The sequence below is a fragment of the Oncorhynchus mykiss genome, chromosome 20, assembly GCF_013265735.2.
Source record: "Oncorhynchus mykiss isolate Arlee chromosome 20, USDA_OmykA_1.1, whole genome shotgun sequence".
Lineage (NCBI taxonomy): Eukaryota > Metazoa > Chordata > Actinopteri > Salmoniformes > Salmonidae > Oncorhynchus > Oncorhynchus mykiss.
This window is the reverse complement of record NC_048584.1, coordinates 43,970,433-44,042,521: the sequence shown is the minus strand read 5'-3', so window position 1 is coordinate 44,042,521 and position 72,089 is coordinate 43,970,433. Positions and strand designations below refer to the sequence as shown.

Below are 72,089 nucleotides of genomic sequence, written 5' to 3'. Positions count from 1 at the left end.
CAATGCAGGCAGCCAAGTCCATGCCGAAGTCAATGAACTCCCAGACGATGCCCTCTTTCTTATACTCTTCCTGCTCCAGCACGAACATGTGGTGGTTGAAGAACTGTTGCAGCTTCTCATTAGTGAAGTTGATGCACAGCTGCTCAAAGGTGTTGAACTGGAATAGAAGTTCACAGTTACTTCATTTTGTCAGCTGTAATGTTTTAGATATATCATTTTATGATGTGTTATTTTTGTTGTTGTTGTTGTATTTTACCCCCATTTTCTCCCCAATTTTGTGATATTCAATTGAGATTCAATTACGATCTTGTCTCATCGCTGCAATTCCCCGAGGGGGTTTGGGAGAGGTGACGGTCGAGTCGTGCATTCTCCGAAACATGACCCTCCAAACCATTCTCCTTAACACCCGCCCGCCTGCTTGACCCAGAAGCACCAATGTGCCAGAGGAAACACTAATCAAATGACGATAGAAGTCAACCTGCAGGCGCCTGGCCTGACACAAGGAGTCGCTAAAGTGCAACGAGCCAAGTAAAGTCCACCCGGCCAAACCCTCCCATAACCCGGACGAACACTGGGCCAATTGTGCGCCGCGCTATGGGACTCCCGATCGTGGACAGTTGTGACACAGCCTGGGTTCGAACCCGTGTCTGTAGTGACCGCTGCGCCACTTGGGAGGCCCATGATTGGTTATTTTTAGGAAATATAGCCTACATCAAACACTCACATCAAAGATCTCAAAGCCTGCAATGTCCAGCACACCAATGTAATGCTGCCGAGCGTTCTTGGTGTCCAGAGTAAGGTTGATTCTTATCACCATCCAGAGGAACATGTTCTCGTAAATTTTCTTTGACAGTGCACCAATAGAGTAGTACACCTATAAAATATAGAGAGAAAATGAATTACTAAAACATAGGTTCAACATGAACAAATAGGGACAGTTTCCCAGACACAGATTAGGCCTAGTCTTGGACTTAACATCCTGCTCAATGGGGGAATCACTAATTAAAATATTAGCAACTCTATACAGAAGTTTCACAATTATTAGCTTCTGGAAATGTACAACGTTTTTTTAGACTCACCTGGTCGACACTCTGACCTTTGGTGACCCATTCATTTCCTACTTTGACCCTTGGGTGACACAGCCCCTTGACTAGGTCCGCAGAGTTCAGGCACATCAGATATGCGACTTTGTCAACATCTGGAAAGGAAAGGTTTTATGGTTGTAGGAGGAGGCATTCTGACCGTTAGATTTTTCAAAGATCCTATATATTAAAGTGAGAGGTTTTATTTCCTCACCCTCAGTGCCATCAGATTCTGCTTGCTCCTCCCTCTGCTTGTTCTTAAACTTCATGTTGCCGTAGTGCATTATGGCCCCAGTCAGCTTGTAAATGCCATTAATCTCTTCTTGAGAGAAGCCCAGCACATTAAAGGCATCCTAGTTCAGAATAAAATAACATTTTTGCATTGGATAGAAAGTTGGACAGATGAGCAAGGAGAGATACATGTAAATTGTAATGAAAATTGACTTACATCAGTAGCCATTAGCTCATCAGAATCATCAATGGAAGTTACTTTAATCTCTCCTTGGGAGATGAAGGCGTAGTCATAGGGATTGCTGGTGATGAGGAGCATCTCTGAAAAGATTTCAACAGCACAGTTGAATGTGTTTATGGTACTGTTTATTATGCATTGTTTCTCAATCTTTTTTTTGTAACTGTGGCAGCTAATTTACTGACAACAGTAACATCCCAAGGATTGGTGCAGGTCCACAGACCTGAGGTTGAGAGTAGAGGTCGACCGATTAATCGGAATGGCCGATTAATTAGGGCCGATTTCAAGTTTTCACGACAATCGGTAATCTGCATTTTTGGACACCGATTATGGCCGATTACATTGCACTCCACGAGGAGATTGCGTGGCAGGCTGACTACCTGTTACACGAGTGCAGCAAGGAGCCAAGGCAAGGTGCTAGCTAGCATTAAACTTATCTTATAAAAAAACTATCAATCTTAACATAATCACTAGTTAGCTACACATGGTTGATGATTTTACTTGTTTATCTAGCTTGTCCTGCGTTGCATATAATTGAAGCGGTGCCTGTTCATTTATCATCGAATCACAGTCTACTTTGCTTAACGGGTGATGATTTAACAAGCGCATTTGCGAAAAAGCACTGTTGTTGCACCTATGTGTACCTAACCATAAACATCAACGTCTTTCTTAAAATCAATACATAAGTATATATTTTTAAACCTGCATGTTTAGTTAATATTGCCTGCTAACATGAATTTATTTTAACTAGGGAAATTGTGTCACTTCTCTTGAGTTCTGTGCAACAGAGTCAGGGTATATGCAGCAGTTTGGGCTGCCTGGCTCGTTGCGAACTGTGTGAAGACCATTTCTTCCTAACAAAGACCGTAATTAATTTTCCAGAATTTTACATAATTATGACACATCATTGAAGGTTGTGCAATGTAACAGCAATATTTAGACTTATGGATGCCACCCGTTAGATAAAATACGAAACGGTTCTGTATTTCACTGAAAGAATAAACGTCTTGTTTTCGAGATGATGGTTTCTGGATTCGACCATATTATTGACCAAAGGCTCGTATTTCTGTGTGTTATTATATTATAATTAAGTCTATGATTTGATATGTGGTAGAGAAGTCTGACTGAGCGGTGGTAGGCAGCAGCATGCTCGTAAGCATTCATTCAAACAGCACTTTCTTACACTTGCCAGCAGCTCTTGAAGCTCTGTGCTACAAGCATTGCGCCTTTTATGACTTCAAGCCTATCAACTCCCGAGATTAGGCTGGCAATACTATAGTGCCTGTAAGAACATCCAATAGTCAAAAGTATGTGAAATACAAATGGTATATAGAGAAATAGTCCTATAATTCCTATAATAACTACAACCTAAAACTTCTTACCTGGGTAAATTAAAGACCCATGTTAAAAGGAACCACCAGCTTTCATATGTTCTCATGTTCTTAGCAAGGAACTGAAACGTTAGCTTTTTTACATGGCACATATTGCACTTTTACTTTCTTCTCCAACACTTTGTTTTTGCATTATTTAAACCAAATTGATCATGTTTCATTATTTATTTTAGACTACATTTATTTTATTGATGTATTATATTAAGTTGAAATAATAGTGTTCATTCAGTATTGTTGTAATTGTCATTATTACAAATATATATATATAAAAATTGGCCGATTAATCGGTATCGGCTTTTTTTGGGGGGGGTCCTCCAATAATCGGTATCGGCGTTGAAAAATCATAATCGGTCGACCTGTTATTGAGAGGCACTGATATAGTGTTCAGTACCTAATTGAGTGGTCTATTACTCACCTAGCAGTTCTGGTTTCTTTTGGGACAGAATCTGGTAGAAGATGTGGTAGTCTCTCTCAGCCTTGAGCTGGAAAGTGACACGTGACTTCTCCAGAAGATCTGATATGCATGAAAAAGTGAATGTGTATTGTATGAATCTGTTGTCAAAAGAGATTTGTTCAAACCTGATCAAATTGAACTTTTACTTACAAGTCTCAATGTCAGCAGAGGAGAGTTTCCCAGTGACTCCAAAATGAATTCGGATGAATTTACCCTGTAAGGTTTTACCAACATATTAATGAATGGATGAATTTACCCTGTAAGGTTTTACCAACATATTAATGAATGGGTGAATATGCACCCGACAATATGGTGGTAGGATTTGATAATAAAGACGTGTTCCCAGAGGGACAAACGTACGAATCGGGAGGAGTTGTCATTCCTGATGGTCTTGGCATTACCAAACGCCTCCAGTGCAGGATTGGCCTGGATGATCTGATCCTCCAGGGTCCCCTACAAAACGAACATCCATATTATATTTCTGTCATGAATATCTCATTTTACCAGGCAAATCAGTTAAGAACAAATTCTTGTGTTCAATGACGGCCTAGTGGGTTAACTGCCTTGTTCGGGGGCAGAACCTTGTCAGCTCGGGGGTTTGAACTTGCAACCTTCCGGTTTCTAGTCCAACGCTCTAACCACTAGGCTACCCTGCCGCTCAATGAATTTGTTCAACATGCTCATGCAGCCAGGAAGCGTGTTTCATTTAGGATGGACATCCTGTTGACCTTTTTTTCTTCAGCTGCACTTTTCTTCCCAGCAACAGCAGCAATGCTGGCGAAGTACTGGATGACTCTCTTGGTGTTCACAGTCTTTCCAGCACCGGATTCTCCACTGGGAATGGAAATACAGATGTGGATGTTTCAACATTTCTCCTAATTGGAAATAGCCTCATAATTGAAAAAAACCTTTGGTTGAGGTACTTACGTGATGAGGACAGACTGGTTTTCCCTGTCTGTTGAAAGAAAAGGAATTATCAGTAAATAGCACTTTACCAAATAATAGTTTGATGTTTTAAATGTACTTAGAAAACAACAGTTGCATTTTACCTGATAGCATGTACTGGTAGGCGTTGTCAGAGACGGAGAATACATGAGGAGGAGCTTCAGTCCTCTTCTTGCCTCTGTAAGCATTGACAACAGACTGATCGTACACCGGCAGCCACTTGTAGGGGTTGACAGTGACACAGAACAGCCCTGAGTAGGTCTGTGGAAGACGCGAGAAAGGTGCAGATTGAAGTTATATTCATTTGAATCCATGTTTTGATATAATGGAGAGCAGGCGGGTCATTACTTACGTAGATCATCCAGGCTGCGTAACGCTCTTTGAGGTTAAACAGCACAGCGGGCTCGTGCAAGAAGGTGAACATCGCCATGTCCTCAATTTTATCAAACTTTGGCGGGTTCTGGGGGTGGCAGTCAATCTCCTTCACGACAACAGTCTGAAAGGAGAGTAAATTACATTTCCACAGTTTGTTTTTCATTTCATTTTCAAAGTACAGCGGTATTCTATTTAATATCAGTAAAGGAAAAAGACGATGAATCATTATATAGACGACATATTGTTCCTGTTGTCTAGCCACGTTAAAAGCTTTTTATTAAAACATTCACCTTCCCGAACTCCGTGTTAACTGTGATTTTGTCCCCATCTCTGGTGGTGATTGTGCCCTTGACGTACTCAACCTCAGGGTCAGGTACATAGCACTCCCTTTTTATGTCAAAGGGTCTAGTCTGGCATTCCATCCTCTCCTTGTCTGGTTTACGCAGAAAGGGAGCTGCTGCCCCGAACTCCTCCATAACCATGTCCCCCATCCTGAAATCTGTACAGGGAGGAACAGACGATATCTACACCCATCCACAGTTTCATTCAAGATATCCCATTCTGATATCCCATTCTGACATTAGTAGTAGTAAGGCCAGCAGCATTACCACCCTGCATCCCAGTGCTGGCTTGCTTCTGAAGCTAAGCAGGGTTGGTTCTGGTCAGTCCCTGGATGGGAGACCAGATGCTGCTGGAAGTGGTGTTGGAGGGCCAGTAGGAGGCACCCTTTCCTCTGGTCTAAAAAATAATTTCCCAATGCCCCAGGGCAGTGATTGGTTACATTTCCCTGTGTAGAGTGCTGTCTTTCAGATGGGATGTTAAACGGGGTGTCCTGACCGTCAGTGGTCACTAAAGATTCCATGGCACTTATTGTAAGAGTAGGGGTGTTAACCCTGGTGTCCTGGCTAAATTCTCAATCTGACCATCATGACCACCTAATCATCACCAGTTTACAATTGGCTCATTCATCCCCCTTCCTCTCCCCTGTAACTAATCCTCAGGTCGTTGCTGTAAATGAGAATGTGTTCTCAGTCAACTTAGATGGTAAAATAAATTAGTTTTTTGTTTTTTTTAGGATAGTTTTAAAATCATATTTATTCTGAATTGATTTGCAGTTTTATGTTTGTTTTGTTTCACACTGAATACGTGGTTATGTGGAGTACATGCTAAAGAAGACAGTTTATTTACTTTCCAGAGATTTGACCTTCAGTCTTAGAATCATTAGGTAATAGTTAATATTGTATAAGCAAATTCCATTTGAATGAGATTCTGACATGGTTTATTTTGTGTTAATGGGTTATACAGTTATAATGTATTGTCATTACTGTTATATGTCCTTATAATGTTTCATAAATCAACATATATGTTGTCTTTCTATATGACCATTTACAATAGGTTCTTTCAAGACTGATAATAACTCCAGCTTCTTGTAATAGAATACTGCATCCAATCTAATAAATCAATCTTGCTAATACGAGCCAAGTTACAATTCTCACCAAGTAAGTCAACATTGGTGTTAGAAGTGGAATGGTGGTCATGAGGGAACGCGCAGACAGCCGTGTGAGGGGGGCTAGAAGTGGATTGGTGGTCATGAGGGAACGCGCAGACAGCCGTGTGAGGGGGGCTAGAAGTGGTTGAAGCACTGGGATGCTTCTTTCCTGTTTGGAGAGGGATGTGTAACGAGCCTCACTAAGGTGAGCCATGTTACAATTCCCCCTAAGTGAGTTAACCCTATCAGTGCGATGTGTTTGACTTTTCTCCCCAGCGCCCCGGGTTTGTTTCCCTGCCCCGCTGTTCGCAACAATACTTCCATATTATAGGCAGTTCATAGTCACTTATGACAAGTCTTATAATGCTTAATTATCGTGTCATAATAATATTTGTATGGCTTCAATAAAATGTTACTCTTGGCTAGGATTCTCAATTGGTGTTCTGGTTGAAATACACGCTGATCTCAAGCTAGAGAGACTGACCTGACCTGAATATCAAGTTGATTACAAGATAGAGATACTGACCTGACCTGAATATCAAGTTGATTACAAGATAGAGAGACTGACCTGACCTGAATATCAAGTTGATCTCAAGCTAGAGAGACTGACCTGACCTGAATATCAAGTTGATCTCAAGCTAGAGAGACTGACCTGACCTTAATATCAAGTTGATTACAAGCTAGAGAGACTGACCTGACCTTAATATCAAGTTGATCTCAAGCTAGAGAGACTGACCTGACCTGAATATCAAGTTGATCTCAAGCTAGAGAGACTGACCTGATCTTAATATCAAGTTGATCTCAAGCTAGAGAGACTGACCTGACCTTAATATCAAGTTGATCTCAAGCTAGAGAGACCGACCTGACCTTAATATCAAGTTGATCTCAAGCTAGAGAGACTGACCTGACCTTAATATCAAGTTGATCTCAAGCTAGAGAGACCGACCTGACCTTAATATCAAGTTGATCTCAAGCTAGAGAGACTGACCTGACCTTAATATCAAGTTGATCTCAAGCTAGAGAGACTGACCTGACCTTAATATCAAGTTGATCTCAAGCTAGAAAGACTGACCTGACTTGAATATCAAGTTGATCTCAAGCTAGAGAGACTGACCTGACCTTAATATCAAGTTGATCTCAAGCTAGAGAGACTGACCTGACCTGAATATCAAGTTGATCTCAAGCTAGAGAGACTGACCTGACCTGAATATCAAGTTGATCTCAAGTTAGAGAGACTGACCTGACCTTAATATCAAGTTGATCTCAAGCTAGAGAGACTGACCTGACCTTAATATCAAGTTGATCTCAAGCTAGAGAGACTGACCTGACCTTAATATCAAGTTGATCTCAAGCTAGAGAGACTGACCTGACCTGAATATCAAGTTGATCTCAAGCTAGAGAGACTGCTGTCTTCAATCCTCAACACGTGCTCTTCAATTCATTGCAGATACAGTTAATTAAGGAAACTATAAAATCTATTTTACAACAAAGAAAATGCATGCCGTGACTTTAAATATATATTTGTAGGCCTGTGCCTTAGTCAACCTTAGTGTAGAAGTTTACGTTCCTTACCTGTTGTTGGTCAGACCTCTTGGTTTGGTAGAAAGGATCTCTGCTGAGAATGAAATAGACAAATACAAAGACCAGCATCAATCACCTGACCAGCTATGTATTTGCTGATTGGTGCCTTGTGATGCTGTGGGAATCATCGTTGTTAGGTCCTTTAATCATTATGTTCCTCAGCAGACGGCCTCTACGTGCTTACCTGTAGGATGACAGTCCTGTGCTTTGTGTCTCCCTGGTCTGTTTCTCTCCAGACCGGCATCCCCCTTTATAAAGGCTGTTGTTCAGCCCTATATGGAGATGGGCCGATGAAAAAGTCACTCTGATTATTTTAAAAGATCTGTATTTGGAAGTAGAGGTGTGTGTGTAGAAGGCAGGCTATCGACGAGGGCAGAGGAGGGGACAAAACCCCCCCAGGGTGCGTAACCCTTTGTTTATGGCTTCATGATGACAATTAGCACCCTCCTCCGCAGGTCAGTCTCACACCATGTATGATGCATGTTTGAGCAAGGACAGAATGACAATCTCATGTTCATTTGTATCATGTAATCGTGCTTTTAAATAAAGCACTCCTAATGTTCATACCATGGATCATTTAGCTATTTGAGTTCTAATTTTAGGACCCCTGTAGGTATAATGATAAAAAATGTATTTGATCAAATATTGAATTTAGCCTTTACTACTATAGCACATAGAAACGCATTGAATAACACATGCATAAATAGGAAAAAGACAGTCAAATCATAAATAGTAAGGAATACGGTTTTGAAGTGTCTGTGCTAAATTTGAGGAGATTTATAAAAATGCTTAGGAAATAGTTTTTTGTTCTTTGACATGTTTAATGGGGGGGGGCACAACTTTTTTTGGGGGGGGGGGGGGGGGGGCTCAGTTTTCGGGATGTCTCCCTGTTGCCTCGCCAGATGCGGAAGGCATCTCTAGTTTAAAGCTGCAGTAGGTAGCTTTTTGGTCGACCCGACCAAATTCACATAGAAATATCTGTTATAGAGTTGTCATTCTCATTGAAAGCAAGTCTAATAAGTGGTAGATCTGTTCTATCTCCGCTATTTCCCGTTCTTAAGTTTTGTATTTGCATCTTTTACGTTCAGTTTTGTACACCAGCTTCAAACAGCTGAAAAACACTATATTTTTGGTTACGGAAAAGATATTTCACAGTGGTTTCAATGGTACAATGATTCTCAACACTAGAATTGCTTTTGTCACAAACTGAAATTATGTGAACTATTAGATTTTTTAGCCACCAGAAAATGTATTTGATCTTAATCAGGTACAGTATGTGTAAAGTTGTATTGTGCAACATAGAATGTGGCCCCCCCAAAACACCAATAACCTGTGCTGTAACACCACTGACACAATGTAACACCACTGACACAATGTAACACAATGTAACACCACTGACACAATGTAACACAATGTAACACAATGTAACACCACTGACACAATGTAACACAATGTAACACCACTGACACAATGTAACACAATGTAACACAATGTAACACCACTGACACAATGTAACACAATGTAACACCACTGACACAATGTAACACAATGTAACACCACTGACACAATGTAACACCAATGACATGACACAAATTATTTAAACTATTTTGTAGGAATTGTTGATTTTTTTTCTCTGTATATTTTCTGTAAACATTATGCTTTTGTTTAATTAATTAAATAAGTATCTACTCAAATCGTGTCACTACATATCTACACATCAGCATTGGGATAAGCCAATCTGCCCCCAGTAGTTTTTGCAGTATAATTGTATTTATTTATTTAACCAAGCAAGTAATTTAAGAACAAATTCTTATTTAAATTGACAGCCTAACAGGGAACAGTGGGTTAACTGCCTTGTTCAGGGGAAGACCTTGTCAGCTCGGGGATTCAATCCAGCAACCTCTCGGTTATTGGCCCTCCACTCTAACCACTAGGCTACCTGCCGTCCCTCCACTCTAACCACTAGGCTACCTGCCGGCCCTCCACTCTAACCGCTAGGCTACCTGCTGCCCCAAGTATAAATTACTTATTAATTTGTTTTCTTATTAAATAACAGTATTGTCATTATTTTTACATTTTAAAGTGTTTTAACATGGTGCTAAAGTCCAGGCACAGCATTACCACCACAATTCAAGAAGGACCCTCCTAATTTGCGCTGTCACTATGATATGGTTTCATGTTGACAATAGGACATTTCAGAATATGTCAAGACAACTGCAGCTGTACTCCTGTGTTCACCGAGGTCACTGTTCTTTCCATTGTCACAGAGTAACAGCTACTGTAAGTATAACCCGAGGCCCCATCTTGTTTACGTGTCTTTGTCCCTTCCCTTTATCCTTGAGGACAAAGATAAACCTGTGAAATTGTTCTTGGATTCCAACTGAGGCACTTCAATGCGCTTCACTGTCTGGGCCTCACCATCTGACATTGTAATAGCTGCGGCCTGTTTGCAAAGGTCTCACATAAATACATCTTGGCCATATATGAAAGAACACTTGTCACCTTCCTTAACCCTTGTGTCGTGTTCATGTTTTTGTTATTCACCCAATGTTCTGATGGATCTGATGGACCCACAACATGATTGGGTTTTTAAAACTATACAGCCATACCAATTTACATAAAAATACTTAATACTAATGACTTATATAAATTACAAGCAACATAGACAGCATACATGGTTAGTATAGACAGTATACAGTATTCATGGTTAATATAGACAATATATTGCTACCGGCTGGAATTTAGAATGATGAAAACACTTAGTTCAGACATTTTACTAACACCTCACTCACTCATATAAACTCAGCTAAAAAAGAATCCTATTCTCACTGTCAACTGTGCTTATTTTGAGGAAACTTAACATGTGTAAATAAATATTTGTATGAACATAACAAGATTCAACAACTGAGACAAACTGAACAAGTTCCACAGACATGTGACTAACAGAAATTGAATAGTGTGTCCCTGAACAAAGGGAGGAGGGGGTCAAAATCAAAAGTAACAGTAACAGTCAATATCTGGTGTGGCCACCAGCTGCATTAAGTACTGCAGTGCATCTCCTCCTCATGGACTGCACCAGATTTGCCCGCTCTTGCTGTGAGATGTTACCCCACTCTTCCACCAAGGCACCTGCAAGTTCCCAGACAGTTCTGGGGGGAATGGCCCTAGCCCTCACCCTCCGATTCAACAGGTCCCAGACATGCTCAATGGGATTGAGATCCGGGCTCTTCGCTGGCTATGGCAGAACACTGACATTCCTGTCTTGCAGGAAATCACACACAGAACGAGCAGTATGGCTGGTGGCGTTGTCATGCTGGAGGGTCGTGTCAGGATGAGCCTGCAGGAAGGGTACCACATGAGGGAGGAGGATGTCTTCCCTGTAACGCTCAGTGTTAAGGTTGCCTGCAATGACAACAAGCTCAGTCCGATAATGCTGTGACACACCGCCCCAGACCATGACGGATCCTCCACCTCCAAATCGATCCCGCTCCAGAGTACAGGCCTCAGTGTAACGCTCATTCCTTCAACGATAAACGTGAATCCTCTGACGAGGAGGAGTAGTAAGGATCGGAGGACCTATGCACAGCGTGGTACGTGTTCATGCTCTTTATTAAAACAAGCGAACACTGAAACAAAACAATAAACACGTGAAATAACTAACCGAAACAGTTCAGTGTGGAACACAGAGACACAGAAAATAATCACCCACAACTTAAAAGTGAAACCAGGCTACCTAAGTATCGTTCTCAATCAGGAACAACGATTGACAGCTGCCTCTGATTGAGAACCATACCAGGCCAAACACAGAAATCCCAAATCATAGAAAAAGGAACATAGACAACCCACCTAACTCACGCCCTGACCATACTAAAACAAAGACATAACAAAAGTGTAATGCCCGGGGTGTAGTGGAGGAAGGAGTCAGACGCAGGAGACAGAGAGTTCAGAGTAGCGCTACTTCTTTATACACCGCCCCAAAACACAGGGGAACTAAACAGCCCCAAAACACAAGGGAACTAAACAGCCCCAAAACACAGGGGAGCTAAACAGCCCCAAAACACAGGGGAGCTAAACAGCCCCAAAACACAGGGGAACTAAACAGCCCCAAAACACAGGGGAACTAAACAGCCCCAAAACACAGGGGAACTAAACAGCCCCAAAACATAGGGGAACTAAACAGCCCCAAAACACAGGGGAACTAAACAGTCCCAAAACACAGGGGAACTAAACAGTCCCAAAACACAGCTCACGTACACAAACAACCGTGACATACATGCGTGTACAAAGAGTACACATGAAACAATCCCGCACACCCAGCAGGTGGGCTGGCTAATAAAGCCCAACTAATAAACCTAATTAACAACAGGTGTAACTAATAAACAGAAAAGGAGGGGGAGGAAAAGATCAGTGGCAGCTAGTAGGCCGGTGACGACGACCGCCGAGCGCCACCCGAACGGGAAGGGGAGCCACCTTCGGTAGGAGTCGTGACAAAAAGAACTAAGGTCAGAACGTGACAACATCACTCACACTTACTTCCCGTATTGGAGTTTTTGGTTCTGTGGGTCAGGTGGATGGGGCACCAGCATCCTCCTCCTGAATCATCATCACAATGGCTGCAGAAGCTGGGGTCTTTGGGATATGTTGCCTCCTCTGGATTTGAGGTTTTACCGATGCCTTGCCCAGCTCCTCGAGAAAGAGCCGTCTCCTCTGTTCCAATCTGGATTCAACACCGTCCAAATGACAAACGTGTTCTACGCCGAGATGTCCAAGATGTTGAAGAATATCACAAGATGCCAGCGTAGGGTTCTTCTTTTGCAGCTGTAGCCAGTCACCAGCTTGTCTAAATTGTCCACCCCTCCTATTGTGGCATGGTAATCTATTGTGATTTCTGTTTTACATGTTTCTGGCCACAGATTATCCCATCCCTATGCAGCGTACTCATGAGTACCACATGTTTGTCTTTCTTCGGCATGTAGGACACTAGGGACGTGTTGGCCGTGAACACAAACTTAGAAGAATTGATAGGCCTGTTCCATGTATTCAACAGCTGAGGTGGGATCTCTGGCTTGTTTTTTCATACTGTTCCTACCATCGTCAACCTTCCTCTTGAGGAGCTCCTGTCCCAACTTGTAATAGTAAAGAAGTTATTGAATGTGATGTTGTGGCCAGAGTCTCTGTGTCACGTCCAGGGCAACCCACATCCCTTGGTTCTTCTCAGGGGCTCCTCTATCTGGCTTCCCTGTATACACTTGCAATGTCCATGCATATGATGAAGCAACATCACAGGGAGCCCAGATCTTGATTCCATATTTTTCGTGTTTAGACGGTATGTATTGTCTGAAGGGGCAGCAGCCCCTAAATGGCATAAGCTGCACAGTAACGTTGGGCCCAGGGTTGTAAGACAGGGGAAGGCAGTCCACCCACTTGTCCCACACTGACCTGATAGCAGCTAGCTGGTCTCTCTGCACTGACCTGATAGCAGCTAGCTTGTCTCTCTGCACTGACCTGATAGCAGCTAGCTGGTCTCGCTGCACTGACCTGATAGCAGCTAGCTGGTCTCGCTGCACTGACCTGATAGCAGCTAGCTGGTCTCGCTGCACTGACCTGATAGCAGCTAGCTTGTCTCTCTGCACTGACCTGATAGCAGCTAGCTTGTCTCTCTGCACTGACCTGATTGTAGCTAGCTTGTCTCTCATTCCTCCGAGCTGTTCTGTTGTCTCTGTTATCGAAGCTGATAATCATGGAAATAATGTGGATGTTTTCCAGAGACATTGTTGCATGGGAAATTTCTCTTCCACTTTCTGCATCCCACATGGATTCTGTGATTCCCCATTGGATCTGAAAACACCAGCAAGGATAAGAACCGCAAAGTATGCATGTAAATTAGTATGGTCCATCTCCTTCCATCTCTCTCCAAGAACAGGCCTTCCCAAATTAGTGCAGTCCAGAATGATTTTCTGGATGGTGTCTTTGATGAACAATATATCAAAATACTGTATAGAAATAATGTATTGTAATAACATTGTGCAGGTTCCCGCAAGACACTGTGTAGTTTCACACAGTACAAAGGGTAAAGAGTGTGAGAAAAGCAGGAGACAGGCAGACAGGCTGGGAGTCAGACAGACAGGCTGGGAGTCAGACAGACAGGCAGGGAGTCAGACAGACAGGCTGGGAGTCAGACAGACAGGCAGGGAGTCAGACAGACAGGCAGGGAGTCAGACAGACAGGACATTCATCAATCTGGACATTAAGATAATTTTAATTTAATTTATGCATTTAATTGGGCCAACGTCAACATTATCCTATAACTGAATAATTTAATAACGTATTATTTTATAATGTAATAAAACACTGGATAATGTCATAAAAAGACAGTTAATTTAATACAACGGTCGAACTGATATGTAACTGTTTCCTGGATAATGTCCTAAGTTATTACATTATCTGGTGGTCGATACAATATCAGGTGAGTAACAAACTTTTTGACCAGTGTGCCACAAGGTCCCAGGCAAGGGACCTTTCAGAAGAAAACAACTAGGGGTCTGAGTATGATTTTATATGCACAAAATAATGCAATCATTGTGGATAGATTAATATAATAGTTTGTTTTAAACGTTTACATGCTTTGCAAGAAGAACGATTTCCCTAATAATGCTGTTTACATGGACACATCTGAAGTCATGATGGCACTCGGATAAATGCTGAATCAAAATTACAAGTAGATTTTCTTTTGAGAAGCCCTAGTTTGGACGTATAAAGTGTGTTTGTGAAAACTATGTCTAAGATGCATAATTTAAGTCTTTCCTAATTCATTTCCCTCGCTGCACATGCTCAGATCAAACACGCCGCTGGAACACCGATTCAGGTGTTTACTATGGTCATGAACGTCCCTACTGCCATAAATCGGTTTAATATCGAATTATTAGTGTGCATGTTAAACGTACTAATTTTGTCTGAGACACCGGCGGCTGTGGGAAGACACCAGTGAAAGTGTGAAGCTGTCTACAAGGTTGTCATGTGGTGGTTGACATAGCTGGAAAGAAAGTGATCTCCTTCGAGACAGTGAAAGTGTGAAGCTGTCTACAAGGTTGTCACATAGCTGGAAAGAAAGTGACCTCCTTCGAGACAGTGAAAGTGTGAAGCTGTCTACAAGGTTGTCACATAGCTGGAAAGAAAGTGATCTCCTTCGAGACAGTGAAAGTGTGAAGCTGTCTACAAGGTTGTCACATAGCTGGAAAGAAAGGGACCTCCTTCGAGACCTGTGTGTGCAAGGGGTTAATGCCCTGCATTTTCTTCTGTAAACTTTTGGAGCCCTTTTGACTCTTACAACTTCACACCTGTGCCTAGCTTCAACCTTGAGCCTCTGTAATTAGCTTCTAGATCGGAACATACCAGACCATGTCCCTCAATGACATGTTAAGGGTCCCATTCCCAGCTGTCTTGTGTGTGCGTGTGTGCGTGACGTGGAGGGGGGAGCGGTGCATTTGAGTCTTGCTTGATGAACCAATGTTATTTATTGAAGGGGTTAAAGGGACAGTTCACCCAAATTATATAATTACATATTGGTTTCCTTACTCTGCTTCCTTACCCTGTAAGCAGTCTATGGACAAAGCTAAGACAGCAATCCGTGCTTTGGTTTTGCTTACCTGGCCTTACCTGCAAACTGTTTAGCATTTGTGGCCCAAAACCAACACAGGTCAATATCCCGACATTAAGAAACCAATATGTATTTTCGACATTTGGGTGAACTATCCCTTTAAGGGGTTTATTTGAGTCTTACTTGATGTACTTGAACACATGGACTCACCTTAACCTTTTCTCCTGGCATCCTTTGTCTCCGTAGAATGGAATGAGTGGAAGAGCTGAGATATATGCTGTACTTTATTGTCCCCCACCAAGATTGAACTCCCAGTTATTCATAGGAAATTGGTGGGTGTCATGGTCTGTATCATAAAAGACTGAGAAAATGGCCTCGTTTTTAAAGGACCTCACTTCAATGTTATATCTGATTTTGGTGTAGGTATTTTCAATTTAATATTCAAAATAGTGTAAGGACTATGTTATATTCTTCTCATAACTTACCAGTAGTGGCATTAGAAGCCAGTCAAGAGGTGGGAAGGGTGCAGCCAATGTTCTACTTTCCCGTAGTGGACAATGTGGGAAGTGCAAGAAGAACATTCTGAGTTTGCAGCCCAGGTCACACAGTCGTTTCACCCCTTACTGTAGGCTGGGGAAACGAATGAAGTGTTACCTCGTTTCCTAGTAGTCTTTTTCATGTATTTTTTTTTCAATTACAGGTAAGCAAAACCCCTTAGTGGGAAATAGATGTTACTATATTTACCATCTGTCATATGTTGTTGATAGTCATGTAATTCATGTTTTGTTTAATAAATGTTGTTAATGTTTAGTTGAATAAATATTTAGTTGATTTAGTACAGTAATGTTATTAATGTTTTTAGGTTTTTGTTTTGGGGGAGTATCAATGTTTGTTAAATATTATGTTGATCAATCCAGTAATGTAGTTAATGTTTTGTTTAATACATTTTGTTGATCAGTATAGTAATGTAATTAATGTTCTGTTTAATACATTTTGTTGATCACTATAGTAATGTAATTAAATTAATAAAACATAAAACTGTTTCCTAAATGTCTCATTAATATTGTGCATTGCTTTGTGACCCACAAAATGAAATAGATATCATATTTATTCCCTAAGATATTCCCTATTCCCTCATCTTTATTCCCTAAAATATTCCCTATTCCCTCATATTTATTCCCTAAAATATTCCCTATTCCCTCATATTTATTCCCGAAGATATTCCCTATTCTCTCATATTTATTCCCTAAAATATTCCCTATTCCCTCATATTTATTCCCTAAGATATTCCCTATTCCCTCATATTTATTCCCTAAAATATTCCCTATTCCCTCATCTTTATTCCCTAAAATATTCCTTATTCCCTCATCTTTATTCCCTAAAATATTCCCTATTCCCTCATCTTTATTCCCTAAAATATTCCCTATTCCCTAAGATATGTAGCGCTTAGGTTAGTTGTCCATAATGTATGACTTCATAAGACAACAAAAAAAACTCCTAATGACTAGCTTTAATCCTCTCAATGGACAACAGTTGTCCTTTATGTTGAAATAGATGTTGTTTGAAAGTGCTCCTCTGGCACTTCTGGGACTTATTTCCTGGTTTGACACTCCCTCCAATGTTAGGGCAAGATACAGCATATGTGACCCTATTCAGGAAACTAGGCGTATGTCGCAAGTCACGATTTCAGCCGTTTGTACGTAAAACATTTTTTTTTGTCAAGATTAATATTTTTTGGGGGCATTTCAAGTAAACTTTCATGTGCCTTAATAACAAACTTGTATGCCATCTGTAAATACAAATACGAAATTACAAGCCTTGTTGGTTAAGCCACAGATAAAGGTAGCAACCTTCCCACTAGCCATGATTGGTTGAGATAATGAGTGGACTGGACATGCTGAGAGAGGAGTTTGGATTGGTCTGCCATAGAAGCTCGTCACTGTGTTGGTAATCCTGTTGAACGCGGCTTTTTTAATGTATTGTGTAGTGGAGCTGCATAAGTGTGGCTCTCCACTTTCTGGAGAGCCACGTTCTATCGGTTCGGTTGCTACGTTCTATTGGTTCGGTTGCCAGAGACGCGACCCAGTCGTTCAATCTTTCCGTTCTTTGTCTATGGACGTGCCCCTTATCCCTTGGCTTGCTAGGTAGCCAACTACGGATAACAAAAGTAGTTATTAGTGACATTTATTTGGACACATCCATGTGCTAATGAGGCGCGATGTTGCCTGGCATAGAAAATGTGCTCTCTCGTCAGGACACTGTTGTTCAGAGGAGCTAGTCAACAACACAGCTAAAACAATCACTTCAAACTGAGGCTTGAAAGACTGTAAACTAGCTGCACTTCATTTATTTTTTACCTTTTTTCAATTTACATTTCTTTGTATATATCCATAAAAATGATGCCAACTGATTCATGATTTTGATTGGCTGAGAAATGCTGCCTTCCTGTCTGTCTTGTCCCGACCCCAGACACATTCATTACTATGGGACAGCTGGAGATCGAATTTCAATATTGAAACAATGTTGCAAATATCTGAGAGACAGACAGCAAGGTTTATACAAATCTCTGCTGTTAAAACCTAAATGTTAGTCTAAAAGAAATGTGAGATAATGTCTAGATGCTTTTTATAGTGGAGATCAAATTTATAAATTGCCTCGCTGGGCTGATGAGACAGCGGATTGCGCAGCCAGATGAAACAGAGTAAATAGGCCTTTTAGTCAGTATTCAGGATTAGACCCACCCATTGTATAATAGCACATAACGCAGAACAGGGATTATAAGTGTCCGAGTATTGTATCAAAGCACCTGTTAAGATTCAGCTCATCCTAGTATTGTATCAAAGCACCTGTTAAGATTGAGCTCATCCTAGTATTGTATCAAAGCACCTGTTAAGATTCAGCTCATCCTAGTATTGTATCAAAGCACCAGAGCATTTTCAATTAATTGCCTGAAAAAAGTGGCAACGTACATCTACATTTTAGAAACATGATCAAATCTGAGAGAAAAATAAATACATATGATTGCCAGAATCTTAAAAATATTAAAAGGCAATTGAATATATAATATGAATATGTATGGAGCACCTTACCTCCAGGACCCAGTCAGGAGAGCAGCCTGGCTGTTCTGAGTAGCCTACTAGCTGTGGAGAAGTATTTCTATTTGCTGTAGAGGAGCCTGCTAATAATAGGACCTAATAATAGGACCTAATAATAGGACCTGTCTGCCAGCCAAGACATCACACACACACACTCCCACGGCAGTCCACAGTTCCTCATATGGTAAATACACGCCGGACCTGCTACAATCTTATCTGTTGACCATTATGTTAAGGCTTTTCAAAATGCAGCAGGTTATTCATCAGAAATCTGTTAAGATAATATCCTCATTTGTCATGGCAACTTTTGCAGTTCACACTCGTTCACTGTTTTCACCAGCAATGACCTGAGTTACAATGAAATTATATTAAAAGAATTGTATCCATTCCTGATACATAAAAGCTAGTCCCCAATGAATGTGTTCCTTAGCAATTGTGATGTGTTGGCAGAAACTCAGAGCTATGGTCTCTTTATAAAGAGCACTTGTGTCAGTTTAGTGTTGCTATCTCAGGCGTTCCACTGCCTCAGTTATTGCTGCTGAGTGCCAAAGGTAGAAAGTGGGATGTAAAAAATAATGAGGTGTTGCCATATCTCAACTTGCTGTTTTCCCATATAAACAAATACTATATTACAGTGACAAGAAATACAATGCGTTACAACCACATCCTGATGCGTTACAACCACAACGCGTTATAACCACAACGCGTTATAACCACATCATAATGCGTTATAACCACATCATAATGCATTGTAACCACAACCTAATGCATTATAACCACCTCATAATGTGTTATAACCACATCATAATGTGTTATAACCACATCCTAATGCATTACAACCACCTCATAATGTGTTATAACCACCTCATAATGCATTATAACCACATCATAACGCGTTATAACCACATCATAATGCGTTATAACCACAATGCGTTATAACCACATTATAATGCGTTATAACCACATCATAGTGCGTTATAACCACATCATAATGCGTTATAACCACATCATTGTGCGTTATAACCACATCATAATGCATTATAACCACATCATAATGCGTTATAACCACCTCATAATGCATTATAACCACATCATAATGCGTTATAACCACCTCATAATGCGTTATAACCACATAACGCGTTATAACCACATCATAGTGCATTATAACCACATCATAGTGCGTTATAACCACATCATAATGCATTATAACCACCTCATAATGCATTATAACCACATCATAATGCGTTATAACCACCTCATAATGTGTTATAACCACCTCATAATGCGTTATAACCACCTCATAATGCGTTATAACCACATCATAGTGCATTATAACCACATCATAGTGCGTTATAACCACATCATAATGCATTATAACCACATCATAATGCGTTATAACCACCTCATAATGCATTATAACCACATCATAATGCGTTATAACCACCTCATAATGCGTTATAACCACATAACGCGTTATAACCACCTCATAATGCGTTATAACCACCTCATAATGTGTTATAACCACCTCATAATGCGTTATAACCACCTCATAATGCGTTATAACCACATCATAGTGCATTATAACCACATCATAGTGCGTTATAACCACATCATAGTGCGTTATAACCACTTCATAATGCGTTATAACCACATCATAATGCGTTATAACCACCTCATAATGTGTTATAACCACATCATAATGCATTGTAACCACAACCTAATGCATTATAACCACCTCATAATGTGTTATAACCACATCATAATGTGTTATAACCACATCCTAATGCATTACAACCACCTCATAATGTGTTATAACCACCTCATAATGCATTATAACCACATCATAACGCGTTATAACCACATCATAATGCGTTATAACCACAATGCGTTATAACCACATTATAATGCGTTATAACCACATCATAGTGCGTTATAACCACATCATAATGCGTTATAACCACATCATTGTGCGTTATAACCACATCATAATGCATTATAACCACATCATAATGCGTTATAACCACATCATAATGTGTTATAACCACCTCATAATGCATTATAACCACATCATAATGCGTTATAACCACCTCATGATGCGTTATAACCACCTCATGATGCGTTATAACCACATAACGCGTTATAACCACATCATAATGCGTTATAACCACTTCATAATGCGTTATAACCACATCATAGTGCGTTATAACCACATCATAGTGCGTTATAACCACATCATAATGCGTTATAACCACTTCATAATGCGTTATAACCACATCATAATGCGTTATAACCACTTCATAATGTGTTATAACCACCTCATAATGCGTTATAACCACATCATAGTGCGTTATAACCACATCATAGTGCGTTATAACCACATCATAATGCGTTATAACCACTTCATAATGCGTTATAACCACATCATAATGCATTATAACCACAACGCGTTATAACCACATAACCCATTGTAACCACATCATAACACGTTATAACCACATAATGCGTTATAACCACAATGCATTATAACAACATCATAATGCATTATAACCACATAACCCATTATAACCTCATCATAACGTGTTATAACCACATCATAATGCATTATAACCACATCATAATGCATTATAACCACTTCATAATTCATCATAACCACATCTTAACCCATTATAGACACATCATAATGCATAATAACCACATAATGCATAATAACCACATCGTACGGCATCATACCTAGTACAATAGTACAGTACTTTGAGCAAGGCAGTTAACCTCCAACGACAACTGCTTCCCGGGTGCCGATGATGTCGTTTAAGGCAGCCACCCCCCGCCCCTCTCTGATTCAGAGCCGTTGGGTTAAATGCAGAAGACACATTTCAGTTGAATGCATTCAGTTGTGCAACTGAGTAGGTATCCCCCTTTGTTGGTCAACTGACTAGGTATCCCCCTTTGTTGGTCAACTGAGTAGGTATCCCCTTTGTTGGTCAACTGACTAGGTATCCCCCTTTGTTGGTCAACTGACTAGGTATCCCCCTTTGTTGGTCAACTGACTAGGTATCCCCCTTTGTTGGTCAACTGAGTAGGTACATTTACAGTAGTAGGTTCATTTACAGTAGGCTACATACTGTTTCTGTGTGTGAGAGTTAAGGTTAGGGTTGATGAACAGGCATGTTGACAGGTCGAGCGGGTCGAGAGCTTCAAGTTCCTCAGTGTCTACATCACTAAGGAGTTATCATTGTCTACACACACCAACACAAGTCGTGTAGAAGGCATGACAACGCCTCTTCCCCCTCAGGAGCCTGAAAAGATTCAGCATGGGTCCTCAGATCCCCAAAACGTTCTACAGCTGCACCATTGAGATCATCTTGACTGGATGCATCACCGCCTGGTACGGCTGGCTGCATCACCGCCTGGTACGACTGGCTGCATCACCGCCTGGTATGGTAACTGCTCGGCCTCCGACCACAAGGCACTACAGAGGGTAGTACGTACGGTACAGTACATCACTGGGGCCAAGCTCCCTGCCATCTAGGACCTCTATACCAGGCGGTGTCAGAGGAAGACCCTAAAAACTGTCAAAGGCTCCAGCCACCCAAGTCATAGACTGTTCTCTATGCTCCCTCACGGCAAGTGGTACCGATGCACCAGGTCTGGAACCAACAGGACCCTGAACAGCTTCTACCCCCCAAGCCATAAGACTGCTAAATAGTTTGTCCGGGTAGTTAGTCCAACTATTTAACTATCTACATTCACCCTTTTTGACTCATCACATATGCTGCTGCTACTGTTCATTATTTATCCTGTTGGCTCGTCACTTTATCCCTATCTACCTGTATATGTAGATACCATGTAGGTAGCTAATAGCTAGGCTAGGTTGAAGATACCATGTAGGTAGCTAATAGCTAGGCTAGGTTGAAAATACCATGTAGGTAGCTAATAGCTAGGCTAGGTTGAAGATACCATGTAGGTAGCTAATAGCTAGGCTAGGTTGAAGATACCATGTAGATCGCGACCACCACCTAATAAATATCATGAAAAACAATTGTCATTACCATCACAAACTAAAATGGGATGCAACAGTTCTACAGTATAATTGGCTTAAAAGCCAATGTGTATTATTTAACATTACTATTAAAATAGTACTCACTTATAGGAATGGGCCATTGTGTACAAGTTGCTAGCTATCCCATAAAGCTATCGCCCGAAACCCCATATTGTCATCTTCTCTGTTTTACTAACTTCCTGTTCTTTGACGGACTCTGGCTGGACTGAAGACGACGCTAGTGCGTTGCGTTTTCGTTCCGTTGTGGACGTCTCCATCGAAATGCACGGCATCCATCGTAATGTAACGGAGTGCTTATGGATAATGTGAACGAGGCTTTAGTCTACACCCGTTATTTATGAAGCAATGAATTACCAGACTCATTACCTGTGTGCATTACAACACTGTATATATACACATATGACATTTGTAATGTCTTTATTATTTTTGAAACTTCTGTATATAGACATAATGACATTTGTCTATTCATAATATGACAAATGTCTATTATTTTGGAACTTCTGTGAGTGTAATGTTTACTGTTAATTTTTATTGTTTATTTCGCTTTTGTTTATTATCTATTTCACTTGCTTTGGCAATGTTAACAATATGTTTCCCATGACAATAAAGCCCCTTGAATTGAATTGATAGGAAGGTCCTGTTTATTGGCAAACACAAGGAGAGTAGCTCCTCCTAACCTCTACAGAGGGAGATAGATGGAGGGATGGAGGGACAGAGAGGGGAGGGAGGGACCGAGGGAGGGAGAGTGAGATATCACCAGCTAGTCATTCATTTGTGCGTGTGTATGCAGTCCCCTGTGTTTGCGTACCTCTGTGTGTGTGTATGCAGTCCCCTGTGTTTGCGTACCTCCGTGTGTGTGTGTGAATTTGGGCAATTCTTTGTGCAAAGGTAAAAGTGGGGTTGGATGTACTCAGTAGGGTCTTTACAACCTATATCTGGTAATGTATGGTGTTGTCTTGGTTACCTCGGTACAAACATGATCTTTAGCCAGGACTGTGTCACACCTTCGATTGTCTTTCCACCCCTCCTCATTAACATCAGTAAACAGCATGGGTAGGAAAAGCTATATGTAGGGTGTATAAAATGTATACATTCAGTATTTATATAATTTATCAGACATTTTAATGCGTTTTGAATGCATTTCAAATCACTGGATTTCAATTTAAAAAAATGATCTGATGCGATCTTTTTAAATATATATATATTTTTTTACAATAATTCACATGAACAGTAGATGGCGGTCATGTCCTGGCTGTCATGTCCTGGCGGAGGTCATGTCCTGGCGGTCATGTCCTGGCTGTCATGTCCTGGCGGTCATGTCCTGGCGGTCATGTCCTGACTGAGAGAAGTTAGTAGTCTTCTGGAACTTGAGTCGAAAATTGTAATGTAACTTTTGGAGTTAAAGTGAAAGTATTTAATTGATATATTTCTTCATTCCATTCTTTTAGATCTGTGTGTATTGTTGTGAAATGTTAGATATTACTGCACTGTTGGAGCTAGAAACACAAGCATTTAGTTAGATATTACTGCACTGTTGGAGCTAGAAACACAAGCATTTAGTTAGATACTACTGCACTGTTGGAGCTAGGAACACAAGCATTTAGTTAGATACTACTGCACTGTTGGAGCTAGAAACACAAGCATTTAGTTAGATACTACTGCACTGTTGGAGCTAGGAACACAAGCATTTAGTTAGATACTACTGCACTGTTGGAGCTAGAAACACAAGCATTTAGTTAGATACTACTGCACTGTTGGAGCTAGAAACACTAGCATTTTGCTACACCCGCAATAACATCTGATAAATATGTGACCAATAGCATTTGATTTGATTTGAGGTAGACCTATTAAGTCACTCAATGTAATTTACCAAAGTTTATTCCAGTATATTTCAGGGTCATATGTGTCTTTCTTCTAATTAGCAAAGCTCAAATTTACATAAACATTCTAGGGATTTGATATAACACCTTTATACAACAGTGATGTGAATGTCTAACTTCCTGTTATGGGTAATAAGATGGCACAGTGATGTGAATGGCTAACTTCCTGTTATGGGTAATAAGATGGCACAGTGATGTGAATGGCTAACTTCCTGTTATGGGTAATAAGATGGCACAGTAATGTGAATGGCTAACAAGATGGCACAGTGATGTGAATGACTAACTTCCTGTTATGGGTAATAAGATGGCACAGTAATGTGAATGGCTAACAAGATGGCACAGTGATGTGAATGGCTAACTTCCTGTTATGGGTAATAAGATGGCACAGTGATGTGAATGGCTAACAAGATGGCACAGTGATGTGAATGGCTAACTTCCTGTTATGGTTAATAAGATGGCACAGTGATGTGAATGTCTAACTTCCTGTTATGGGTAATAAGATGGCACAGTGATGTGAATGGCTAACTTCCTGTTATGGGTAATAAGATGGCACAGTAATGTGAATGGCTAACAAGATGGCACAGTGATGTGAATGGCTAACTTCCTGTTATGGGTAATAAGATGGCACAGTGATGTGAATGGCTAACTTCCTGTTATGGGTAATAAGATGGCACAGTGATGTGAATGGCTAACTTCCTGTTATGGGTAATAAGATGGCACAGTAATGTGAATGGCTAACAAGATGGCACAGTGATGTGAATGGCTAACTTCCTGTTATGGGTAATAAGATGGCACCAGTAATGTGAATGGCTAACAAGATGGCACAGTGATGTGAATGGCTAACTTCCTGTTATGGGTAATAAGATGGCACAGTGATGTGAATGGCTAACTTCCTGTTATGGGTAATAAGATGGCACAGTAATGTGAATGGCTAACAAGATGGCACAGTGATGTGAATGGCTAACTTCCTGTTATGGGTATAAGATGGCACAGTAATGTGAATGGCTAACAAGATGGCACAGTGATGTGAATGGCTAACAAGATGGCACAGTGATGTGAATGGCTAACTTCCTGTTATGGGTATAAAATGGCACAGTGATGTGAATGGCTAACTTCCTGTTATGGGTAATAAGATGGCACAGTGATGTGAATGGCTAACTTCCTGTTATGGGTGAAAGATGGCACAGTGATGCCATCTGTTGGTAAATGTTGATTACTGCAACTCCAGTGTTTTTAATCGATGTGCTTGAGATACCCGGAGGTATTGCAATGTACTGAACAAGACTGGTTACTCGCATCAATGCCTCTGTCTCGTTATTTAACATCCAAACACTTACTGTGCCACTCAAGAGACACACAAGTGAATGTTAATTTCGAGGGGTGTATGAATATGAAATGCATGATTAGGCTAACAGACTTACAACATATTAATTGACTTAATTGTATTACTACTTTAGTACTGGTATTGTTTTACCAGTATTACTGCCATTGGGATACTAATTCCTCAGTAATTGGCCATTCATATCCTTCCATATTCACTGAAGCGCTCCAAGCATCGGACCTCCTACATTCGTAATGACGCACTCCAATGACCGAGAGAAAATATGCAATGAGCTCATCCCTGCTGTGTCCTGCTGTGACTGTACTGCTGGAAGGGAGTCCACACAGGTTTTTGACTGGCACAAACTTTTCGCCCTGTCATGTTTTCACTACGGTTCTCCCGTGACAATAAACCAGGTATTGGAGTCCCATATAGCTATTTGAGGTGAATGCAAGGATTTATTTGTTTATCAGGTTGAAGAGGTCGAATGATAACAAAAAATATATTTTTTTGTGATTTGGTTTGGCTACTTCTGCACACAAAAAAATTACGGTGGCGCTTCAACTCCAAGACGCGCTGTGCCGTTCCTCTTCCAAAGATCAACATGATGTCTGCCATTGACACGGGTACCACTGTGTACCAACCAGCAAAACTACTGAACTGGCTTTACACGTCGCTACATGACACGCAACAGACCAATACCTTCGATGCGTTCCGAACGGAATCGGAGAGTTCTCCACGCGACCGGAACAACAAACAGCGGTCCGCTGCTGCTGTCGACCTGAGCACTGCGCTCAACTCCAACTATCTCATCAACTTCGTGCAACTTCAGAGGAATGAGGTAGAATTGTATTTAACTTCAGATATGTTATTTGTTCGAATTCCATCATGTCATGCCAAAGAACTTGTATTAAAAACTGAATCCAGTAATGTATTATGTCATACATGGAATAAACTTGAGAGAAAAGTAGGTTTAATCATGTGAATGGCAATGTTATAATTAACACAAACGCTGCATATGCCTACACATTCACTTGAAGCATGCACAAATATGTTCTTATATCATTTGGTTTTTGATTCTAATAAGTTATTGTACTCATCCCATATAGGGCTACGAATCTTACCTTCCCATTTTCAGCAAGGGTACCAATCCATTGTGCCACCATACTGTACAGTAAATCCCCAGCTCCACCATACTGTACAGTAAACCCCCAGCTCCACCATACTGTACAGTAAACCCCTAGCTCCACCATACTGTACAGTAAATCCCTAGCTCCACCATACTGTACAGTAAACCCCTAGCTCCACCATACTGTACAGTAAATCCCTAGCTCCACCATACTGTACAGTAAACCCCTAGCTCCACCATACTGTACAGTAAACCCCCAGCTCCACCATACTGTACAGTAAACCCCTAGCTCCACCATACTGTACAGTAAATCCCTAGCTCCACCATACTGTACAGTAAACCCCCTAGCTCCACCATACTGTACAGTAGCTCCACCATACTGTACAGTAAAACCCCTAGCTCCACCATACTGTACAGTAAACTCCCAGCTCCACCATACTGTACAGTAAAACCCCAGCTCCACCATACTGTACAGTACACCCCCAGCTCCACCATACTGTACAGTAAACCCCTAGCTCCACCATACTGTACAGTAGCTCCACCATACTGTACAGTAAACCCCCTAGCTCCACCATACTGTACAGTAAACCCCCAGCTCCACCATACTGTACAGTAAACCCCCTAGCTCAACCATACAGTACAGTAAACCCCCAGCTCCACCATACTGAATCAACACAATACCACCTATGGAATTTTAGCAATGTACTATGGCTAACCAGAATAAAACAAAAAAACAGTATGTTATTTAAAAAAAGGATCTACAAAGAACCTTTGAGATTGAGTTTCATAGCGAAACCCTTTTTAGGTGATATATATAACCTTTTTAATGGTTCTTTATAGAACCTTAGGGAAGGGTTCTTTATAGCACCATACAGATTCCATTTAGAACCCGAGGAGTATGGTTCTTTATAGAACCTTAAGGGTTCTTTATAGCACCATACAGATTCCATTTAGAACCTGAGGAGTATGGTTCTTTATAGAACCTTAGGGAAGGGTTCTTTATAGCACCATACAGATTCCATTTAGAACCCGAGGAGTATGGTTCTTTATAGAACCTTAAGGGTTCTTTATAGCACAATACAGATTCCATTTAGAACCTGAGGAGTATGGTTCTTTATAGAACCTTAGGGAAGGGTTCTTTATAGCACCATACAGATTCCATTTAGAACACGAGGAGTATGGTTCTTTATAGAACGTTAGAGAAGGGTTCTTTATAGCACCATACAGATTCCATTTAGAACCCGAGGAGTATGGTTCTTTATAGAACCTTAAGGGTTCTTTATAGCACCATACAGATTCCATTTAGAACCTGGGGAGTATGGTTCTTTATAGAACCTTAGAGAAGGGTTCTTTATAGCACCATACAGATTCCATTTAGAACCTGGGGAGTATGGTTCTTTATAGAACGTTAGAGAAGGGTTCATGTAGCATCAACAAGGGATCTGAATGACCCCCTCTTGGACAGTGCCTGGTGTGTGTTGAGACTGTTCTGTCAGCGGGTTGCCAGGGGAGGTTTGGCACCTTGAAAAAGGCCCCTTGCAGCTTTTTAAAATATGATTGCTGTGTTAAAAACAACCCAAATTGGGTTCTTTGGTCACCCAGTGCTGGGTAAATATTGGACAGAACACACGCTGGGTTATTTTGATCCAGCCAGTTGGGTTGCATGTTGGGTTGTTGGGATTACCCAAACATGAGCTAATTTAACCATCAACTGGGTCTTTTATTCTCTCATGCTGGGTTTACCTATCAGCTGGGTCTATTATTCTCTCATGCTGGGTTGACCTATCAGCTGGGTCTTTTATTCTCTCATGCTGGGTTGACCTATCAGCTGGGTCTTTTATTCTCTCATGCTGGGTTGACCTATCAGCTGGGTCTTTTATTCTCTCATGCTGGGTTGACCTATCAGCTGGGTCTATTATTCTCTCATGCTGGGTTGACCTATCAGCTGGGTCTTTTATTCTCTCATGCTGGGTTGACCTATCAGCTGGGTCTTTTATTCTCTCATGCTGGGTTGACCTATCAGCTGGGTCTTTTATTCTCTCATGCTGGGTTGACCTATCAGCTGGGTCTTTTATTCTCTCATGCTGGGTTGACCTATCAGCTGGGTCTATTATTCTCTCATGCTGGGTTGACCTATCAGCTGGGTCTTTTATTCTCTCATGCTGGGTTGACCTATCAGCTGGGTCTTTTATTCTCTCATGCTGGGTTGACCTATCAGCTGGGTCTTTTATTCTCTCATGCTGGGTTGACCTATCAGCTGGGTCTTTTATTCTCTCATGCTGGGTTGACCTATCAGCTGGGTCTTTTATTCTCTCATGCTGGGTTGACCTATCAGCTGGGTCTTTTATTCTCTCATGCTGGGTTGACCTATCAGCTGGGTCTTTTATTCTCTCATGCTGGGTTGACCTATCAGCTGGGTCTATTATTCTCTCATGCTGGGTTGACCTATCAGCTGGGTCTTTTATTCTCTCATGCTGGGTTGACCTATCAGCTGGGTCTTTTATTCTCTCATGCTGGGTTGACCTATCAGCTGGGTCTTTTATTCTCTCATGCTGGGTTGACCTATCAGCTGGGTCTTTTATTCTCTCATGCTGGGTTGACCTATCAGCTGGGTCTATTATTCTCTCATGCTGGGTTGACCTATCAGCTGGGTCTTTTATTCTCTCATGCTGGGTTGACCTATCAGCTGGGTCTTTTATTCTCTCATGCTGGGTTGACCTATCAGCTGGGTCTTTTATTCTCTCATGCTGGGTTGGCCTATCAGCTGGGTCTATTATTCTCTCATGCTGGGTTGACCTATCAGCTGGGTCTTTTATTCTCTCATGCTGGGTTGACCTATCAGCTGGGTCTATTATTCTCTCATGCTGGGTTGACCTATCAGCTGGGTCTTTTATTCTCTCATGCTGGGTTGACCTATCAGCTGGGTCTATTATTCTCTCATGCTGGGTTGACCTATCAGCTGGGTCTATTATTCTCTCATGCTGGGTTGACCTATCAGCTGGGTCTATTATTCTCTCATGCTGGGTTGACCTATCAGCTGGGTCTTTTATTCTCTCATGCTGGGTTGACCTATCAGCTGGGTCTATTTGAACGTAATCCTTAGGTGATTTTCAGGAGGCGTGGCTTATTAGAGGCATGGCTTTCAGATAGATCTCATTGGCCACCCGTGAGAGTAAATGTCATTCCTGTTGATCATGGTAAGCTAACATGCTGCAAATAAATATTATGTGCGCTTTACACTTCTGTAAGCCTCATTGAACCGGCAAAAATCTCAATGTTTGACCTTAAAAGAACAGAAGAACAGGAATGACATTTACTCTCACGGGTGGCTAAAATAACCATCTGAAAGCCACGCCAGCTGTAGGATCAACCAAACAACCCAGTAGGGTCAACCAAACAACCCAGTAGGGTCAACCAAACAACCCAGTAGGGTCAAGCATACAACCCAGTAGGGTCAACCATACAACCCAGTAGAGTCAACCAAACAACCCAGTAGGGTCAACCATACAACCCAGTAGAGTCAACCAAACAACCCAGTAGGGTCAACCAAACAACCCAGCAGTAGAGTCAACCAAACAACCCAACAGTAGAGTCAACCAAACAACCCAACAGTAGAGTAAACCAAACAACCCAGCAGTAGAGTCAACCAAACAACCCAGCTGTAGAGTCAACCAAACAACCCAGCAGTAGAGTCAACCAAACAACCCAGCAGTAGAGTCAACCAAACAACCCAGCAGTAGAGTTAACCAAACAACCTAGCAGTAGAGTCAACCAAACAACCCAGCAGTAGATTCAACCAAACAACCCAGCTGTAGAGTCAACCAAACAACCCAGCACTGTGGACAACCAAACCACCCAGCAGTAGATTCAACCAAACAACCCAGCTGTAGAGTCAACCAAACAACCCAGCACTGTGGACAACCAAACCACCCAGCAGTGTGGACAACCAAACAACCCAGCTGTAGGGTCAACGAAACAACCCAGCTGTCTCCTCTGGACCATAGATACACTGGTACCAGTCAGTTCTCCTCTCTGGACCACAGATGCACTGGTACCACAGTCAGTTCTCTCTGGACCACAGACACACTGGTACCACAGTCAGTTCTCCTCTCTGGACCACAGACACACTGGTACCACAGTCAGTTCTCCTCTCTGGACCACAGACACACTGGTACCACAGTCAGTTCTCCTCTCTGGACCACAGACACACTGGTACCACAGTCAGTTCTCCTCTCTGGACCACAGACACACTGGTACCACAGTCAGTTCTCCTCTCTGGACCACAGATACACTGGTACCACAGTCAGTTCTCCTCTCTGGACCACAGACACACTGGCACCACAGTCAGTTCTCCTCTCTGGACCACAGACACACTGGTACCACAGTCAGTTCTCTCTGGACCACAGACACACTGGTACCACAGTCAGTTCTCCTCTGGACCATAGACACACTGGTACCAGTCAGTTCTCCTCTGGACCATAGATACACTGGTACCAGTCAGTTCTCCTCTCTGGACCACAGACACACTGGTACCACAGTCAGTTCTCTCTGGACCACAGATACACTGGTACCACAGTCAGTTCTCCTCTGGACCATAGATACACTGGTACCAGTCAGTTCTCCTCTCTGGACCACAGACACACTGGTACCACAGTCAGTCCTCTCTGGACCACAGACACACTGGTACCACAGTCAGTTCTCTCTGGACCACAGACACACTGGTACCACAGTCAGTTCTCCTCTCTGGACCACAGACACACTGGTACCACAGTCAGTTCTCCTCTCCTCTCTGGACCACAGACACACTGGTACCACAGTCAGTTCTCTCTGGACCACAGACACACTGGTACCACAGTCAGTTCTCTCTGGACCACAGACACACTGGTACCACAGTCAGTTCTCCTCTGGACCATAGATACACTGGTACCACAGTCAGTTCTCCTCTCTGGACCACAGACACACTGGTACCACAGTCAGTTCTCCTCTCTGGACCACAGACACACTGGTACCACAGTCAGTTCTCCTCTCTGGACCACAGACGCACTGGTACCACAGTCAGTTCTCCTCTCTGGACCACAGACACACTGGTACCACAGTCAGTTCTCCTCTCTGGACCACAGACACACTGGTACCACAGTCAGTTCTCCTCTGGACCACAGACACACTGGTACCACAGTCAGTTCTCCTCTCTGGACCACAGACACACTGGTACCACAGTCAGTTCTCCTCTCTGGACCACAGACACACTGGTACCACAGTCAGTTCTCCTCTCTGGACCACAGACACAATGGTTCTGATTGTGTCAACCCGAATGGGGGGAATTAGAAAACAGATCTTTGACAAAGACATTCTGTTCCTCCAAAGAAATTGAACTCTTTCTGCTCATAGACTGAATGACAACATAACAAAATAAGGCCTGGTTCTGTTGTGCCGACTGAGGAGACTAGCAAACAGGAAAACCTATCAAGTTGTGGTGTCTAATATCCCAGATTGGGCCTTTAACATGCTCTAAACCATGTGTTATTCACTCTTAATGCAGTGTTAGAGACAGGCTCATCTGTAATTGATGTTTTCAGAAAGACTAGTTTCTTTCCCATTATTTTATTGACAGTCTTTTTTATGAATTATATTCCCTTGCCCATATTCTCCTCAGGGCTCTATTCAATTCGTATCTCAGAAGTATCTGTGTAAAAATGTAAAGGTCATTATGCAGCGTTTACCGTGAACGCGGTCTCCTCGACCGTGAAGGCGGTCTCCTCGACCGTGAATATAGTCTCCTCGACCGTGAATATAGTCTCCTCGACCGTGAATATAGTCTCCTCGACCACATTGCCTTTGTCGCTATAAAGAGGATGTTCAGTGCTATGGATTGACTAGAGCCCTCACCGTTTTCTATCCGCAGGCCTTAAACAGCAACTTGTATAAAAGCTCCTCGCTCAACAACATCATAGACGGCCTGAGTTCTCTGACAGACCACTTCTCTGACCTCTCCGTCTCCTCTGAGCCACGCAAATCCAGCAAGCAACCGCCGCCCAACTACCTGTGCCATCTCTGCTTCAACAAAGGACACTACATCAAAGACTGCCCTCAGGTGAGCTGGGCATGGCCCCTTCACACACACACACACCACACACTACCCTCAGGTGAGCCGGGCATGGGCCCTTCTGAAGCAAACCAGCTACAGTACAGTACAGTGCAGCCACCTTGGTCTGCTTTGAAAACAAATGCCTAATGATGAACTGTTGAGGAAAGATGGTTAGCGGTTACATAACTAAGCAGTATTAATGGTTTGTCAATAGTAATGTCCCTTGATGTTACAAGACACACAATCACAATGAATCTGAAGAGCTCACACACGCTGATATCATGTTTCTGATAAGAGCTAAAACTCTGATGAATTACGGGGGTTCTAGAGTTTTAGGACTTCTATATCCATTCCACTAAACCATCATTAATAAGATCTAAAACTCTGTGATGAATTACTGGGGTTCTAGAGTTTTAGGACTTCTAAATCCATTCCACTAAACCATCATTAATAAGATCTAAAACTCTGTGATGAATTACGGGGGTTCTAGAGTTTTAGGACTTCTATATCCATTCCACTAAACCATCATTAATAAGATCTAAAACTGAATGAAGTACGGGGGTTGTGAAGGGAGTAGTACACAGCGTTGTATGAGATTTCTTGCCAATTTCTCGCATGGAATAGCCTTCATTTCTCAGACAAGAATAGACTGACGAGTTTCAGAAGAAAGTTATTTGTTTCTGGCCGTTTTGAGCCTTTAATGCTGATGCTCCAGATACTCAACTAGTCTAAAGGCCAGTTGTATTGCTTCTTTAATCAGAACAACAGTTTTCAGCTGTGCTAACATAATTGCAAAAGGGTTTTCTAATGATCAACAAAAAATGTGCTTTTCCTTCAAAGACAAGGAAATTTGTGACCCCAAACTTTTGAACAGTTCCTGGAGAGGTACCTTCCTGTAGGTTTACATCAGGGCTCTCCAACCCTGTTCCTGGAGAGGTACCTTCCTGTAGGTTTACATCAGGGCTCTCCAACCCTGTTCCTGGAGAGGTACCTTCCTGTAGGTTTACATCAGGGCTCTCCAACCCTGTTCCTGGAGAGAAACCCTCCTGTAGGTTTACATCAGGGCTCTCCAACCCTGTTCCTGGAGAGATACCCTCCCGCCCAGGAAATGTTGTGAAAGCAAGTAGCTTGCTGGTCCGTGATATGAGAGGAAACGAGAGACATAAGAGCCTGAAGACAGCCATTGAAAACAAAATCAAAAACTCTAAAGCATGAAACGCCAAGAGCCAACTGATTTGAACAGCGAGGTTGAGAGACGAACAGGGTAGAGGAGACGAGACCTGACAGGTGCAACAAGTTGAAGTAGGGTGCACGGAAGGTCTGGTGGACAAAACGCATCAAACTTGGCTTTCATTCGTTATCGTTAGGTGTAAAAAAAATCACATTTTAAGAAGAGAAATTGTGGAGATAGCCATAATGATGACTTTGTGGCTGTTCATAAAATCAGCAGAACGTTAATGACCCTTTATGTAGTTGTCCTGTAATACTTTGAAATGACACCTTCAGTCATTTACAATACATAAAGATGAATATACATGTTTGTCGCTGTCCAGCGGGCCTTTGATTTGTGAACTTGTTACATGTGCTCTTACTGAGCATATAGAAGTATATAATTATAATATTATATATTATTATATAATAATATAGAAATGCCGCTAACCAAACAACAGTGCAGGACATGCACACTGAATTAAAGGACAACTACACTCAAAAATGAAAGTTTCTTAGATTTTTCCCAGACCTCAAGTCTTCCCCTTGATGTGTTCACAACAATGCTTAAACCACATCAAATCCAATTTGGTTGTTTTTCTATTACAAAAGTGTGAAAAAACTGAGGGGAAAAGCAGAAAAATGGGGCTAATCCGAAATCTGGAAAACAGTTTAGTCAGTGGATGCTTGACCTGTTGGTTTCAGTCTTCCCTCAGTCTGCTTGTATGTCAATAGTTTAATGTTGTCTTTAACCTCAGTGCTATTGAATGTGAGACAAATCCCTGTCAAATGACAAATAAATTAACTAAAATGACTGTGTCAAAATGTAAATGTCATCTAATGTCATTATCTGGGGAAAAAAAACTGTTGTCAGAAAACCCCAAGACTTCTAAGAATCAATTTACAGCCAGTCAAAATGTTTACAACAACTTATAAATATAATTCATGCTACCCTATGCATTGGAATGGTAGATGCTAGATCAACATGCTGTTGACAACATTCTGAGGACATCACCCAGTATCCACTGACATCTTTACCATCCCATGGAGCATTGGAATGGTAGATGCTACATCAACATGCTGAGGACATACATTAGCCATGTCCCATGAGACTGAAAAGATGTCAGGGAAGACAGAGATAGTTATGCTTCTCTTCTAGCAGAGCCACGACCCTTTTAATGTGCTGCAGTCTGGAAACACTTTATGCTGGCCTGGTTGGGATTCTTGTGTGTGTGTGTGAGTGTGTTGACGTGTTTAACTATTCTTGTGGGGACCAGCTGGGGGCATTTTGTTAGTCACCACTGTACAAGAGTGTGTGTGTGTGTTTGTGTGTGTGGTATGTGGGTGTGTGTGTATGCATGTGTGGTATGTGTGTATGTGTGGTATGTGTGTGTATGTGTGGTGAGTGTGTATGTATGTGGTGTGTGTGTGTGGTGTGTGTGTGTGGTATGTGGTATGTGTGTGTGTGTGTGTGGTATGTGTGTGTGTGTGTGTGTGTGTGTGTGTGTGTGTGTGTGTGTGTGTGTGTGTGTGTGTGTGTGTGTGTGTGTGCGCGTGCGTGTGGGCAAACTAATGAAGCTGTAACATACTGTGGCTGGAACTAATGAACACACTGCTTTTTGTTCTTGGGATGTTGAGAACTGTGGTATTGTGTATGAAGTCTATATGTACTGTGTGGATTTGTTGACTGCTTGGCTACTACCCTCAATGAAAATCACTTCAGTTGACAGAGCAATAGAACTGTCCCAAGGTGTTATCAGAAAGAATGTTCTACAGTCAATTAATCAAACGCGGGTTTAATCTGTAAGTATCCATAGAGTATCTAGTGTTAACTAATAATCACTGAACACACACAATAATTACTCTAGGCCTACTGAAAAGCAGAACCTTCTTAGGCTATGTAAAACTCACTATTTGATACATGGGAACATGCTGCGGGAGTGGGAACATACTGCGGGAGTGGGAACATGCTGCGGGAATGGGAACATACTGCAGGAGTGGGAACATACTGCGGGAGTGGGAACATACTGCGGGAGTGGGAACATACTGCGGGAGTGGGAACATGCTGCGGGAGTGGGAACATACTGCGGGAGGGGAAACATACGGCGGGAGTGGGAACATGCTGCGGGAATGGGAACATGCTGCGGGAGTGGGAACATGCTACGGGAGTGGTGGGAACATACTGCGGGAGTGGGAACATACTGCGGGAGTGGGAACATACTGCGGGAGTGATGGGAACATACTGCGGGAGTGGGAACATGCTGCGGGAGTGGTGGGAACATGCTGCGGGAGTGGTGGGAACATGCTGCAGGAGTGGTGGGAACATGCTGCGGGAGTGGTGGGAACATGCTGCAGGAGTGGTGGGAACATGCTGCGGGAGTGGGAACATGCTGCGGGAGTGGTGGGAACATGCTGCAGGAGTGGTGGGAACATGCTGCGGGAGTGGTGGGAACATGCTGCGGGAGTGGTGGGAACATACTGCGGGAGTGGTGGGAACATGCTGCGGGAGTGGTGGGAACATGCTGCGGGAGTGGTGGGAACATGCTGCGGGAGTGGTGGGAACATGCTGCGGGAGTGGGAACATGCTGCGGGAATGGGAACATACTGCGGGAGTGGTGGGAACATGCTGCGGGAGTGGGAACATGCTGCGGGAATGGGAACATGCTGCGGGAGAGGTGGGAACATGCTGCGGGGGTACTGGGAACATGTTGCGGGAGTGGTGGGAACATGCTGCGGGAGTGGTGGGAACATGCTGCGGGAGTGGGAACATGCTGCGGGAGTGGTGGGAACATGCTGCGGGAGTGGTGGGAACATGCTGCGGGAGTGGTGGGAACATGCTGCGAGAATGGGAACATGCTGCGGGAATGGGAACATGCTGCGGGAGTGGTGGGAACATGCTGCGGGAGTGGTGGGAACATGCTGCGTGAATGGGAACATGCTGCGGGAGTGGTGGGAACATGCTGCGGTAGTGGTGGGAACATGCTGCGGGAATGGGAACATGCTGCGGGAGTGGTGGGAACATACTGCGGGAGTGGTGGGAACATACTGCGGGAGTGGTGGGAACATGCTGCGGGAGTGGGAACATGCTGCGGGAGTGGTGGGAACATGCTACGGGAGTGGTGGGAACATGCTGCGGGAGTGGTGGGAACATGCTGCGGGAGTGGTGGGAACATGCTGCGAGAGTGGTGGGAACATGCTGCGGGAGTGGGAACATGCTGCGGGAATGGGAACATGCTGCAGGAGTGGTGGGAACATGCTGCGGGAGTGGTGGGAACATGTTGCAGGAGTGGTGGGAACATGCTGCGGGAGTGGTGGGAACATGCTGCGGGAGTGGTGGGAACATGCTGCGGGAGTGGTGGGAACATGCTGCGGGAGTGGTGGGAACATGCTGCGGGAATGGGAACATGCTGCGGGAGTGGTGGGAACATGCTGCGGGAGTGGTGGGAACATGCTGCGGGAGTGGTGGGAACATGCTGCGGGAGTGGTGGGAACATGCTGCGAGAATGGGAACATGCTGCGGGAATGGGAACATGCTGCGGGAGTGGTGGGAACATGCTGCGGGAGTGGGAACATGCTGCGGGAATGGGAACATGCTGCGGGAGTGGTGGGAACATACTGCGGGAGTGGTGGGAACATGCTGCGGGAGTGGTGGGAACATGCTGCAGGAGTGGTGGGAACATGCTGCGGGAGTGGTGGGAACATGCTGCGGGAGTGGTGGGAACATACTGCGGGAGTGGTGGGAACATGCTGCGGGAGTGGTGGGAACATGCTGCGGGAGTGGTGGGAACATGCTGCGGGAGTGGTGGGAACATGCTGCGGGAGTGGGAACATGCTGCGGGAATGGGAACATACTGCGGGAGTGGTGGGAACATGCTGCGGGAGTGGGAACATGCTGCGGGAATGGGAACATGCTGCGGGAGAGGTGGGAACATGCTGCGGGGGTACTGGGAACATGTTGCGGGAGTGGTGGGAACATGCTGCGGGAGTGGTGGGAACATGCTGCGGGAGTGGGAACATGCTGCGGGAGTGGTGGGAACATGCTGCGGGAGTGGTGGGAACATGCTGCGGGAGTGGTGGGAACATGCTGCGAGAATGGGAACATGCTGCGGGAATGGGAACATGCTGCGGGAGTGGTGGGAACATGCTGCGGGAGTGGTGGGAACATGCTGCGTGAATGGGAACATGCTGCGGGAGTGGTTGGAACATGCTGCGGTAGTGGTGGGAACATGCTGCGGGAATGGGAACATGCTGCGGGAGTGGTGGGAACATACTGCGGGAGTGGTGGGAACATACTGCGGGAGTGGTGGGAACATGCTGCGGGAGTGGGAACATGCTGCGGGAGTGGTGGGAACATGCTACGGGAGTGGTGGGAACATGCTGCGGGAGTGGTGGGAACGTGCTGCGGGAGTGGTGGGAACATGCTGCGAGAGTGGTGGGAACATGCTGCGGGAGTGGGAACATGCTGCGGGAATGGGAACATGCTGCGGGAGTGGTGGGAACATGCTGCGGGAGTGGTGGGAACATGTTGCAGGAGTGGTGGGAACATGCTGCGGGAGTGGTGGGAACATGCTGCGGGAGTGGTGGGAACATGCTGCGGGAGTGGTGGGAACATGCTGCGGGAGTGGTGGGAACATGCTGCGGGAATGGGAACATGCTGCGGGAGTGGTGGGAACATGCTGCGGGAGTGGTGGGAACATGCTGCGGGAGTGGTGGGAACATGCTGCGGGAGTGGTGGGAACATGCTGCGAGAATGGGAACATGCTGCGGGAATGGGAACATGCTGCGGGAGTGGTGGGAACATGCTGCGGGAGTGGGAACATGCTGCGGGAATGGGAACATGCTGCGGGAGTGGTGGGAACATACTGCGGGAGTGGTGGGAACATGCTGCGGGAGTGGTGGGAACATGCTGCGGGAGTGGTGGGAACATGCTGCGGTAGTGGTGGGAACATGCTGCGGGAATGGGAACATGCTGCGGCAGTGGTGGGAACATGCTGCGGGAGTGGTGGGAACATGCTGCGGGAATGGGACCATGCTGCGGGAGTGGTGGGAACATGCTACGGGAGTGGTGGGAACATACTGTGGGAGTGGTGGGAACATGCTACGGGAGTGGTGGGAACATACTGTGGCTACATAAGGACTCTTTTGTTTCTTTAAAGGCTTGGTGGACAGAGAGGTCAGAGAGTCACGGCTGTATTGTTCACTCAGCAGCCATGTGTGTGTGTGTGTGTGTGTGTCTGTTATGTGTCAGTGTGTTCTATAGTTATCAAGTCATGAAATCATTTCATCCTTCTATGAGAAAGCCAGAGATCTGAAGGCCTGTGATTAGTCAGAAATCGGCAAGTGTCCAAAACATGACTGAGATTTAGTCATCACTGTGGTTTCTATTTATTTTCCTCTGAGAAAGTCAGAGGGCTCTCTCAGATATAGTCCTAAGTGCCTTTTTTTTTAAAGGCAGTGATCAGTCAGAAATGTCTGGTTGAAAGAAAACAAAAATATGCCTGAGATGTGTTTGAGATACTATGCAGACAGGGAATGAACCTAATTGTCGGCTATTTATGTCATTTTGATTATTTTCTATTTTTATTTTCATATCTACAATTATGTAGGAATGTACCAGACAAGTGTAATTAACATTTTACACTCATGGGAATTGGCCTCTATGGATAGGGCTGAATTGAAATGTTCCTGAAGGATGAAATATGGAAAGCATATCCATGGTAGTAATTGAAAGGGAACAGTTTTGGAGATTATGGGAACATCATTATCAAATCAAATGAAATGTATTTATAAAGCCCTTCTTACATCAGCTGATATCTCAAAGTGCTGTACAGAAACCCAGCCTAAAACCCCAAACAGCAAGCAATGCAGGTGTAGAAGCACGGTGGCTAGGAAAAACTCCCTAGAAAAAGGACAAAACCTAGGAAGAAACCTAGAGAGGAACCAGGCTGAGGGGTGGCCAGTCCTCTTCTGGCTCACAATAAACAAACACAGGCACATTCTGTTCAGAACAACAATGACGTTGTGTCATCTGGTAACTGTACATCACACAGTGATCATAAACGTTGGCACTGTAAACGATGTGAGTTTTATGATGTGTTTTGAAGTGTTTGTATGACATCAGAGCTGTATTTATTTTAATCCTCAATGTCTCATTTTTCAAAATACATCGATTCCTCTCGATTTACAGAATTTTCCCTTCACTCAGACAACAACACATGTTCAACAGTTTCTCCTCTCGATTTACAACATTTCCCCTTCACTCAGACAACAACAAATGTTCAACAGTTTCCCAGTCAGCTGGAGGGATGAGGGGACATCTTCTTGTCACTCACAGCGCTCTAGTTCAGAACAGCTGTCAGTCAAAACACATACAGAGCTGTGAAGTGGAGAAACTGAGCTCTGACGTCATGTATAGCATGTTACTCTACAGCCACTGTGTTCCAGGTGCTTAAATATGCAACCACCCCCTAAACGGGTACAAATGTAAAGGATTCATTGGAACCATGAACAATGACTAGGGCTAGAGAGGAGGTCTGGTACTGTGGTTAGAGAGGAGGTCTGGTACTGGGGCTAGAGAGGAGGTCTGGTACTGTGGTTAGAGAGGAGGTCTGGTACTGTGGTTAGAGAGGAGGTCTGGTACTGTGGTTAGAGAGGAGGTCTGGTACTGTGGTTAGAGAGGAGGTCTGGTACTGGGGTTAGAGAGGAGGTCTGGAGGTTTGATACATCCAGTGTGTGTTGTTTCCTGTATGCTCATCTTTTTAAACATCTAAGCAGACATGTTGACAGTAATGATGGACTGGTTCTGCTGTTACACATTCAAAACCAAGCAGTCGGTAAGCACCATGAAATTGTGCTTTTTATTCACATCTACAGATGGCGTGGTTTCTTCATGATCACAATCACCACGTTGATCTCCATTCTTCCGGATCACAATCACCACGTTGATCTCCATTCTTCCTGATCACAATCACCACGTTGATCTCCATTCCTCCTGATCACAATCACCACGTTGATCTCCATTCTTCCTGATCACAATCACCACATTGATCTCCATTCTTTCTGATTACGTGTTGCTCTGTTCTGGGCCAGATGCAGCTTAACTAGGTCTTTCCTTGCAGCACTGGACCACATGACTGGACAATAATCAAGATTAGACAAAACTGCAGAACTTGCTTTTTGGAGTGTGGTGTCAAAAAAGCAGAGCATCTCTTTATTACAGATAGACCTCTCCCCATCTATACAACCATTGAAGGTTTTGACCATGACAGTTTACAATCTAAAATAACGACAAGTAATTTAGTCTCCTCAACTTGTTCAACAGCCACACCATTCATTACCAGATTCAGCTAAGGTCTAGAACTTAGGGAATGATTTTTAACAAATACAATGCTCTTAGTTTTAGAGATGTTCAGGACCAGTTTATTACTGGCCACCCATCCCAAAACAGACTGCAACTCCTTGTTAAGGGTTTCAGTGACTTCATTAGCTGTGGTTGCTGATGCGTATTTGGTTGAATCATCAGCATACATGGACACACATGCTTTGTTTAATGCCAGTGGCAGGTCATTGGTAAAAATAGAAAAGAGTAGAGGGCCTGGAGAGCTGCCCTGCGGTACACCACACTTTACATGTTTGACATTAGAGACGGTTCCATTAAAGAAAACCCTTTGAGGTCTATTAGATAGATGGCTCTGAATCCACAATATGGTTGAAAAGCAATAACATATATGTTCTCTCAATAACAGGGTATGGTCAATGATATCAAAGGCTGCACTGAAATCTAACAGTACAGCTCCCACAATCTTCTTATTATCAATTTCTTTCAACCAATCATCAGTCATTTGTGTCAGTGCTGTACATGTTGAGTGCCCTTCTCTATAAGCATGCCGAAAGTCTGTTGTTAATTTGCTTACAGAGAAATGCGGCAGGGTAGCCTAGTGGTTAGAGCGTTGGACTAGTAACCGGAAGGTTGCGAGTTCAAACCCCCGAGCTGACAAGGTACAAATCTGTCGTTCTGCCCCTGAACAGGCAGTTAACCCACTGTTCCCAGGCCGTCATTGAAAATAAGAATTTGTTCTTAACTGACTTGCCTGGTTAAATAAAGGTAAAATAAAAAAAAATAAAAAAATAAAAATAACATTGTATTTGGTCAAACACAATTTTTTCCAATAATTTGCTAAAAGTTGGCAGCAAGCTGATAGGTTGGCTGTTAGAACCAGTAAAGTCCACTTTACCACTCTTGCGTAGCAGAATGACTTTGGCTTCCCTCCAGGCCTGAGGAAAAAGAGACTTTCCTGTAGACTCAGATTAAAGATCTGACAGATAGGAGTGGCTATAGAAAGCTACTGAGGATGGTAGCTAATTCTATCTAAGTTGTCAATGCCAGGAGGTTTGTCATTAACAATAATTTTTCCACCTCTGCCAAACTAACTTTACTAAATTCAAACTTCTTTCATTATTTGTTTTTTTTTATGCATGAATACGATGACTCACTGTTCATTGTTTCATTGTTGGCATTTCCTGCCTAAGTTTGCCCACTTTGCCAATGAAATAATCATTAAAATAACTGGCAACATCAAATGGTTTTGTGATGAATAAGCCGTCTGATTCGATGAAAGATGGAGTTGAACGTCTTTCTGCCCATAATTTCATTTAAAGTTCTCCAGTGTTTTTCCATTGTTCTTTATATCATTGATCTTGGCTTCATAATACAGTTTCTTCTTCTTTGTGTTGAGTTTAGTCCCATCATTTCTCAATTTGCAGTAAGTCAGCCGGTCAGATGTGCAGCCAGACTTACAGTATTAGCCACTCCTTTTGCCCCATCTCTTTCAACCATACAGTTTTTAAATTCCTCATCAATCCATGGAGCATTAACAGTTCTAACAGTCAGTTTCTTAACAGGTTCATGTTTATCAATAATTGGAAGAAACAATTTCATAAATTCATCACTGCAGCATCTGGATGCCCCTTATTAATCACATCAGACACACAAATATTTTTAACATCATCCACAAGAGTCACTGCAAAATATTTTGTATCTCTTGTACACTATTTTAGGCCCAGCGGTTGGAACTTTGTCTTTCCTGGACATAGCCACTATATTGTGATCACAGCATCCAATGGGTACGAATACAGCTTTAGAATAAAGCTCTACATTATTAGTAAAAATTAGATCAATACATGTGGATGATCTTGTTCCTGTAGTGTTTGTAAACACCCTGGTAGGTTGATTAAAAGCCTGAACCAGATTACAGGCACTGGTCACAGTAAGAAGCTTCAGCTTGATGAAAACCAGTCAATATTCAGGTCCCCAAGAAAGTAGACCTCTCTGTTTACATCACATACACTATCAAGCATTTCACACATATTATTTAGATACTGACAGCACTTGGTGGCCTGTAGCAACACCCCAAAATAAAGCTTTAGATGTGCCAAGTGAACCTGCAACCACAACACTTCAATAACACTTGACATGTGATCTTCTCTAAGCATTACAGGGATGTGGCTCTGAATATATACAGCAGCACCTCCCCCATAAGCGTTCCTGTCTCTTCTATAGATGTTATATCCTTGTATTGTTACTGCTGTATCATCAAATGAATGATCTAAGTGAGTCTCAGAAATGGCTAATATATAAATGTTATCTGATCTTAGCAAGTTATTGATTTCATGAACCTTTTTTCTAAGGCTACATATATTAACATGGGCTATTTTCAGCCCTTTCCTGGGTAGCTGATCAGAGACATAATACTGAAAAGAGAAAACAAATACATTCATCAGTCCATTAATCAATTGGTGTGTGTGTGTGTGTGTAGATGTGTGCGTAGGTATGTGTGTGTGTGTTGTGGGGTTGAAGCTACGAACCCATAAGCTTGGCTCTCTCCTCCCTTCCAGGCTTCTGGGATGGAGGGTAGACAATAAGATGTAAGAAATGTCCCCACGCGCTCTGGCAGCTTTCTTGGCTGGGATCAGTTCTTTCCTCTTCTGGTGCACAGCTTCAGGATAGTCCTCATTGAGGAAGATATACATTCCTCTCAAGTTCGTGGCTCTTTCCAGAACAGCTACCTTGAACCTCAGGATCACCATCGGTCTGTCACCTGGGCCGGTGGTGGGTTTTCCAGTCCTGTGGGCACGCTCCACCTCAGTCTTCTTCAATTTCTCAGAGATCATTTCCCTCACTTTGTCCTCAGACTCTGTCCAGGTCTCATGTGGAGCTTCTGCAATTCTGTCCACAACCATGTTGTTCTGCCTTGATTGTCCTTCGAGTCTGATTTATCCGTCATTGTTGTCATGGATTCACACACAGAACTGATGTCCTCTCTCAATGATTTACAGATTGCTGTCATCTTGCCATTCTCCTGTTTCAACTCGTCGAGCTGACCCTGGGAGAACTGCAAACTCTTCTTCAGGTCCTGGACCTCTCTGGTCAGGTCTTACATTATTTTATTAGTTGACTCCACCAGTATAGGGACAAAACACTTGAAGTTATTTTGTTGTTGTTGTAACAACTGCTTGCAGAACTTTTGTTAGTTTAAAAGATCCTTCATCCTGTGAAGGTACACCCGCCGGCATTGGTCTTTGTCATGGTAGCTATCAATGTATGCTAGGCAGTTACTCCTCTCAGTTCCAGACAGGGCAGGTCAGGGGGAAGATTGAAAACACAAACAGCAGGGATCTAGACAGCCACAACCCCGGACAATCTGCAGGCCCAGCCACAATGGCTAACTGTGTCGCGAGCTGCGTTTCAGCCCTCAAGAAAACCCCGCTAGCTTGATATACAGCTAGCTAGCTAGCAACGCCAAATAGCTCCTCAGACCCATCCTTGGCAGAATCACTGGACAGAGACTTGCAGTACCAGCAACTGATGCCAACTGCATCACGGGATCCAAACTAAAAAGTTATCTAGCTACTAAGAACGTTCCACTTTACTAAACAACAAAACCGAGCTCTTCCTCATTCCGCGTTCAACAGGAACCTTCTCTATGTGGCATCGCTTGTTTTGCTGTGTGGAGTGAAACCCCATTTACACCTGGTTCTAACATCCGTCCTTAGTCTTGATCTTTCTGATTGTGCCCACACATTCTGATTGTGCCCACATTTTCAGACAGGTATGGGCAATTAAAAGATGCATTGTGATTTGATTGTGATCAGATCTTCTAAGTGTAAACGGACAAGATCAGGATGAAGGACGCATGTTAACGGGGGGTATAAACGGAGCTTTTAAAATTAGACTATAGACAGCGCCTCACTGAGGTAGAACATCTCTACTGCAGGGTCACAAACATCAGAACAACACGGGGGTGCTTCTTGAACTTTGTGGATATGGAATACAATGTGCTGGATGGATGAATGTATTAAAATAGTTGGTTACAATGTATTTAATGACATTTTGAAATATGTACACTGTTATAGTGATACTGTACATGGTTGCAGAAAAGTCACTCATATTCAACCCTAGAAAGGTGTGTCTCTGCTCTGAGGGGTGTCCTAACGACAACTGATCAGACGATACAGAATCAATGTAATTTGGCTGGTTGCCCTAGCTCTTTTAACCTCCGGGGTGCTTTTAAGTCAAGCCAGTAGATGTGGAAGTGATTTATTTCTGATTGGTTTAGACTTCTCCTCGTGTTATACAAGAGGAGTGAAGCTCATCTGGGGTTGATTTCCTCCCCCCAAGTCCTGATTGGTCGACAGAGGCCAGCTGGGATTGATAACAGATAGGCTGAGGTACAGTATGTGTCCTGTAGAGGAGGAGAGTTGTGATTGGTGCATCACTGGGCCTGGGCCTCCGTTACACTCCTCAAGGAACACAGCTGGAGGGAGGAACCATAGAACACTAGAACGCACTTGGCGTTCTAGTGGAACGCACTTGGTGTTCTAGTGGAACCATAGTACTCACTTTGTGTTCTAGTGGAACCATAGTACTCACTTTGTGTTCTAGTGGAACCATAGTACTCACTTTGTGTTCTAGTGGAACCATAGTACTCACTTTGTGTTCTAGTGGAACCATAGTACTCACTTTGTGTTCTAGTGGAACCATAGTACTCACTTTGTGTTCTATTGGGAAACTTTTACTATAGAAACGTCTAAACTTTTTCTCCTTGCAAATCAATTACATTTACAGTTAGTATACTAGCTCCAACAATTACATTGTTTTGACCTGTCACCTACTTAACATGGTTATTTGTTGTGGGTAGAGAGGCTGGAAGGAGCAGGGGCAGCTCTAGACATTTGGGGGCCCTAAGTGAGGTTTGGTTTTGGGGGCACCCACCTAAGGGCAAAACATTTGTAGCCCTTCTCTTGACGGCAGAGACAAAAAATGTACGTTTTCAAATGGAATTGAGTGACGTAGCAGTACATATGTTTAATGAGCAACTAATAAGCGTAGAGAGTCTCACAAGTTTGACGAAATTACCTCATATCTTTCAGTCTGATATGGCTATTTAGTAACGTTTATAGCTCTTTGTCAGAAGCACACTTTTTTTGTAAGTAGTTAAAGGCAACTGTCCTCCTAGCTGGAATTTAGCCCGAAAGGATTTGAGAAATATGATTGGATGGAGAGGGATCTATGACATTGGCCTACATCTCCTCTTGCGCTGCGCAGAATATCAGATCTCAGCAACGATTGGAGAAGTGTTTAACATCACCGCTACCACATCCTTATCTGTGTGCATATATATATATATATATATATATATATATATATATATATATATATATATCTTTACATAAGCACAATGTGACTGCAAGTGACAGCTTGGAAAGTCTAACTGAAATATATATATATATATATATATATATACATAAATTACTGGTGTTTGTTGATAAAATCTGGGACATAATTGTTTCTTTGCGGGACAAAGGGACAAAATGCAGGATTGTCCCACACGATCCGGGATATGTGGTCACCCAAAGGCCGTTTGTCACTGGCCTACACACAATACCCCATAATGTCAAAGTGGAATTGTGTTTTTCAAAATGTTTACAAATTAATAAAAAATGAAAAGCTGAAATGTCTTGAGTCAATATGTATTCAACCCCTTAGTTATGACAAAAATAAGTTCAGGAGTAAAAATATGCTTAACAAATCACATAAGTTATATGAACTCATTCCGTGTGCAATAAGTGTTTAACATGTTTTTTGAGTTACTTCATCATCTCTGTACCCCACATGCACAAGTACATTTAAGGTCCCTCTGTCAAGCAGTGAATTTCAAACACAGATTCAACCACAAAGACCAATGCCTCGCAAGGGGCACCTAACAAAAAGCAGACATTACCTCTCCCTTTGAGCATAGTGAAGTTATTAATTACACTTTGGATGGTGTATCAATACACCCAGTCACTACCACGATACAGGCGTAATTCCTTGGTTGGATCAAGGACTTTCTAATTTAACCGCCCACAGAGGGTCCTCATGAATATAAACTAATACTCTGATGAACTGACCATGAACACAGGGGCGCCCCAGGGGTGTGTCCTTTCTCCGTTGTTGTTCTCCATCTACACTAACGAGATGAAGAAACAAGGAAACAATGTGAGCCTTTTTAAGTACGTGGATGACATGGCTCTGGTAGGGCTCTTTATTAAAGATGCTACGTCAGATGGGGACAGCTATTTTAAAACAGACCAACAACCTTCAAGAATGGTGTCGGTCAAGTGGCCTTCCACATCAATGTGGAAAAGACAAAGGAGCTGATCATCAATGGCAACAATTTACCAACGTCCCAACCACTCTCCCAACCAGTGTTTTAAATACAGAGGGACACAAATTGATAACAGGCTGTAGTTGTACAGAGAATGCAGACTGTATTTTTTTTTGAAAGCAAGCCAACGCCTGCTCTTAAAATCAGGAAATGAAAGGGGTTTGGGTTTGTGCCAGAATGTTCTGGAGAGGGTGTACAGCAGCTTGGTGGAGAGTATCCTCACGTTCAATATAACAGTCTGTTATGGTAATCTGAGGGTGGCTAAGCACACAGGCAAAATCCTAGAGGAAAACCTGGTTCAGTCTTGTTTTGGAGGGGAATTCACCTTTCAACAGGACAATAACATAACATATAAGGGTAAATCTACACTGGAATTGCTTACCGAGAACAAAGGGAATGTTCCTGAGTTGCTGACTTACAGTTGACTTAAATCTACTTTAAAATCTATGACGAGACTTGAAAATGGTTGTCTAGCAACGATCAACAACCGATTTGAGCTTGAAGAATTTAATAAATGGGTAAATATTGCACAATCCAGGCGTGGACAGCTCTTAGAGACTTACCCAGAAAGACTCAAAGCTCTTAGTCTTACCCAGAAAGACTCATAGCTGTAATCGCTGGCAAAGGTTTTCACTGTCATTATGGGGTATTGTGTGTACTTTCTGAAGGCACTGTGTTACAAACAGCTGGGTGAGCGTTGAGAATTTGGGCAAGTAATGTACAGTATATCTCTATATATGTGGACCGAGAGTCAGGACCTGTGGTTTGTAGTTTTTACGCTGTTTTAGTTGTGTTTTTTTAAGTACTACTTGTGTTTTTTTAAGTACTACTTGTGTTTTTTTAAGTACTAGTTGTGTCTGCCAAATGCCTGGATGTAGAAGACCTGCTGTGTACAGAGACTTAGTATTCACTCAATATCCTACAATAAATACAATATCACCATTTGCTGATTTATCTGATGAATTGCCAGTTCAAGATGCAGATATAAATGCACAACTCATTGTAAAATCTTTTCATCCATTTGCTTTGTCTCCAGGCTCGGCCTAAAGGGGAAGGCCTGACCCCATATCAGGGCAAGAAGAGATGTTTCGGGGAATACAAGTGCCCTAAATGCAAGAGGAAGTGGATGAGCGGAAACTCCTGGGCCAACATGGGACAAGAATGCATCAAGTGCCACATCAACGTTTACCCTCAGAAGCAGGTAAATAGTAAAATTTTAATTGAGTATCCATGATATAAGCCTGGTCTCAGATCTGTTTGTGCTGTCTTGCATATAGGCCTACATATGAGAGCAGGCTACCATGACATTCCTCCATCCTACTGTTGTATTGGCTCAAGGACCAGGTTACCATGACGTTCCTCCATCCGTCTGTTCTATTGGCTCAAGGACATAGCTCATTATTTAAACGGATTGTGTAACTGAAGTGTTTATTACTGACATATAAACTAATACTAAGCGCTTTATAAACTAATACTTAGCGCATTATAAACTAATACTTATCACTTTATAAACTAATTTTTAGCGCTTTGTAAACTAATACTTAGCACTTTATAAACTAATACTTAGCGCTTTGTAAACTAATACTTAGCACTTTATAAACTAATACTTAGCGCTTTATAAACTAATACTTAGCGCTTTATAAACTAATACTTAGCGCTTTATAAACTAATACTTAGCACCATGAACTAATACTTAGCGCTTTATAAACTAATACTTAGCGCTTTATAAACTAATACTTAGCACTTTATAAACTAATACTTTGCGCTTTATAAACTAATACTTAGCGCATTATAAACTAATACTTAGCGCATTATAAACTTAGCACTATAAACTAATACTTAGCACTATAAACTAATACTTAGCGCTTTATAAACTAATACTTAGCGCATTATAAACTAATACTTAGCGCATTATAAACTAATACTTAGCACTATAAACTAATACTTAGCACTATAAACTAATACTTTGCGCTTTATAAACTAATACTTTGCGCTTTATAAACTAATACTTTGCGCTTTATAAACTAATACTTATCACTTTATAAACTAATACTTATCACTTTATAAACTAATACTTATCACTTTATAAACTAATACTTATCGCTTTATAAACTAATACTTAGCGCTTTATAAACTAATACTTAGCGCTTTATAAACTAATACTTAGCGCTTTATAAACTAATACTTATCACTTTATAAACTAATACTTATCACTTTATAAACTAATACTTATCACTTTATAAACTAATACTTATCACTTTATAAACTAATACTTATCACTTTATAAACTAATACTTAGCGCATTATAAACTAATACTTAGCACTTTATAAACTACTTATGAAGCCCTTTGTAAATCCTATAAATACCTGTGGCCAGGTTTCCCTTGTGAAGCCCTTTGTAAATCCTATAAATACCTGTGGCCAGGTCTCCCTTGTGAAGCCCTTTGTAAATCCTATAGATAGCCGTGGCCAGGTCTCCCTTGTGAAGCCCTTTGTAAATCCTATAGATAGCCGTGGCCAGGTCTCCCTTGTGAAGCCCTTTGTAAATCCTATAAATAGCTGTGGCCAGGTTTCCCTTGTGAAGCCCTTTGTAAATCCTATAAATAGCTGTGGCCAGGTTTCCCTTGTGAAGCCCTTTGTAAATCCTATAAATAGCTGTGGCCAGGTTTCCCTTGTGAAGCCCTTTGTAAATCCTATAAATAGCCGTGGCCAGGTTTCCCTTGTGAAGTCCTTTGTAAATCCTATAAATAGCCGTGGCCAGGTCTCCCTTGTAAAGCCCTTTGTAAATCCTATAAATACCTGTGGCCAGGTTTCCCTTGTGAAGCCCTTTGTAAATCCTATAAATACCTGTGGCCAGGTTTCCCTTGTGAAGCCCTTTGTAAATCCTATAAATACCTGTGGCCAGGTTTCCCTTGTGAAGCCCTTTGTAAATCCTATAGATAGCCGTGGCCAGGTCTCCCTTGTGAAAGAGGTCTTCGCACCTCAATGGGGCCTGGATAAATAAAAGGTTGAATACATTGTGTTGTAAATATCTTAATGTTACCTGTGTTTCTCTGTGTTTTAAACAGCTTAATGTTACCTGTGTTTCTCTGTGTAGAGACCTCTGGAGAAACCTGATGGGTTAGATGTTTCAGACCAGAGCAAGGAGCACCCACAGCACCTGTGTGAAAAATGCAAGGTCCTCGGCTACTACTGTCGTCGCGTGCAATAAAAAACCTGTCGTTATCTGGTTCATGGAGTTGCCCTCTAGACACTGATCTTGGGTCAGTTTAGTATTTTCTCCACCAATGGTTAAGGTCAGGTCTGGGGGAGGGGAAGCTGTACCTAGAGTAAACTTCACCCTGGAGCCAAGTTCACTTCCCTGGCCTTGAGTTCACTTAAACCTCCAGTGGTTTATGAAGAGGCAAAACTCATCTAAATGTGTTTATATATATATATATATATTTAATCTCAGTAAAAATAGGCCTGATTGTCCTGTCGTACTCTGTTATACTGTGAAACATTTACCTGTTTGTGTTCCCTACATGTGTGTAAATTGGGGACAATTCCATTTCAACTAAGTCAATTCAGGAAGTAAACTGAAGTTCCAATTTCAGTTTACTTCCTGAATTGAAGTGAAATTGACCCAAACCCTGGTGTGTTTTCGACAAGCGCATAGCCTTAACTGTTCAAAGTCATTTACGCTCCAGTCGACATCCACACCGTTTACCGTGAATAAGAACTCTTGAGAATGTCGGGGAGAGAAATCGCCTTTTTTTAAAAAGGGTCATTTTCAGCAGTGCGACACAGTAACACTGGCTGACAACCCACACTTGATTGGATCCCGACCCAAGTGAAGTGAATTAGGTTGGTGTTGGGTCATAGTAATAATAACAATAATATATAATAATAAAATAATATCAACTAGAGAGAGGGATTCTGAAGACGTAATTTCCTGTTTATGTATTCATTAGTCTAACATATTTCATTGAGTAATTTACTAGTTATGTTTTTACATTGTGAAATGTTATCAGCACGAGGATTAAATATCGTGTAACCTTTTTCATAAATCTTCCGAGACTGCTGTGGATCAAACTATGGAATCAGTAGCTTTTTGAAAGCAGGGCAAATAGTTTACATTTAAATCTGATGCGGTACGCTTATACAGCACCAGTCAAATGTTTGGACACACCTACTCATTCAAGGGTTTTTCTTTATTTTTTAAAACTATTGTCTACATTGTAGAATAATAGTGAAGACATAAAACGATGAAATAACACCTATTGAATCAGGTAGTAACCAAAACAAAGTGTTAAACAAATACAAATATAATTTTATATTTGGAGATTCTTCAAAGTAGCCACCCTTTGCCTTGATGACAGCTTTGCACTCTTGGTATTCTCTCAACCAGCTTCATGAGGTAGTCACCTGGAATGCATTTCATTTAACAGGTGTGCCTTGTTAAAAGTTAATTTGTGGCATGTATTTCCTTCTAAATGTGTTTGAGCCAATCAGTTGTGTTGTGACAAGGTAGGGGTGGTATACAGAACATCGCCCTATTTGGTAAAAGACCAAGTCCATATTATGGCAAGAACAGCTCAAATAAGCAAAGAGAAACGACAGTCTATCATTACTTTAAGACTTGAAGGTTAGTCAATACAGAAACTTTCAAGAACTTTGAATGTTTCTTCATTTGCAGTTGCAAATACAATCAAGCGCTATGATGAAACTGGCTCTCATGAGGACCGCCACAGGAAAGGAAGAACCAGAGTTAGCTCTGCTGCAGAGGATAAGTTCATTACAGTTAACTGTCTCTCATGAGGACCGCCACAGGAAAGGAAGACCCAGAGTTACCTCTGCTGCAGAGGATAAGTTCATTAGAGTTAACTGCACCTCAGATTGCAGCCCAAATAAATTCTTCACAGAGTTCAAGTAACATACACATCTCAACATCAACTGTTCAGAGGAGACTGTGTGAATCAGGCCTTCATGGTCAAATTGCTGCAAAGAAACCACTACTAAATGACACCAATAAGAAGAAGAGACTTGCTTGGGCCAAGAAACATGAGAAATGGACATTAGACCGGTGTAAATCTGTCCTTTGGTCTGATGAGTCCAAATATGAGATTTTTGGTTTCAACCACCGTGTCTTTGTGAGACGCAGAGTAGGTGAATGGATGATCTCCGCATGTGTGGTTCCCACCGTGAAGCATGGAGGAGGAGGTGTGATGGTGCTTTGCTGGTGACACTGTCTGTGATTTTAATTTTTTAATTTATTGCACACTTAACCAGCATGGCTACCAAAGCATTCTGCAGCGATACGCCATCCCATCTGGTTTGGGCTTAGTGGGACTATCATTTGTTTTTCAATAGGACAATGAACCAACACACCTCCATGCTGTGTAAAGGCTATTTGACCAAGAAGGAGAGTGAAGGTGCTGCATCAGATAACCTGGCCTCCACAATCACCCGACCTCAACCCAATTGAGATGGATTGGGATGAGTTGGACTGCAGAGTGAAGGAAAAGCAGCCAATAAATGCTCAGCATATGTGGGAACTCCTTCAAGACAGCTGGAAACGCATTCCAGGTGAAGCTGGTTGAGAGAATGCCAAGAGTGTGCAAAGCTGTCATCAAGGCAAAGGGTGTAAATAAGAATTTGTTCTTAACTGACTTGCTTAGTTAAATGTAAAAAACAATTATAATTTTGAATATCTTTGAAAAGCCATTAACTGTTCTGTGTATCTAGGAATATGCTATTTGTATTAACAAACAAGTGCCTTATATATTATTATCTGTGAAAAGGTGCTTATTGTGTAGGGTATGTACGCTACCATTCCAAAGATGTTTCTGTTAAAGATATTGAAGCACTAATGCTATCATGATGCTATCACGGGGTGGCAGGGTAGCCTAGTGGTTAGAGCGTTGGACTAGTAACCGGAAGGTTGCGAGTTCAAACCCCCGAGCTGACAAGGTACAAATCTGTCGTTCTGCCCCTGAACAGGCAGTTAACCCACTGTTCCCAGGCCATCATTGAAAATAAGAATTTGTTCTTAACTGACTTGCCTGGTTAAATAAAGGTAAAATAAAAATAAAATAAATAAAAAATGAATGAAAATTGGCATTATATAGAGCAGAAATGATACCAGAACTAGATAGTAATTCACCACTGTGCTATATGAAATAAATACACCAAAAAATGTAATGCTGCAATTGTTGACAAAATAATTTACTTGTTTTTAACTTTTTGTATGAAATAAAAATGTTGCCTCCTTCCTAGTAAAAAGGGATGTACCTACAGTTATAGGACAGGTTACATGTGTATGCATTACTTCCTGAATGTACCTACAGTTATAGGACAGGTTACATGTGTATGCATTACTTCCTGAATGTACCTACAGTTATAGGACAGGTTACATGTGTATGCATTACTTCCTGAATGTACCTACAGTTATAGGACAGGTTACATGTGTCTGCATTACTTCCTGAATGTACCTACAGTTATAGGACAGGTTACATGTGTCTGCATTACTTCCTGAATGTTTGGATTGGAAGGAAGTTTATCTGTTTGTGCCAGTCTGTGTTATCATGCCAAATCCTTGGCTTGACAGGTGACCACGAACAGATCTGGGACCAGGCTATAAAAGCAGACCACAGATCTGGGACCAGGCTATAAAAGCAGACCACAGATCTGGGACCAGGCTATAGAAGGAGACCACAGTTCTGGGACCAGGCTATAGAAGGAGACCACAGTTCTGGGACCAGGCTATAGAAGGAGACCACAGTTCTGGGACCAGGCTAAATCATATGGGTTGACATGTAGAAGTACTGTAAAATGGTAAAGATCCGATGGAACTGTGTGAAGGGTGTTCTGGTGGAACTGTGTGAAGGGTGTTCTGGTGGAACTGTGTGAAGGGTGTTCTGGTGGAACTGTGTGAAGGGTGTTCTGGTGGAACTGTGTGAAGGGTGTTCTGGTGGAACTGTGTGAAGGGTGTTCTGGTGGAACTGTGTGAAGGGTGTTCTGATGGAACTGTGTGAAGGGTGTTCTGGTGGAACTGTGTGAAGGGTGTTCTGGTGGAACTGTGTGAAGGGTGTTCTGGTGGAACTGTGAAGGGTGCTTCAGCTCTTGCTGTGAAAAAGGTCTGTGAAACCCAACAGTACGCACAATAGGCCTGATTCAGACTTAAGAAACCTTTTCCTTTTTTACACTTTGAGTTAACCACTTCTCAGAAGTTTGTATTCAGACTGACTGTACACAGGTCCATATAAGACTTTGCAACTCTCTCTCCTCTCAACTTGTTTCTTGGAAACATTCACATTGGATGAGTTAACACAGGGCCAGTGGTAGAAATAATTTATAAAAAAAGATCAAATCACAGAATAACTTTCCCCCTAAAAACAGTGTTTGACACAATATCCTGGAAAAAAAAACTAAACACGCTATTGTCACTGTGTTTAAAGAGGAAGATCTAAACTTATTTCAAACCTCGTTTACATTTGTATACAATCACATCTCTATTATACCTGGGAACACCTGGGAACAGATTTCTAAAATTAAAATAACTTGGAACTCATTTCCTCGTGTTTTTAGGTCTTTTATGTCCAACAATAATACAAATTAAATGTAAAAAATTATAAATCACACCAGGCTATTAGAAACCATCATGCCTGCTTCGTGGGCGTGCCTCATTTCCCCAATGCCGTGCACTATATAGGGAATAGGGTACAATTTGGGACTCTCAGACTACTTAAGCTCTCCACAGTCCGCGATGGTGATACTCTTGGAGGTACGCCCCGAACGAGATCCGAACATCTCCACTTTCCTGATCACATCCAGTCCCTGGGTCACGCTGCCAAACACAACATGTTTGCCATCCAGCCTGAGAGAGAAGAGGAAGAGGTTTATTAACTTTCCCCTGGATGGAGAAAGAAAATAATAATTGTCTGGGGACGCACTGCATGTAGACAGCGTCTCAGCGTAGTCCTGATCTAGGATCAGGTCCTCCCTGCCCACACAATATTATTCTTTATGATATAAACTGATCCTACAGTGCCTCTGGAAAGTATTCAGACCCCTCGACTTTCATGATTGTTAAGTTACAGCCTCAAATGGATTAAGTCTTCTTCACCTCCCCTCAATCTACACACAATACCCCATAATGACAAAGCAAAAATATTCACATTTCTTGCTAATTTATTACAAATAAAAACTGAAATATGCATTTACATAAGTATTCAGACCCTTTACTCAGTACTTTGCTGAAGCACCTTTGGCAGCGATTACAGCCTCGGGTCTTCTTGGGTATGATGGTACAAGCTTGGCACACCTGTATTTGGGGGGTTTCTCCCATTCTTCTCTTCAAATCCTCTCAAGCTCTGTCAGGTTGGATGGGGAGCGTTGCTGCACAGCTAATTTCAGGTCTCTCCAGAGATGTTCGATCGGGTTCAAGTTCGGGCTCTGGCTGGACCACTCAAGGACATTGAGACTTGTCCTGAAGACACACAACTGTCTAGGCTGTGTGCTTAGGGTCGTTGTCCTGTTGGAAGGTGAACCTTCACTCCAGTCTGAGGTCCTGAGCAGGTTTTCATCAAGGATCTCTGTAATTTGCTCCGTTAATCTTTCCCCTCGATCCTGACTAGTCTCCCAGTCCCTGCCGCTGAAAAACATCCCCACAGCATGATGCTGCCACCACCATGCTTCACCGTGCCAGATTTCCTCCAGACATGACACTTGGCATTTAGGCCAAAGAGTTCAATATTTGTTTCATCAGACCAGAGAATATTGTTTCTCATGGTCTGAGAGTCTTTAGGAAAACTCCAAGCGGGCTGTCATGTGCCTTTTACTGAGGAGTGACTTCCGCCTGGCCACTCTACCATAATGGCCTAACTGGTGGACTGCTGCAGAGATGGTTGTCCTTCTGGAAGGTTCTCCCATCTCCACAGAGGAACTCTAGAGCTCTGTCAGAGTGACCATCGGGTTCTTGGTCACCTTCCTGACCAAGGCCCTTCTCCTCCGATTGCTCAGTTTGGCTGGGAGGCCAGCTCTAGGAAGAGTCTTGGTGGTTCCAAACTTTTTCCATTTAAGAATGATGGAGGCCACTGTGTTCTTGGGGACCTTCAATGCTGCCTAAATGTTTGAGTACCCTTCCCCAGATATGTGCCCCGACACAATCCTATCTCTGAGCTCTACGGACAATTCCTTTGACCTCATGGCTTGGTTTCTGCTCTGACACGCACAGTCAGCTGTGAGACCTTTATATAGACAGGTGTGTGCCTTTCCAAATCACGTCCAATCAATTGAATTTACCACAGGTGGACTCCAATCAAGGATGATCAGGATGAAAACAGGATGCACCTGGGTTTTTAAAGTCTCGTAGCAAAGGGTCTGAATACTTATGTAAATAAGGTATTTGCTTATTTTAAATACATTTGCTAAAATTTCAACAACAAAAAAACTGTTTATGCGTATTGTGTGTAGATTGCTGAGGATCTTTAAAACAATCTATTTTAGAATAAGGCTGTAACGTAAGAACATGTGGAAAAAGTCAAGGTGTCTGAATACTTTTAGAATGCACTGTATATCTGCAGTCCTACTCAGACACTATCAACACAGCAGGCCCTGGTCTGTTTCTCTGTCCGTACCACTCTGTCTTGTCGGTGCAGATGAAGAACTGAGAGCCGTTGGTGTTGGGCCCAGCGTTGGCCATTGACAGAATGCCTAAATGGAAAAACGAAACACCACATTACATTATGTAACTAGACCCTAAGTGATGCCTGTCAAGTAAGCTTGAGGTACTGTACACAAACACTCGTCAAGACAAGCCGAGTTTCAGTTCGTATGACAACATCCTTGATATCTAGTTAGTGATCTGAAATATCAAGAGGCCTAATTACTCAGAATCAGAAACAGCTAGATTTGGTCAATTGATTCTTTATGGCTGTGTTAACCGAAATAGGTAATCGTCCTCAACCACAATAAGTTGGTTATGCAGTAAGGCTCTCGTTGAAACATCCGCAATGCAATGCTGCCATCTAGTGGTACGAAGGGGACTCATTAAAAAATAACCCAAAAGGGTAGGCTACAGTATTCTGGAAATACATTTCAAATCTAGAATGTTGCCAGATCATTTCAATCTAGAATGTTCCCAGATCATTTCAATCTAGAATGTTCCCAGATCATTTTAATCTAGAATGTTCCCAAATCATTTTAATCTAGCATGTCAATCGATCACTTGTCAATTCCATTGCAGTCAGTCGTCGGCAAGCCATTTCTTTCACATGATAACGAGCGATTGGGAGTTGGCATAATAGCGCAAACAGACTGACACTCAGGCGAGATCAGGTCAACTTGAACCCAGACAAAACAGAAAGGGTGAATCACTTACCAGGTCCCGTGTGCTTCAGTTCGAAGTTCTCATCTTTGAATTTGGGTCCGTAGATAGATTTCCCTCCGGTTCCATTGTGATTAGTGAAGTCTCCCCCCTACAGAGTCACACATTTAGAGGGGTCAGAGAAAGGCTTACATGTGTGTTTGGGGCAAAGATACTATGGAGTTACCACAATATTAATAAAGAAAGGTATAGGTGATCATTAGGGGTTCTCAAACTAAAACATTACTTGACCTACCTGGCACATGAACTGTGGGATGATCCGATGGAAGATGGATCCCTTGTAGCCAAAACCATGTTCTCCTGTGCACAGTGCTCTGAAATTCTCTGAGAGGGAGAAATAATGGTTTAGCCAGGGCTCTCCAACCCTGTTCCAGGAGAGACATCGTCCTGTAGGTTTTTCGCTCTAGCCCCCAGTTGCAAACTAACCTGATGTCAGTTTATCAAGCAGCTAATTATTAGAGTCACCTGAGGTTGCTAGGTTGTAGTGGAACCCTACAGGACGGTAGCTCTCCGGGAACACGGTGGGAGAGCCCTAGTTAATAGGGTTACAACACGAACAACAGGATGTACGAATACAATAACTCTTATTCAAAGTATGAATTACACACACACACACACACACACACACACAAACTCTCTGGACTCGGACATTGCTCGTTTTGATAGGTTCTAATTTCTTCTTTTAAAAAACAACATTTGGATTATGTGTGTATTGTTAGAAATTAATGCACTATTGGAGCTAGAAACATAGGTGGTGAAGCATTAAACTGAAGTTGATCGATCCCTGTCGAGGGAGGAGCAGATTGTTGTATATAAAACAGTCACACTTAGCAACTTCAACTCTTGCACATTTTCTCATGAAAAGTATATTTCAACACTCGGCTGCTCAGGCAAAATTGCCAAACTACTAAACTTGGAACCAATCAAAACTCCTGTACATACCCCGTGTGATGAAGGCAACCAATGACCTGCTTCTATCTACGATGTAAACACAGCCTCTTGTGAAAACGTGAACCTGCTGTCTGATTACGCTAGAGGATCAGGTATAGCTAGCTAGCTCCCAGACTGAAGAGGATCAGATATAGCTAGCTAGCTCCCAGACTGAAGAGGATCAGATATAGCTAGCTAGCTCCCAGACTGAAGAGGATCAGATATAGCTAGCTAGCGCCCAGACTGAAGAGGATCAGATATAGCTAGCTAGCGCCCAGACTGAAGGGGATCAGATATAGCTAGCTAGCTCCCAGACTGAAGGGGATCAGATATAGCTAGCTAGCTCCCAGACTGAAGAGGATCAGGTATAGCTAGCTAGCTCTCAGACTGAAGAGGATCAGGTATAGCTAGCTAGCTCCCAGACTGAAGGGGATCAGATATAGCTAGCTAGCGCCCAGACTGAAGGGGATCAGATATAGCTAGCTAGCTCCCAGACTGAAGAGGATCAGGTATAGCTAGCTAGCGCCCAGACTGAAGGGGATCAGATATAGCTAGCTAGCTCCCAGACTGAAGAGGATCAGGTATAGCTAGCTAGCTCTCAGACTGAAGAGGATCAGGTATAGCTAGCTAGCTCCCAGACTGAAGGGGATCAGATATAGCTAGCTAGCGCCCAGACTGAAGGGGATCAGATATAGCTAGCTAGCTCCCAGACTGAAGAGGATCAGGTATAGCTAGCTAGCTCCCAGACTGAAGGGGATCAGATATAGCTAGCTAGCTCCCAGACTGAAGAGGATCAGATATAGCTAGCTAGCTCCCAGACTGAAGGGGATCAGATATAGCTAGCTAGCTCCCAGACTGAAGAGGATCAGATATAGCTAGCTAGCTCCCAGACTGAAGAGGATCAGATATAGCTAGCTAGCTCCCAGACTGAAGGGGATCAGATATAGCTAGCTAGCTCCAAGACTGAAATTAGATACATATCTGTTTGAGTAGACTTGAAATATGGAGCAGGCATTACAACTTGTCTTGAGCATATGAAGAGGTAGCTCTGTGGAGCATTTAGACAATTTATCAGCTAGCCAATGTGTCAGGTTAGACGAGCCAGCTACTGTAAATGTCAATTTGTCAGCTAGCCAATGTGCCAGGTTAGACTAGCCAGCTACTGTAAATGTCAATTTGTCAGCTAGCCAATGTGCCAGGTTAGACTAGCCAGCTACTGTAAATGTCAATTTGTCAGCTAGCCAATGTGCCAGGTTAGACTAGCCAGCTACTGTAAATGTCAATTTGTCAGCTAGCCAATGTGCCAGGTTAGACGAGCCAGCTACTGTAAATGTCAATGTGTGTTTCATTAGCTCTCACTCCTCTGTCAGTGAATTCAAATAGTTGAAATTAGGATTTGGCATGATTATACACACACACAGTGCATTCGGAAAGTATTCAGACTTCTTGACTATTTCCACATTTTGTTACGTTACAGCCTTATTGACAAATGTAATACAGTTTTCCTCCCTCTTCAATCTACACACAATAACCCATAATGACAAAGCAAAAACAGTTTTTGGGATATTTTTGCTATTCTAGTACAAATAAATTGAAATCTCACATTTTACACAAGTATTCAGACCCTTTACTCAGTACTTTGAAGCACCTTTGGCAGCAAATGTAATACATTTGAGAATAAGGCTATAAGGTAACAAAATGTGGAAAAAGTCAAGGAGTTTGAATACTTTCTGAAGGCACTGTACATACGAACAAAGACCAAGTGTGTCACCATTTGAGTACGGTGGCAAGTAGCAACGGTGTCTCAGGCAGTATTTAAATATACTCTAACCTACTAAATCTAACTAATATAAAACACAACATGTAAAGTGTTGGTCCCATGTTTCATGAGCTGAAACTAAAGATACCAGAAATGTTCCACAAACAAAAAGCTTTTCTCTCTCAAATGTTGTACGTCCCTGTTAGGGAGCGTTTCTCCTTCACCAAGAGAATCCATCCACCTGACAGGTGTGGCATATCAAAAAAGTTGATTAGAAAGCATGATCATTACACAAGTGCACCTTGTGCTGGGGACAAAAGGCCACTAAAATGTCACACAACACAATGCCTGTCTCATAACGTACCCCGGCCTACCCCGGTCGACGCTGGTCCAATTGTACGCCGCCATATGGGACTCCCAATCATGGCCGGTTGTGATACAACCTGGTTTCGAACCAGGGACTGTAGTGACACCTCTTGCACTGAAATGCAGTGCCTTAGACCGCTGCGCCACTTGGGAGCCTGTTTGCCTGTCCAGCTAGAGAACATACAACTATTTATTTTAAAAAAAATACACATAATTGACATTGGCAACAAATGGAAATGCGTTCAGAAATAAATATACACAATATGTAAAAAAAAACTAAAAAATAAAACCAGCTCCTCCCGACAGAGATCGATCATCTCTAAAAGTAAAAACACATGGCCTAGTACAGCCCACCACCTAATAAGCATTTCACCGCACCTGTGATAAAAGATGATGTATGCGACCAATAGAGTTTGATTTGATTAAATATGACTGAATCATGAAATACGACTGAATCATGAATAGTTGTTCTCCCCCTTACCTGCTGTTTTGGGCACAACATCTGCATTCAGCTGCAAAATTAAAAAAACAGCATACGTTATGAGACAGTCAGTTGCATGCAGCTAGCTAATCTGATTAAATCATGCTGTAATACACAATTCATTGGTATATAAAGCCTGAAACTAATTCCCATCAAAAATCACATAAATTACAAGCCAGAATGTTGAATACAATTACATTTAAAAAGGAAACACTACCAGTTGTCCTTTTGCTGCTTGAAATGTTAGGGTTAGGAAAGTATTTTTTACCAAACTTTCTAGAGAGCCGGTAGGTGGTTGGATATGCAGTTCTCTCGTCAATAGGGTTAGGGTTAGGGTTAGGAAAGTATTGTTTACCAAACTTTCTAGAGAGCCGGTAGGTGGTTGGATATGCAGTTCTCTCGTCAATAGCTAACAGAAGCAAGCAATGAGAGGATGAAGAACAAAATCAGTGCCTTCGGGAAAATATTCAGACCCCTTGACTTTTTCCACAATGTTACCTTACAGCCTTATTCTAAAATGTATTGAAATTGTTTCCCCTCCCCCTTATTTTATTTAACTTATTTTATTTAACTTTAAGGTAAGTCAGTTAAGAACAAATGCTTATTTACAATGACGGCCTACTCCGGACGACGCTGGGCCAATTGTGCGCCGCCCTATGAGACTCCCAATCATGGGCGGATGTGATACAGCCTGGATTCGAACCAGGGTGTCGCCTCTTGCACTGGGAGCGCACGCACATACATTTTTGATAATTTATTAAAAATTAAACAGAATTATTACATCTACATAAGTATTCAGACCCTTTACTCAGTACTTTGTTGAAGCACCTTTGGCAGCGATTAGAGCCTCAAGTCTTCTTGGGTATGATGGTACAAGCTTGGTACACCTGTATTTGGGGAGTTTCTCCCATTCTTCTCTGCACATCCTCTCAAGCTCTGTTAGGTTGGATGGGGAGCGTTGCTGCACAGTTATTTTCCGTTCTCTGCTTAGGGTCTTTGTAACGTTGGAAGGTGAACCTTCACCCCCAGTCTGAGGTCCTGAGCACTCTGAAGCAGGTTTTCATCAAGGATCTCTATGTACTTTGCTCCGTTCATATTTGCTTTGATCCTGACCAGTCTCCCAGTCCCTGAAAAACATTGCCACAACATGATGCTGCCTCCACCATGCTTCACCGTAGGGATGGTGTCAAGTTTCCTCCAGACGTGATGCTTGGCATTCAGGCCAAAGAGTTCAATCTTGGTTTCATCAGATCAGAGAATTGTGTTTCTCATGATCTGAGAGTCTTTAGGTGTCTTTTGGCAAACTCCAAGCGGGCTGTTGTGTGCCTTTTACTGAGGAGTGGCTTTCGTCTGACCACTCTACCATAAAGGCCTAATTGGTGGAGTGCTGCAGAGATGGTTGTCCTTCTGGAAGATTCTCCCATCTACACAGAGGAACTCTGGAGCTCTGTCAAAGTGACCATCAGGTTCTTGGTCACCTCCCTGACCAAGGCCCTTCTCCCCCGATTGCTCAGTTTGGCTGGGCAGCCAGCTCTATGAAGAGTCTTGGTGGTTCTAAACTTCTTCCATTTAAGAATGATGGAGGCCACTGTGTTCTTGGGGACCTTCAATGCTGCCTAAGTGTTTTGGTACCCTTCCCCAGATCGGCGCCTCTAAATAATCCTGTCTCGGGCGCTCAACGGACAATTTCTTCAACCTCATGGCTTGGTCTTTGCTCTGACATGCACTGTCAACTGTAGGACCTTATATAGACAGTTGTGTGCCTTTCCAAATCACGTCCAATCAATTCAATTGACTACAGGTGGACTCCAAGAAAATTAAAGAAACATCTCAAGGAGGATCAATGGAAACAGTATGCACCTGAACTCAATTGAGTCTCATAGCAAAGGGTCTGAATACTTATGTAAATAAGGTATTGTTTTTGTTTTAATAAAATGACTAAAACCCCATTGTTATCATTATGGGGGTATGCTCCATTGTTATGATTATGGGGGTATGTTCCATTGTTATCATTATGGGGGTATGTTCCATTGTTATCATTATGGGGGTATGTTCCATTGTTATCATTATGGGGGTATGTTCCATTGTTATCATTATGGGGGTATGTTCCATTGTTATCATTATGGGGGTATGTTCCATTGTTATCATTATGGGGGTATGTTCCATTGTTATCATTATGGGGGTATGTTCCATTGTTATCATTATGGGGGTATGTTCCATTGTTATCATTATGGGGGTATGTTCCATTGTTATCATTATGGGGGTATGTTCCATTGTTATCATTATGGGGTATGGTGGGTAGATTGATTAAATAAATAAAAATGTCCTCAATTTTAGAGTAAGGCTATAACATCAACATGTGGAAAAAGTCAAGGGGTCTGAATACTTTCTGAAGGCACTGTTAGTGTGTGTGTGATATATATATAAATAATATGCATCTGGTGGACATGGTGCCCAAGTGAACCATATACCTACTAAAAAGTCTGGTAAACAATACTTTATTTTGTTTAAAATCTGGAACAACTGAAGGATAAGTTTACATGTAATTTTGTTAAACGTTCTGGCGTTTAAATTCCGATGTCCACCAGATGCATATTATACGTTTAGTTTTGCTTAATGTCTAGCCCGCATTTGACACGCGGGCTTCGCTTTTCATTCCCCTAGTTAAATGCTGGTTAGTTATAGTCTGTACTACCACACAGTAAAACAACTCACGAGATGAACATATTGAACACATGCGGCTCCATTTGACTTCCGCCGGAACACAAAGAGTTTGATGCATCTGGTGGACATGAGGAATATTTACAAGATTTTACAGGCATCCGTTTCAGGCTGCATATACACCAAATAATTGAGTATTAAATCAGACTAGTAGCTAGTTTGTACTGTAGGCCCAGTTCTACAGGGCTGGCATACTAACTAGTTGGGCTGTAATTTAGGTCCGAATGAGTTCTTCACGTCGGTTTCCAGTCGCATCTGATGCATTATCAGACGCGTACTCGTCATCTCAAAGGCCGAGGCCCAAAACAAATGAACTACTTAATAGCCCAGTTACGTAAACCATCGGATCAAGTTCTTAGTAAAGACTCCTGAACTCACCTCGAAGGTTACTCTTCCGACGGGCTGGTTGTCAGCTGCAATGTCAAAGTAGACGACCGGGTTGGCGGCTGCTGGGCCAGCAGAACACATCCGAGCGGCGGTAAACGCCAACGAACGTCCTGAAATGAGCTTGACCCTACTCGGTAAAGCGGCAAGTAGCATTTTTAAGGCTGGGTGTGAACATAAAATGGACTTGAGATGGTGTGAAGTACCACGTTAAGTGGTTACATATGCCGCTGTGACCGCAAAGAGGAAGGTCTTCCCTAAGATCTCGGAAGAATATCTACGGTTTGTAAAACTCGGAGGCGCAACATCGCGAGAGTTCCCGGGACGCGTTAGAAACAGAATGGGAAGATCAGGCCTGGGTTTGAGAAGTGAAACATTATTCCTTAGTTGTTCATTTTCTCGAAACCTAAAGGCACAACCTCGATTCGAGCCAATGTCATAAATAGTTGAACATGTTATTACTCCAACCACGTGAAAGTGACAAACTGACACGTTTTTCATTTTCGTCAAAAACAACTTTATATTGATAGAGTGCCTTTTGATTTGACTGCCTGCACATGCGCAGTTCGGCTCGAGACACCAACGGAACTGATAACCATGTGTATGTGACAAATAACATTTGATAATGCGAATATTCAACTTTTGTTGCACACATCCAGATAACGCTGTGTACTATTTGGCGCTCAACCCTGTTGTTGTGACCTAGGCGTTAGACCTTATGACGTGTTTCCATGCATAGATAGATACAGTAAAGAGGTCAATGTGGTTTGGATATACACTGAACAGAAATATAATTGCAACATGTAAAAGTGCTGGTTTCATGAGCTGAAATAAAATATCCCAGAAATGTTCCATATGCACAAAATATTTATTTATCTCAAATTGTGTGCACGGAGGGCTTGTGTTTCGGAAGACCTTCCCCTCTCCCGAATCCGTCCAGGAGTTGCAGTGATGGGACAAGACTGTAACTAACATTTGGATATCACAAAACAGGGGAGAAAAGGGGGTAAAAAGTACCACAAGATAAATAAGATAGTATGGCTGAGCCTCAATTTGAGGCATTTTTACCATCAAGAAGAAGCAATGGGTCAGAGGTATTTATTTATTTATCCTTTATTTAACTCGGCAAGTCAGTTAAGAACATATTCTTATTTTCAATGACAGCCTAGGAACAGTTAACAAGGTTAACTGCCTTGTTCAGGGGCAGAATGACAGATGTGTACCTTGTCAGCTCGGGGATTTGAACTTGCAACCTTTTGGTTACTGCTCCAATTCTCTAACCACTAGGCTACCCTGCCGCCCCCAGGTATCATCTGAATACATATTTATTAGATAAATATTACCTTGTCACATCATCTCACTACATACAATAATTCAGCAAAACTAATAAAATCACAATGAGTTCCTTTTTTGTTCTGACCATTTATTAGAATATGAACTGATTCAATGTACAAACAGAGACAATAGGCCAATGTTTTTCCATGAATGAATCACCTTAGACCATTTTGATTTATTTCTCTCTATTTGATATACAGTGCCTTGCGAAAGTTTTCGGCCCCCTTGAACTTTGCGACCTTTGAGCCACATTTCAGGCTTCAAACATAAAGATATAAAACTGTATTTTTTTGTGAAGAATCAACAACAAGTGGGACACAATAATGAAGTGGAACGACATTTATTGGATATTTCAAACTTTTTTAACAAATCAAAAACTGAAAAATTGGGCGTGCAAAATTATTCAGCCCCTTTACTTTCAGTGCAGCAAACTCTCTCCAGAAGTTCAGTGAGGATCTCTGAATGATCCAATGTTGACCTAAATGACTAATGATGATAAATATAATCCACCTGTGTGTAATCAAGTCTCCGTATAAATGCACCTGCACTGTGATAGTCTCAGAGGTCCGTTAAAAGCGTAATGATGGACTGTCGTTTCTCTTTGCTTATTTGAGCTGTTCTTGCCATAATATGGACTTATCGCTATTTGGTAAAATACCATGTTCTGTATAATCCCCCCCCCCCCCCCTTGTCACAACACAACTGATTGGCTCAAACGTATTAAGAAGGAAAGACATTCCACAAATTTTAAGAAAGCACACCTGTTAATTTAATTTAATTGCATTCCATGTGTCTACCTCACAAAGCTGGTTGAGAGAATGCCGCAGGTGTGAAAAGCTGTCATCAAGGCAAAGTGTGGCTACTTTAAAGAATCTAACATATATTTTGATTTTTGTTTAGCTCTTTTTTGGTTACTACATGATTCCACATGTGTTATTTCATAGTTTTGATGTCTTCACTATTATTCTACAATGTAGAAAATAATAAAAATTAAGAAAAAGCCTGGAATGAGTAGGCGTGTCCAAACTTTTGACTGGTACTGTATATTACAGAGAAGGGGAACGAAAATACCAGGAAGTGATTTTTTTCCACAGGCCAGCGAACTGTTTGACTGAGACATGTTATTTTTCCATAGTGTCTTTTTATTTATTTAGAAGGGGTTTGCTCTAGAATAGTATTCTGAATAAAACGATGCACATTCCCAGGGAAAATTGATAGATTTCTGTTATTAACAGGCATCTCTATTCATTTCCATATATATTTACATATACTAGGACCAACGGATAATCATTATCCCCTCCGCTCTGTTTTTTTCTTCTTCCCCCCATTTGAAAATGGTATCTTCCACAGAAAATGGTATCTTCCACAGTGGTTGTTACAGATTTGGGGTGCCTACTAAATCAAACCTGTTCATGTGTAATGAAAAAATATCAAATGATAGCTTTGTACCGCTTAGCTCTAGTCCAGGGTGTTACGTACGTGTAAGGCACTGGATCAGAGTTAATGATCTCCATGGGATTGATAAAGCTGAGGTTTCAAATTCAGATATTAAATAAACGAAATAGGGATGTGGCAGTGCGTTGTCAAAATATTAAGCAATTGATTTCATGATTTAAGTGACAGGGCTACATTGATATCAGTTATTCTATCAACATCCAATAATATATGTCTCTCTTGTACTGTAACAGAACCCGATTTCTAAAGCATAATGAAGTTTAAAATGTTAGGCTATGTTTACAATAATGTTTACAATAATGTTTACAATAATGTTTACAATAATGTTTACAATAATGTTTACAAGAATGTTTACAATAATGTTTACAATAATGTTTACAATAACCAGGATGTTTTAAACGGCCACGCTCAAGGTCTTAACCGCCATCGATAAGAAACGTTACTGTGCAGCCATCTTCATTGATCTGGCTTTCGACTCTGTCAATCACCACATCCTCATCGGCAGACTCGACAGCCTTGGTTTCTCAAATGATTGCCTCGCCTGGTTCACCAACTACTTCTCTGATAGAGTCCAGTGTGTCAAATCGGAGGGCCTGCTGTCCGGACCTCTGGCAGTCTCTATGGGGGTGCCACAGGGTTCAATTATTGGACCGAATCTCTTCTCTGTATACATCAATAATGTCGCTCTTGCTGCTGGTGAGTCTCTGATCCACCTCTACGCAGACGACACCATTCTGTATACTTCTGGCCCTTCTTTGGACACTGTGTTAACAACCCTCCAGACAAGCTTCAATGCCATACAACTCTCCTTCCGTGGCCTCCAATTGCTCTTAAATACAAGTGAAACTAAATGCATGCTCTTCAACCGATCACTGCCTGCACCTGCCCGCCCGTCCAACATCACTACTCTGGACGGCTCTGACTTAGAATACGTGGACAACTACAGATACCTAGGTGTCTGGTTAGACTAAACTCTCCTTCCAGACCCACATCAAACATCTCCAATCCAAAGTTAAATCTAGAATTGGCTTCCTATTTCGCAACAAAGCATCCTTCACTCATGCTGCCAAACATACCCTTGTAAAACTGACCATCCTACCAATCCTCGACTTCGGCGATGTCATTTACAAAATATCCTCCAATACCCAACTCAACAAACTGGATGCAGTCTATCACAGTGCAATCCGTTTTGTCACCAAAGCCCCATATACTACCCACCATTGCGACCTGTACACTCTCATTGGCTGGCCCTCGCTTCATACTCGTCGCCAAACCCACTGGCTCCATGTCATCTACAAGACCCTGCTAGGTAAAGTCCCCCCTTATCTCAGCTCGCTGGTCACCATAGCATCACCTACCTGTAGCACGCGCTCCAGCAGGTATATCTCTCTAGTCACCCCCAAAACCAATTCTTTCTTTGGCCGCCTCTCTTTCCAGTTCTCTGCTGCCAATGACTGGAACGAACTACAAAAATCTCTGAAACTGGAAACCCTTATCTCCCTCACTAGCTTTAAGCACCAACTGTCAGAGCAGCTCACGGATTACTGCACCTGTACTTAGCCCACCTATAATTTAGCCCAAACAACTACCTCTTTCCCTACTGTATTTAATTTATTTATTTATTTTGCTCCTTTGCACCCCATTATTTTTATTTCTACTTTGCACATTCTTCCATTGCAAAACTACCATTCCAGTGTTTTACTTGCTATTTTGTATTTACTTTGCCACCATGGCCTTTTTGCCTTTACCTCCCTTCTCACCTCATTTGCTCACATTGTATATAGACTTGTTTCTACTGTATTATTGACTGTATGTTTGTTTTACTCCATGTGTAACTCTGTGTCGTTGTATGTGTCGAACTGCTTTGCTTTATCTTGGCCAGGTCGCGGTTGTAAATGAGAACTTGTTCTCAACTTGCCTACCTGGTTAAATAAAGGGAACTTGTTCTCAACTTGCCTACCTGGTTAAATAAAGGGAACTTGTTCTCAACTAGCCTACCTGGTTAAATAAAGGTGAAACCCCCCCCCCAAAAAAACATTGATACAGTTAAATATAATGATATTTTTAGCCATACATTTTATAAGAAAAGAAACCAATACAAAATAATTTACAAAAATAAAATAAAAACAGTAACATGGGAAACTAAATGTAAATGGTCTTTAAGAAAGTCACATTTTCTATAACGAAAATAAAAACAATATCATACACTTCTTTAACATAAGGCTGTAATATATCCTTAAAATACCACTTGTATATTGACAATAATTAGCAACAATTATGATATGCACGTAGTTCCAGAATAACATTGAAAGAGAGCGGATAGCTACAGCTTTTTAAATCATCGTTGTCCGTTCTTACAACAACAAAAAACAACGTTAGTTCTCAAATTGACGACATCTATATGAATTTTACTCTACAACCTTTTGAGCACAAAAACACATTTTTTTAAAATATTGCTTTATCAGACTTGAAATGTCATTATAATTTCATGTTTATCTAGAAATGGCAGTGACTATCTTGACTGATACCAGGGACGAAGACCTTGGGAGACAGAGAGAACTTACATCCCAGATGTCACTCTACTTAGTGCCTGACTTCTGTCCAGAGACCTAACATTCTGGTCAGAAGCTAGCGACTGGAACGAGCTGCAAAACACTCTCAAACTAGACAGTTGTATCTCCATCTCTTCATTCAAAGACTCAATCATGGACACTCTTACTGACAGTTGTGGCTGCTTTGTGTGATGTATTGTTGTCTCTACCTTCTTGCCCCTTTGTGCTGTTGTCTGTGCCCAATAATGTTTGTACCATGTTTTGTGCTGTTACCATGTTGTGTTGCTACCATGTTGTTGTCATGTTGTGCTGCTGCCATGTTGTGCTGCTACCATGTTGTTGTCATGTTGTGTTGCCATGTTGTGTTGCTACCCTGTTGTGTTGCTACCATGTTGTGTTGCTACCATGTTGTTGTCATGTTGTGTTGCTACCATGTTGTTGTCATATTGTGCTGCTGCCTTGTTGTGTTGCTACCATGTTGTTGTCATGTTGTGTTGCTACCATGTTGTTGTCATATTGTGCTGCTGCCTTGTTGTGTTGCTCCCATGTTGTTGTCATGTTGTGCTGCTGCCATGTTGTGTTGCTACCCTGTTGTGTTGCTACCATGTTGTGTTGCTACCATGTTGTTGTCATGTTGTGCTGCTGCCATGTTGTGTTGCTACCATGTTGTTGTCATGTTGTGCTGCTACCATGTTGTCATCATGTTGTGCTGCTACCATGCTGTGTTGTTGTCTTTGGTCTCTATGTAGTGTTGTGGTGTCTCTCTTGTCGTCATGTTGTGCTGCTACCATGCTGTGTTGTTGTCTTTGGTCTCTATGTAGTGTTGTGGTGTCTCTCTTGTTGTCATGTGTGTTTTGTTGTTGTCTTTGGTCTCTATGTAGTGTTGTGGTGTCTCTCTTGTCGTCATGTGTGTTTTGTCCTATATTTTGTAGGTAGAATCCCCGTCCCCACAGGAGGCCTTTTGCCTTTCGGTAGGCCGTCCTTTTGCCTTTCGGTAGGCCGTCCTTTTGCCTTTCGGTAGGCCGTCCTTTTGCCTTTCGGTAGGCCGTCATTGTAAATAAGAATTTGTTCTTAACTGGACTGGCCTAGTTAAATATTTTATAAAGCATGTTTTAAAGTGCTGCACTACACAGGGAAAAGGGTTCCATTTGGGACACAACCTACTATGACAGAAGGACAGTACCTGTTGTCGTGTCTTTGGCTATGCCGGATTAATTGATAAGACATGCTATTCTATAAAATAATTTCTCTGTAATCAATATCACCGGATTGAGCTAATCATGTAAATGTAATTAACTAGAGAGTCGGGGCACCACGAAATAATATTTATAGAGCTGTTATCTTCCGAATAAACTCTTAAAGACCTAGTAATATTTTACATCAATAGCAGTCAATATCAATTGTCATCTTACTTCAGTCTCATAATCTGAAAGTTGTAAATTCTTGGTTATCTACAAGAACCCTGGCTAACAAGTTGAGTCAGCAATACAACATTGGGTTTAATTATTTATTTACTAAATACCTAACTAATCACACAGAATTCACATACACGCAATTAATCATAACTTGATTACAAATTACGTCATAAAGGAAAACGTCCCTAGCGGGCGGAACAGATATGACAGCTTGTTACACAAAGGAAAAGGGGCTGGGTTGAGTGAAAGAGTGGGAGACTGAGGAACAAAGGGAAGAAGCTGTGCTATCGTAAATACAGTATCTTATGCATTCTAAATTACCGCCCATTTGGAAAAGGAAAATGCAATAAATATTTACTCTGAGCTGCGCTTCAGTAGGTTGGTGGTAGATGGAAGACCGTGTTACCAAATGTGCCTAATCTGTTTATTAATATATTTTCATGTTCAAAATTGT

The 72,089-nt window shown here is 42.1% G+C and overlaps 3 protein-coding genes and 1 long non-coding RNA gene across 5 annotated transcripts in view; 1 reads left to right on the top strand and 3 right to left on the bottom strand.

The window, feature by feature from the left end:
- Positions 1 to 8,034, bottom strand: part of LOC110499515 (myosin-7) — a 21,124-nt gene extending 13,090 nt beyond the window's left edge. Inside the window, exons 1-15 of one of the 2 annotated variants that reach the window (XM_021576648.2) lie at positions 7,971 to 8,034; positions 7,778 to 7,820; positions 5,007 to 5,215; positions 4,694 to 4,837; positions 4,446 to 4,602; positions 4,324 to 4,351; positions 4,125 to 4,230; positions 3,757 to 3,849; positions 3,547 to 3,610; positions 3,358 to 3,456; positions 1,531 to 1,634; positions 1,297 to 1,435; positions 1,080 to 1,198; positions 725 to 874; positions 1 to 157 (exon numbers count right to left, since the gene is read on the bottom strand). The exon at positions 1 to 157 is cut by the window's left edge and continues 14 nt beyond it. In XM_021576648.2, coding sequence (XP_021432323.1) covers positions 1 to 157; positions 725 to 874; positions 1,080 to 1,198; positions 1,297 to 1,435; positions 1,531 to 1,634; positions 3,358 to 3,456; positions 3,547 to 3,610; positions 3,757 to 3,849; positions 4,125 to 4,230; positions 4,324 to 4,351; positions 4,446 to 4,602; positions 4,694 to 4,837; positions 5,007 to 5,207 — 1,561 coding nt within the window. In that variant the 5' untranslated portion in view covers positions 5,208 to 5,215; positions 7,778 to 7,820; positions 7,971 to 8,034. The remainder of the gene's footprint in view (positions 158 to 724; positions 875 to 1,079; positions 1,199 to 1,296; positions 1,436 to 1,530; positions 1,635 to 3,357; positions 3,457 to 3,546; positions 3,611 to 3,756; positions 3,850 to 4,124; positions 4,231 to 4,323; positions 4,352 to 4,445; positions 4,603 to 4,693; positions 4,838 to 5,006; positions 5,216 to 7,777; positions 7,821 to 7,970) is intronic. The other variant, XM_036956410.1, reaches the window with a different exon arrangement.
- A 6,130-nt stretch (positions 8,035 to 14,164) lies between these two features.
- On the bottom strand, positions 14,165 to 18,503 carry LOC110499607. Its single transcript, XR_002469994.2, has 3 exons — positions 18,473 to 18,503; positions 15,869 to 16,013; positions 14,165 to 15,744 (listed from the first exon to the last, which is right to left on the bottom strand). It is a non-coding gene; the product is annotated as an uncharacterized LOC110499607 (long non-coding RNA).
- A 7,554-nt stretch (positions 18,504 to 26,057) lies between these two features.
- LOC110499516 (zinc finger CCHC domain-containing protein 24) lies at positions 26,058 to 52,133 on the top strand. The gene is made up of 4 exons (XM_021576650.2): positions 26,058 to 26,580; positions 32,771 to 32,959; positions 48,905 to 49,069; positions 50,966 to 52,133. Exons 1-4 carry the CDS (start codon positions 26,227 to 26,229, stop codon positions 51,077 to 51,079), a joined length of 822 nt encoding a protein of 273 aa, XP_021432325.2. The 5' UTR covers positions 26,058 to 26,226; the 3' UTR covers positions 51,080 to 52,133.
- Positions 52,134 to 55,420: 3,287 nt separating this feature from the next.
- On the bottom strand, positions 55,421 to 65,242 carry LOC110499517 (peptidyl-prolyl cis-trans isomerase A). The gene is made up of 6 exons (XM_021576651.2): positions 64,873 to 65,242; positions 61,774 to 61,804; positions 58,473 to 58,561; positions 58,232 to 58,328; positions 57,489 to 57,564; positions 55,421 to 55,726 (listed from the first exon to the last, which is right to left on the bottom strand). The coding sequence occupies exons 1-6, from the start codon at positions 65,032 to 65,034 to the stop codon at positions 55,591 to 55,593; spliced, it is 591 nt and encodes a 196-aa protein (XP_021432326.1). The 5' UTR covers positions 65,035 to 65,242; the 3' UTR covers positions 55,421 to 55,590.
- Between the last annotated feature and the right edge of the window lie 6,847 nt (positions 65,243 to 72,089).

Bases quoted from the DNA above. Each gene is read 5' to 3' on its own strand.
- LOC110499516 (XM_021576650.2), top strand. From the start codon at position 26,227: ATGATAACAAAAAATATATTTTTTTGTGATTTGGTTTGGCTACTTCTG. The intron at 32,960-48,904 runs GTGAGCTGGGCA...CTTTGTCTCCAG, and splicing joins ACATCAAAGACTGCCCTCAG to GCTCGGCCTAAAGGGGAAGG. The intron at 49,070-50,965 runs GTAAATAGTAAA...TTCTCTGTGTAG, and splicing joins ACGTTTACCCTCAGAAGCAG to AGACCTCTGGAGAAACCTGA.
- LOC110499517 (XM_021576651.2), bottom strand. From the start codon at position 65,034: ATGCTACTTGCCGCTTTACCGAGTAGGGTCAAGCTCATTTCAGGACGT. The intron at 58,562-61,773 runs GTAAGGGGGAGA...TCTCCCTCTCAG, and splicing joins TGTTGTGCCCAAAACAGCAG to AGAATTTCAGAGCACTGTGC. The intron at 57,565-58,231 runs GTAAGTGATTCA...TTTTCCATTTAG, and splicing joins ACTGAAGCACACGGGACCTG to GCATTCTGTCAATGGCCAAC.